The sequence below is a fragment of the Myotis yumanensis genome, unplaced genomic scaffold (genome assembly GCF_028538775.1).
Source record: "Myotis yumanensis isolate MYYU_CA2020_CCGP unplaced genomic scaffold, mMyoYum1.0.hap1 SCAF_1, whole genome shotgun sequence".
NCBI lineage: Eukaryota > Metazoa > Chordata > Mammalia > Chiroptera > Vespertilionidae > Myotis > Myotis yumanensis.
The window spans coordinates 72,402,894-72,472,526 of record NW_027223752.1 but is presented as its reverse complement, the minus strand read 5'-3'; the positions used below and the strand labels follow the sequence as shown (position 1 = coordinate 72,472,526).

The 69,633-nt window shown below is 50.0% G+C and overlaps 3 protein-coding genes and 1 pseudogene across 4 annotated transcripts in view; 2 read left to right on the top strand and 2 right to left on the bottom strand.

Moving 5' to 3' along the window:
• The window catches only part of CCDC9B (coiled-coil domain containing 9B), a 5,682-nt gene extending 3,399 nt beyond the window's left edge, over positions 1-2,283 (bottom strand). Inside the window, exons 1-5 of one of the 2 annotated variants that reach the window (XM_070425179.1) lie at positions 2,062-2,283; positions 1,191-1,304; positions 848-955; positions 122-277; positions 1-30 (exon numbers count right to left, since the gene is read on the bottom strand). The exon at positions 1-30 is cut by the window's left edge and continues 93 nt beyond it. In XM_070425179.1, coding sequence (XP_070281280.1) covers positions 1-30; positions 122-277; positions 848-955; positions 1,191-1,304; positions 2,062-2,271 — 618 coding nt within the window. In that variant the 5' untranslated portion in view covers positions 2,272-2,283. Of the gene's footprint in view, positions 31-121; positions 278-847; positions 956-1,190; positions 1,305-1,405; positions 1,559-2,061 lie in introns of those variants that run through there. The other variant, XM_070425183.1, reaches the window with a different exon arrangement.
• An 11,427-nt stretch (positions 2,284-13,710) lies between these two features.
• LOC139004916 (proteasome subunit alpha type-2 pseudogene) lies at positions 13,711-14,422 on the bottom strand (annotated as a pseudogene).
• Positions 14,423-24,080: 9,658 nt separating this feature from the next.
• Positions 24,081-40,616, top strand: DISP2 (dispatched RND transporter family member 2). The gene is made up of 8 exons (XM_070425169.1): positions 24,081-24,208; positions 29,400-29,729; positions 30,043-30,072; positions 30,218-30,341; positions 30,625-30,740; positions 30,936-31,063; positions 31,430-31,527; positions 33,834-40,616. Exons 1-8 carry the CDS (start codon positions 24,096-24,098, stop codon positions 37,086-37,088), a joined length of 4,194 nt encoding a protein of 1,397 aa, XP_070281270.1. The 5' UTR covers positions 24,081-24,095; the 3' UTR covers positions 37,089-40,616.
• A 4,962-nt stretch (positions 40,617-45,578) lies between these two features.
• Positions 45,579-59,574, top strand: KNSTRN (kinetochore localized astrin (SPAG5) binding protein). Its single transcript, XM_070407369.1, has 10 exons — positions 45,579-45,721; positions 45,822-45,965; positions 46,156-46,250; positions 54,342-54,474; positions 55,219-55,266; positions 56,080-56,185; positions 56,309-56,402; positions 57,321-57,376; positions 58,339-58,413; positions 58,931-59,574. Exons 1-10 carry the CDS (start codon positions 45,579-45,581, stop codon positions 59,060-59,062), a joined length of 1,026 nt encoding a protein of 341 aa, XP_070263470.1. The 3' UTR covers positions 59,063-59,574.
• The last annotated feature ends 10,059 nt before the right edge of the window (positions 59,575-69,633 follow it).

Genomic DNA, 69,633 nt, shown 5'->3' with positions numbered 1-69,633 from the left:
TCTGGGCTTCTCACTTACGATCCGCTTGGCCTGGGGGAGGTGAGTCCGGGCAATGTGGCAGAGCGGGGGGGAGGAGAGGCTGCACACCGGGCCCCTGGGCTGCCCCCACCACCCTGCTCACCTCGGCTTTGTTTTCCATGGTCACGGCCAGCTCCACCCGCTCCCCCAAGCAGAAAGTATCAGCGAGGTCTCCCACCTCCTCATCCTCCGGCATCTCATTGGCTGCTCCGGGCCCAAGGGTGCTCCTTGCCCAGTTCCGGCTGACCACCCGCTTCTCCTGCAGAATGAGGTGCTCTGCCCTCAGGCCTTGTGGGTAGTGCTGGGGGCTGGGTCCTTTGGGTGGCTCCCCAGGCAGGGCTCCACCCTGGCCCTCCCTGGAATGCCCGCAGAGAAGCTGACTCCACGGGTGTTCACATGCCAGTGGCATTAGGTTATCGAGGCCTGGGGCCACCCTGGGGCCCAAGATGCCACAGCGACGGGTCATCTCTGAGCTGGGAAGTGCAGAGCAGTTGGACAATGGGGCTTTGTCCCTCATCCACGGTTCCTGGCATTCAGTCCCAGTTCCCTGACCCCTGGGGTTTGGGGTTTAGGAGTAGCCCAGGCTTTGAGGCCTATGTACAGGGCTGTGGGGCTGAAATGGGTATGAGGAGGCTTCTATTGGTTGGCCTTTCATCTGTGGCCCTTAGGGGATGGGGGACAGCAGTGGCTTGGGCTGCTTGGGGTTGGGGGCTGGAGAGTAGCCCAGGACTGTAAGTGGGAGAAGCAGAGGGGCAGGGGGGTTGTCCTCCCCTGACGTGGGCTGGGCCTCCACCTCCTGCCGCCTGCCCTGCCTGCGGGTGGGGCTTACACCGGGAACCTGGCTGATGGTGACGGTGAGGCTGTCAGGGCGCAGGAGCTCCGGTGTGGTCACAGCCATACCCCCCTGCTCCGCCTGCCGCCGGTCCTCCTGGATCTCCTGTGGGACGAGCTGGGGTCAGCATAGGCCCCAGAAGCACAGAGACACAGACGCCAGCGGGACACCAGGAGGCAGTGTCCCACCAAGACCCTCCGGAGCCTCTGAGATGGACCACACCCACCCTTGCCCCGTCCCCAGCCCGAGCCCTCAGGGAGAGACCACAGCACAAGGGGTGCGGGTCAGACAGGGAGAGCCCACCCAGCTGGTCCTCCCGCCCCTGGCACAGCCCACTCACCTGGTACCTGCGTAGTAGGGCCTGGTTCTTCTTTCGAAGAGCAACTATCCTCCGGTCCAGCTCTGCATCCTTCTCTTCCTGCCTGTTCATCGGGGACTCGGCCCCATGAGGCCCCTGCGGAGGGCAGGGGGCCCGCGACCCTGACTGCTGGGCCCAACACTCACCAGTGCCCCAACCTCCCCATCAACCTGATTCTCACCACCCAAGGAACAGACCTGAGGCCCGGAGCTGGGGGCACAAGGGGAGACGGCACAGAGAGGGCCCAGCCCCCACCCCCGAGGCCTGTCTGCCCATCGCTCTGCATTCTTGGGCTCAGGTCAAGGCCTCATACCCAGGCCCCAGGCTCCCAGCAGGGGCTGCCCCTCCCCCGGCTCTCCAGGGAGTGCCACTGCGGAGCACAGCCTGGAATGGGAGTTATAAATGGCTCTGGCAGCAGAACCTGCCGTGACTGGGAAGTTGCCAGGGGACTCAGGAGGCCGAGGAGCGAGCTGTTTGGCTCGCAGGCCGAGAACCACAGTGAGAAGAGAGGCCCCTGATTCGTCCTGAACTCCCAGGCCCTGGACCCCACTTCCCAGGCCTGTGCCCAGCCTGTGGGAAAGCGCTGTCCCCAGAGGTCCAGCCTCTCGGGGGCGTGAGCTGCTGGCAGTGGGCACAGGAGGGAGCCGGCTCCAGGGAGGCCCAGGTCCCTCCCTGTCTGGCTGCAGGGTCTCCTTGGTCACCAATGCCCCTGCCCAGCCCTCTGCCTGCCTAGGCACAGTCCTTTTCCTCCCAGGCCCAGCTGTCCCCAGCTGCCGCCAGAGTATGGCTTCCTGATGTCTCAACCCTCTCCCAGCCCCAAGAAGCCCTCCACCAAGGGCGAGGTGCCACTCACAGCTGAGTGCATGGCAACAGCAGGCACGGAGAGAATTCCAGAGCAGCCCCGGGGGAGCCGAAGCAGGAGGGACGCTGGAGCCACTGGAGCCAGGCCTCTGCCGGCCTCTCCCTGCCGGCTTCGCTGCTCAGCACACGAGATCATGTTGTGATTACAAAAGACTCCTCTGGGCTCCCGGCCAGGAACGCCTCGGCCACTGCCCCCACCCATCCACCCTCAGAGGGCGAGGACCAGGCCGCCGGCAGCCAGCTGGTCCTGCCCAGCACCTCTCCCTGCCCTGCCCAGTGTCCCCAGACAGACCGACAGGACTTCTCCCTGGCAGGTCGAGCTGACACAGGGGACCTGCCCCAGGCCCTGCTTTCCCCATGGCCCTGTGCCCAGCAAGGCCCCGCCTGGCCTGCCTGCAGCCAGATGGGCGGCCTTTAGCCCTCCCTTTAGTAGAGAAAGGCCCACAGGACACAGGACACAGCCCCTCGGCAACCTGGTCTGAGGGCCCCCACCTCAGAGGAGCCTCCCTCACTCTCCTCCCCAGCCTTGGTGAGAACATAATCTGAAGCGATCAAGAAGCTCACCTGACCTAGTCTCTGCTACCAAATACTACTCATACCTAAAATAACACCATTAGTCACTCATTCCTTTAGGTTGAACCTCGCCTTTCCTGTATTTTAAAGTTCAGGCCCTCCTGGGAGGCTCAGCCGTTCGTGTCTCTTTGGAACGGGGTGAAGGGCCCTTGCCACCACAGCTCACAGCTGGCCACCAGCCTTCCCTCCTCAGGCTCCTAACTCTGGGCCCTTGCTCTCTAGGGCTGGCCCTTTCGGCCTCCCTGACCCGAGAAAGGAAGCAGCCATTCTTGGGAAAGTTTCTCACTCAACTTTCCCTGTACAGCTACGGCTGCCCCTGTGCCCAGGGGAGCAGCTTGCCTGCATCCCCTACCTCCCTGATTGACAAGGCCTCCGTTTCCCTAATCCCATGCCATGGCTCGTGCCCTTCTGGTTCCAGAGCAGAAAGCTCCTCTGCCCTCTGTCTTCCCAGCCCAGCCAGAGGTCCCACCTCTGCTCCTCTGGAACCCCCTTCCTGGGGCCCTCCCCTCCCCACCACGGTTAGCCTTTTTCCTGGCCAGGCCCTCACACAGCGCCCTAACCGCACCTCCAGTCTCCACAGACCCAGAGTTCCCTTGCAAATGCCCCTGCTCTTTCTTCCTTTCCTGCCGGATGTTCCCACTGAGTCAGACTTGTCTACTTTCCCAGCAACTGAGGCACCCGGGCTCCTGGCCCTGGGCCTCTCTCTCAGGCACACTCGCCCCATCTCCACCTTCTCCATGCGCTGCCCCCCACAGCCGCTGAGTTCCAGCAGAGCCTCTGAAGGCGGGCGGGGGTGGGGGGGGGGGGGTGGGCAGGCCCCGGAGCGTGGCAGGCCGGCTTCCCGTCCACTGCCCACACCGTGTTGGAGCCGGAAGCCTGCAGAGCATCAGCCTGGGAGGGGAGATGGAGCTGAGACTAATGTTCTCTACCACGTTTGCAGCCAGGCTCCCAGGCCAGGCCGAGGAGGAGGGGTATCGATAGAAGAGGCTGCAAGGGTGAGGCAAGGTCTGCTGTCGCCCTGGGTCCCATTCCCAGCCAGGGGGACAGGAGGCACAGGTGGAAATCCCGCCGGCCCGTGGGGAGGGTGGCCCGGCACTTCTGGAAGGGCCTGCCAGGAGGGACCCCACTGACCTAGTGGCAGAAGCCCATGGGGCTGGAGGCCCACGTGCCCAGGACAAACCAACAGTCAGAGCCCCGCAGTTTCTGGTCCTGGGCTGCCCAAGCGTTACATTGTCACACCTCAGAGCTGCCCCCACACGCTCCTGTTTTCTCCAGGGCCTTATTCGCCTGTGTGCTCTCCCACTGGACACAGGCTCTCTGAGAGCAGAAATGGGTGCCAAGGGCCTGGCACAGCGCCTTGCAAACGACAGCGCGCGCCCCCCCCCCCCACCCCCGCCCCACCACCACCACTCACAGAATGAATATGTGAGGGAATAACCCATGCCATCCTGGGCGCAGCTGTGCGTATCTTATCTATAGGCAGGCTGTGCCTGCCTTTCACCCAGACCGCAGGCAGCCCTGAGGGAGGCGGGGACTGGTAAAGGCCTCTAAGCGTGAACCCCCCTTCTCTGTCTGGGGGAGGCAGCGAGATGACCAGCATGAAGTTCCAGGAGACCCTGATTCTGTTACTCCATGCCACCACTAGGGGGCAGCAGAGTTGCAAAACCCGGTTTGGGGAGGCGTGGTCTTCCCCTTCACTCCTCCTGCTCCCCCAGCTCCTCCTCCTTAAGTCTCTGTAATGCCCACCTCCCAACTCCACCAGAATGGAGACGAGGAAGCTCAGAAAGGTAGCCCCATTTGCCTAGGCTGCACAGCCTGTATGAGGCACAGATGCTACTACTAGAAACCACCAGGGCACCTGCCTCCCTTGCCCAGCGCTCTCCCCCGCCCCTCACAGGTCTGGGTCACATCTCTTCCCTTTGGAAGGTATTATGGGTCTATGGGCCACAGACCCAGAGCCAACCCTGAGGGCAGGTGGCTGCAAGTCTGGAGATTCCTGTTGAGGAAGAAAAGAGGAGGAACGCTTGCAGGGGAAGAAAGGCCCTCTGGACTACTCGCTGAGACGGGAGCACAGATCCGGCAGAGGCCACGCCCATGGAGCGGGCGCTACTCAGACCCTGGTCTCTGTCTCCAGAATGGGTGATGGTTAAATACAAGCACTCCTTGCCCTTCCTCAACCTTGTCATAAAACGAGGCAGAGAGCAATGGCGGATTCCAAATTAACTTCACCCCTTACTGGCTGCGTGGCTTTCGGTAAGTTCCTTATGCCTCTGGTCCTCATCTATAAAATGAGGTGTAACTACTTCGAGTCACTGGCAAATGAAATGAAAAAACACAGTAACATCCGTATGTGTCTCTACTAGGGTGCAGCTCAAAATAGTTTTCTTGCCTCAGGGAACCTTGATAGCCACCTCTGGATGCTTTCTCTGAGGCACCCCAAGGGATGCGGGGGCTGCACACACTGTAGACGTGTGGTGTATGGAGACCTTCTGTGACCTGGTGCAGGAGATCCTGAGGCACGTACATTCTCAGCATCCTTTCTGCGCCTCCCTTCATGTTGTTCCCTGCCCGGAAAGTCCTACAAGGCCGGGCTCCTACCCCACCCGCTCCAGGAGTCTTCTCTGCCTGCTCCCCTCTCCCAGGCCTTGTTGCCTCTGAACTCCAGGCTCTGGCTGCCACCCGTCTCCAGCTAGCACCGGAGCTCCTGGCAGCGGTCCCTGTGCTTCACCTGCCTCTGGATCCCACCGGGTCCAGTTCCAGGCTCACATCCCGGTGCCTGGGACCATTCTTTTTGACCGAGGCTAACCCCTAGAGGTCACTGGCCCCACTAGACAGCTCTGGGTGGGTGGATGGATACTGAGGAAGAGGATGGGCAAAGCTAGATTGCACGAGAGCCCAGTTACTAGGCAGCAGCCCTCTGAATAAGAGACAAGAAGGTGGCTTAAAGCACAGTGTTCTTTTCCTACAGACCCACTCCCTCCACTCCCCCTATTCCTGGCTGAAGACACTGCTGTGCTCAGTCCTACTGACTAGAGCAGCGGTCGCCAGCCGCTGGTCCGAGGACCACTGGTGGGCCGTGAGGTCCGAAAGGTTGGCGACCGCTGGACTAGAGTATATGCAGGCCTTTCAGGTCCGGCCAGGCCTGGCCCTGGGTGAAGACTCAGAGTGCATGAGATTGGGCCAAAAGGACCAGTCCTGGGTCGGCTCCAGGTGCCAGGGACAAAGTCTGGGCCCGCCTCTCCCAACAACACACATGCCAGAGAGGGGCAGGGCCAAAGCCCTTAGACTTGCAGTGGTTCTCAACCTTCTGGCCCTTTAAATACAGTTCCTCATGTTGTGACCCAACCATAAAATTATTTTCATTGCTACTTCATAACTGTAATGGTGCTACTGTTATGAATCGTAATGTAAATATCTGATATGCAGGATGGTCTTAGGCGACCCCTGTGAAAGGGTCGTTCCACCGCCAAAGGGGTCGCGACCCACAGGTTGAGAACCGCTGCCTTAGAGGCATCAGGAAGCAGAAGGAAAGCTGGTCTGGGGACCCACCCCTCCATTCCGCTGTCAGGGCACACCCGGGCGGGGCCTCTAGAGCTTTCCAGCTTTAGGCCTAGCAGTGGGAGGTGAACCCTTGTGTGGCACTGAACCCCTGGGGTCTCCCCTATGGGGACCTTTCTTCTCCCTGGAGGCTGCAAAGTAACTCAGAGTGTTTTTCTCAGAGCTGCCCACACCAGAGGCCAAGTGCTGCTCCGTCAGGGCACCTACTGTGTGCTTTTCCTGGCTGGGCGGACAAGGAGGTGAGCACACAAGTAGGAAGCTGTGTCCAGAGCTGGGAGGGAGGGGTCTGGGCCAGGCAGAGCAGTGGGGGTCCAGGGAGAGTGAGCAGGAGGCCTCAGAGTATTAGCACAGCTGGGGGGGAGCACAGCAGAGAGGGGAAGGGCCGATACAACATCAAGGACTCAGGCCTGCGGACCCTGGAAGCGTGGAATAGACGGGCTTGCCTGCGTGTGCCCAGGGTGCGCCTTCCTCTGGGCAGGCAGAGAGGGTTGCATGGGATAGACAGGCTCTCCTCCACCTTGAAGCTCACCCCAGGGGCCGCTCATGGGAGTGAGGTGTGGCTGGAGTCACATCCTCTAGGGATAGGTAGGGCAAGTTTTGAGGGATAGAGAGCTGGCTGGTCCCACAAGAGGGAATGGCCAGGGGTGGTGTGCCCCATCTCTGGGTGGCATGCCCTGGACTAGAGGCTTCAAGGCAGAAGAGGTCAACCAGCATGAGAGAGAGAGAGAGAGAGAGAGAGAGAGAGAATGCTGAAATACCCAGGGCACCATATTCACCACGGGGAAGACGAAGCAGCCTGGGGGTGGGGTGAGCAGGAGGGTGACCAATTGTCCCCGTTTGCCTGGAACTGACCCCATTTTAGCACTGAAAGTCCTGCCTCCAGAAACCCCTCAATTCTAGGCAAACCTGGACATTTGGTTTCAGGGGAAGGAAGGTGTTGCAAGAGGCTGGGGTGGAGAAGGAACTTCTCAGGAGCCTGTCAGTGAGATGCCAGGGGCCAGAGGTGGAGCCCTGTCCATAGGAAGATCCCTGTGTGAGCAAGGGAATTTCAATAGGTCCCCGGTGCTCATGCTGACAATAGCAGCAACACCTCCCACTGACATCTGACAGCGCCAAACCCTTGCACACCTGATGCCATTTGATCTGTCAAGCTCTGAAAGCCACGCGTTAGCCAGGGCAGGTGTTACCAGCTGCTCTTTGGCCCAGGAGCCTGGGTGAAGGGGTGGAGGCCTCCCACTCACCTGTCTGCAGCACTCAGGCCCCTGCCCCAGCCCTGCCGCACACTCTCCAGGGCTGGCCACCTTTGCCCTCCTGCAGTGAGAAACCTGTCCACGCAAACCATGCAAAGAGCCTGCTGTGCTGCCTCCCTCCCCACCCAAGGAGCCCAGGAGCAAGGGGCCTTGCAGGCTCTACTGAGAGAGATGGGATGCCACAGAGCGGGACGCTGCGCCTTCCGGCCTTCACCGTCTGTGCACACCTTCCCGAGACCCCAGCCGTGGCCTCTACCACTAGCAGACGCCCTCCCGCCTCTCCTCTCCCTGAGCCCAGCCCCTCACCCAGCAATGTCTCCTCTGCGCCCCAGGGTTCCTTTCTCTTCCACGTAGCGCCTTTCTGGCAGGAAGGTGCCACCTCTCTCAGCCAGACAGTAAGCCCAAGCACTTGGCGCGCGCACCCCTGCCAGGCACGGTGCCGAGGGAAAGAGGGACACGTGCGGCTAAGGCCCTGCTTGCACATCATAGGGTTGGATAGGGAGGATCAGGGCATCAGGCTCTGCTGAAAACCGACTCTCTCGTGCTGGCCTCCTGTGGGCGTCCTCGCTTCTCTCAGGCCTCCCACCCCAGCCAGGCTCCTCAGTCTGTCCTAGCTTCTCTGTCACCTCATCATACAGGTCTGCCGCCTCCCTACCTCCCACCACGTTCCTCAGTGAGCTCAGACCTTGACTCCTGAGATGGTGAGAACTGAGGCCCTGAACCCTGAGACCAGAGCAGGGAGCCCTTACAGCGCTCCTCAAGCCTGCAGCCCCTCAGCCCCCGCGGGTCCTGGAGGACGTAGGCCTCCCCCTTAGGCTCCCTGCCAAAGCTGGGGGATGTGGAGTGGGAGGTCATGTTTTCAGGGGCCCTGAAGGAGAAAAGGAGGATTCCTGGAAGGGGGTTGGGGGCATGGAGGGCTGGCGAAGACGGGCCCTGGGTGGACGCAAGTCCTGCCATTCGCGCAGTGTGGGCTGAGGGGTGGGAGCACTGTGAGCACCATGCCTTCATAAACTTCCCCATGGGCCTCCCCCTTCCGTGCCCTGCCCCCCCCCCCCCCCGCCAGGGTCACAGCAAATGCATGGGTGATACAGTAGACAACTCCCCACCGAGTCATGGACCGAAGTCCTTTGCCCACAGTGTCACCAAAGCAGGCTGCAATTGTTCCGAAGAGCATTTCTGAAAGGAGAGACAACTGTAGGGGGGAGAAGGGGTCCAGGCTAGACTCAGATGGCTGTGGTTGGGACTAACTGTACCCTGGCTGGGTAGCCTCAGGCAAATTTCCTAACGCCTCTGAATCCTGGATTTGTTTTATCTACAAAAGAAGGGAAGACAAGACTAATCTTCAAGAGCCGATACGAGATAATCCTATATTAAAAAAGGCTAATATGCAAATGGACCAAACCAGTCGCTATGATGTGCACTGACCACCAGGGGATAGACACTGAATGCAAGAGCTGCCCCCTGGTGGTCAGCGCGCTTCCCCAGGGGGAGCTCCGCTCAGCCAGAAGCCAGGCTCACTGGTGAGTGCAGTGGAGGTGGCAGGAGCCTCTCCCGCCTCCGCAGCAGCGCTAAGGATGTCTGACTGAGGGCGTAGGCCCGCTCCCGCCTAAGTCAGACATCCCCCAAGGGCTCCCAGACTGGGAGAAGGCACAGGCTGGGCCGAGGGACCCCTCCCCCCCACCAAGGGCACAAATGTTGTGCACCGGGCCTCTAGTTGATACTATAAAAGAACCTGACACACAGAAATACTTTTCTGTCCACCATGAAAATAATGGAGAATCACTCTTTTTCCTTCTCTCCATTTTTCAAACAATTTTCTGGTGTGGCTGTTACTTCTCTTTTCACAGCCCTAAGTGAGAACAAATTGACGTACCATAAACTGCACAAATTGTGCAATTGGTAAGTTTTGTCTATGTATAATCCATGAACCATCACCACAATCAAGATAATGAAAATATCTATCAAACCCCAAAGTGTTCTGGTGTCCCTACTATCTCCTTCCATCCCCTCCCCATTTCCACCATGCTGTCCCCAGGCAACCATTGATTTGCTGTCATTATACTATACTACTAATAATTAGTTCACATTTCCTAGAATTTTCCAAAATTCTAGAATTTTCTAGACAGACTTATACAGTATGTGTTGTTTCTTTCATTCGCAGTTATTTTGAGATTCAATCATATTTTAGCATATAGCGAAGTTCTTTTTTGTTGTTGTTAATCCTCACCCAACGGTATTTTTTTCATTGATTTTTAGAGAGAGTGGGAGGGAGGGAGAGGAAGGAGAGAGAGAGAAACATCGATGTGAATGAGACACATCGATTGGTTGCCTCCTGCACATGCCCAGACAGGGGCCTGGGATCAAACCTGCAATCCAAGTATGTGCCCTTGATAGGGAATCAAACAGACCCTTTGGTGTGAGGGCCACACCGGCCAGGACCAAAGGTTTTTTTTTTTGGTTTGTTTTCTCTCCAAATATATGTATTTATTGATTCAGAGAGGAAGAAGGAGGGACAGAGAGAGAAGCACCAGTGATGAGAATCATTTATGGGCTGCCTCCTGCATGCCCCCTACTAGGGATGGAGCCTGCAACCCAGGCCTGTGTCCTGACCTGGAATTGCACCGTGACCTCCTGATTCATAGGTCAACGCTCAACCACTGAGCCTCGCTCACCAGGGTCACCCCAATTTTTAAAAGTGTTCTTTTTAAAGCGAAGGCTGCACAGGTGCCGTTTGAATGAGCACCGGTTGTGACTTAGTGGAGTTTTAGGCGGTTAGTCTCCTTTGTAGCCTTGTCAGGACACAGTCTTTGGCATGTTTTCGTGTGCTGAGAGCATGCGTGTTTGTGTGTGGTGAGCGCTGAGCTGGAGTTGCGGCCATGATGGTGCGTTTGCTCCCCTGCTGAGCTCCCTGCTGCTCGGGGTCTTCAGTCTGTTCCGGCTTCAGGGTCTGTGCCGCTGTCCTTGCTGGGCGATGAGAAGGTCCCGCGTGATGTGCCGCCATGAAAGCCAGAGTCCCCTCCAGGTCCTTCCAACCCCGGGAATGGGGGAGTGGGGGGATAGGAAGCAGGTGGGGTGCAGCCCTAGCAGCAGTGCAGTGTGAAAGGCTCCCTGGGCTGAGGATGTGGCCCTGGAGGGACAGGTGAGGGAGCGCCTGGCCCCTCACACGTTCCTTTACCTACAGTCACGCCCCTGCTGGGGCAGGGAAATCCCGTTCTTCTCTGGTCTGTGCACTCCTTTCTGTTCTGCGTTCCGCTGCTTCAAACCAAGGGAGGAAACCTGCCCTTTTCTGTGTTTACCTTATGTTTGTATCTCGTTTGGAATTCTTCAAGCAATTTACATCTCCTATCTCATTCTTTCTTCCGTGCCATCGTGAAATCGCACAACGAGCTCTCCACCCGGGGCTGGCAGTACTGGGCCCACGCGCCCAGAGCCTCTCCACCCGCAGACATGCTGGTCAGTGACCGAGCCTGCCACCCCCCAGCTGAGCCCCCCACTCTGAGGGCTGGCACAGACCACGCCTCACTTTGCCGTCTCTGTGAGTCTGAAATCCTTGAATAGACCGTCAGGTTAGAATTAGTGAAAAACGGTTCCACCGTCTTGAAGCTTTGCATTGGCACCTCCACGGAAACCTTTCTTCTTAAGCTCTGGGGGCTCCCCTAACGGACCCAGCTGAGCCAGCAGAGGGGCCACAACGGCCTGAGGAACCCTCAGGTGCTCACAGCAACTGCACCCTGGGAAAAAGGGAGGGCACCCAGCTGCTCAGCCCAAGCCCCTCAGACCTAGGACTCGGGGGGAGGGCCGTCTTGGGGCCGGGGGCAGAGAGGGGAAGCGGAGCTTCTGGAATCTGGGCTCTGACTTCACTTTGCTCTTCAGCCTTCATCCGAATCCTGACGTTGGAAAGGAAAAAAGCAGACCCTCCAGGGCACAGTCCAGGAGCTGCGGGGCGCCTCCCTGGCCCTGCAGGAGAGCAGCGTCAAGTGCACGGAGCTGCAGGAGGAGAACTGGCAGCTCTGGAAGCAGGTAACGCTGGGTGGTGTCCGGAACACATGGGTGAGCCGGGGGCCAGGTGACCCGTGGGGTGACAGGTGTGGGGTTTGCTTTAAAGCCAAGTTCAGTTTGTGACCTGACTGTGGGCTGGGTCTTTGGCTCCGCAGGCGGAAGAGTTGGGGATACAACTACAGAAGGAAAAGGCCAGCAGCCAGCACTTGGAGACCCTCAATGAAGAGCTGGAGGGAGACCTTGAGCAACAGTTCAACATCATACACACCCTGAGGGCGCACAGGGCCTCGCAGGTAGGCCCTCCAGAGCGCGTGCCCCCCTGTCGCTCTGCCTGCCAGACGGAGCGTCCAGGGTCATAGCCGTGTCCTGGTCATTGATCAGTGATTCCTGGGTGACCAGTTCCCTCGCTAGCTCCAGCTCAGACCAGCCATTCTCAGCCAGGGCAGGGAGACGGGGCAGGTATGGCCCCCAGGGGCACTGGCCATCTTGTTGATTGACAGAACTGGGGGGAGGAGAAGAGCCAGGCGGTCAGGCTGAGGTGAGTGCCGGCCACTGGCGGGATGACTGGCGGGCTCCCCAGGGCTCCTGTCCCTCCTTCCCTGTGGCCCCTCATGTTTCCCTTGGACCCTCTGCTTCACAGGGACTGGAAGGGACCCTGGGGACACATGGGGGAGAGGGAAGGTGGGGGTCTATGGCTGGAGGAGACCCTTGCCCATCCCCACCTCCCTCAGCTCTGCAGAGAGAAGCCACTCACAGAGGCTGTGCAGGCCCCTGTGAGTCTGTGCCTTGCGGGTGGGTTTCCCTCCTCAGGCAGCAGGACCAGCTCCAACAGGAGGCAGCGCTGCAGGAGCTGAGGAAGCTCCTGACCACCAAGCGGGAGACCCTGCAGCAGGATCAGGAGGCCAAGGTCCTGGCCGCTCAGGAGAAGGAGAGGCTGGGGCAGGAGGTAGACAGGTAACCGCCTCCGCCCCTGCAGGGCAGCTTATGAATGGGAGAGTTTACATTGGTTAAGTCCTCGGAACCTGCTGCATATGTTGCACTGCAGGCGCATCTCAGCTCAGACTGGCTGCGTGTTCAGTGCTCAGTGGCCACACGTGGCAGTGGCTGCCTGATTGGAAAGTGCACTTGGCCATCCCCATGTCATGGGCCGTGTTGGCCCTTCCGACGGGTGTGATCGCACCGAAATGGCATCTCTGTGACGTGGCCTTTTTCATCTTTTGGGAGCAGATTCCCAGCAGTGGAGTCACAGGGGCGTGTGGTGTGGGAGACGTTGCTGATCTGGGTTTTAGTGCTCACCTGCCTGAGGCAGACTTTGGAGGAAGAGAAACGTCACTTCAGGAGCCAGATCAAGAACCGGAGCAGAACCGGATGGCCGAGCAGAACCGGAGCCTTCTACAGATGCTACAAGTGCAAAAACTTCCAGCATCACATCACAGAAGTCTCTGAGCCTCATCAAGGAGCCCCCACTCCTGATAGAAGGCAATGGCCACGTCCTCAAAGTTCCTATCCGTGCTGGACGCTGCGCCCTGGGCTGCGGGACCCGAGCGGCGCCGGCACCGAGGCTGGAGGGTCCAATGGGGTGAGGCTGAGGGGACTCTGCGGCGGAGAGGAGTCGGGAGGCTCGGGGACCCCAATCCCGGGTTTTGGGGCTCAACCAGCCTCAGGCCCGCCCTGCGCAGCGGGGACGCTGCCTCCCAAGCCTCCTCCTCCGCGCCACCAACGCTCAGCCGCGCGCTGAACCCTGCAGGTCCGTTAACGGAAGCCACAAGGTCCGCCCCAAGGACGATACCGGAAGTCCCCGCCAAAGTTCTTTTTATTGTTGAGCAGTATTCCATCAAAAGCATATACCACAATTTGTTTATTCATTCGCCTATTCATGGACATTTGAGAAGATCCCGAGTTTTAGCTTTTCCAAATATTTTCCAAATATTTTTTTATTAAAATATTTTTTCAATTACAGTTAGCATACAATATTACATTAGTTTCAGGTATGCAGCATAGTGATTAGACATTTGTATACCTGACAAATTGAACACCCAGATAAGTCTAGTACCTATCTAGCCAATAGATATGTTACTTTTTATTTTATTTTTATTTTTTGGACTTAACAGTTTATTATTATTTATGTGTCATTTTAAAAGCATTGATCCATTAAATCATGTAGAAATAAGTATGCAAAAAGTTGGCAAAACAAAGCATACTTTAAACTTGTTTAAGTATAGAGATAATCTGAAATTCTGGATTTTTCAGTCACTTCATTATTATGCTGTGGCAGCCAAGTAATCCTTAACTTCAGTTGGAGTAAGCCTCCTAAATCCAGCTTCATGGCAGATTCTAGCTTCTACATTATCTTCTGTCACTTGCCCTTCAAAGCTTTCCTTCAGGGTTAATAGGGCTGTATGAATGGCATCTTCAAGTTCTAGATCTTCATTATATCTTTTCTCAAGGAAAGTTTCCCATTCACATGGTTCTTTCCCACTGCTGTGGCTTTCCAGGCAAAGTAGGCTCTTGATGGATCTAAATAAAATAAATATGGTCACCCCTCATTCCAACCACAAATTAGTAAAACTCTCCAATGGGCGAACATTATGTGACGGGCGTATTCCTGCACCACAGAAGCTACTCTGCAGCAGCTGAGCGGTGGGAATGGGTTCTTGGTAAACAAGATAAGATTGCTGAGCCAGATCCCACCTCTGTGCCCAAGCACTCTAACCTGGGCGAGGGACACCATAGCCAAGCCTGTATGTTTGGTGACTGGCTCCACTTTGTGTACACTTTGCTCACCATACAGAATGGATTTCTGTTTCTCCTCAGTTGCCAATACCACACCATTTACAGCTTTAATTCCCACTGAAGCGGGGCGGGGGCTCCTCCAGCTACAGCCGCTAAAGCACATGCAATCTGGACAAGTTTACCAGACGGCTGAACGTGATCAGCAAGGAGCTGTAACCTGCTCCAACCACGCTCTGCCATCTTTACCCGGAGACTAGGTATGTAACTTTTTATTTGTTAATCCTCACTGGAGGATATTTTTCCATTTATTTTATAGAGTGGAAGGGGGGTGGGGGGAGAGAGAGAGAGAGAGAGAGAGAGAGAGAGAGAGAGAGAGAGATTGGGTGTCTCCAGCATGCGCCCTTGACCAGGAATCTAACATGCACAGGCTGACTTCTAACCACAGGCCATGGCTAGATGTGTTACTTTTTTTCATTTAATTGATTTCAGAGAGGAAGGGGGAGGGAGAGAGAATCATGGATTGGCTGCCTCCTGCACGCCCCCCACTGGGGATCAAAGTGGGCATGTGTCCTTGTGTCCTGACGGGAATCAAACCATAACCTCCTGGTTCAATAGGTCGACACTCAACCACTGAGACACACCAGCCCAGGCTAAGTGTGTTACTTTTTAAAAATGAATTTACTGCCGTTCAGGTGCAGGTAGTTCTCCCAGGCTCTTTAAAGGTCAACCTGGAACAGTGACTGTTTTAACTTCTCTGCTTTCTCTTGCAATTTCACATGGTTCTTGTTTTTGATTGAAACAGAAGCCGCCCAAGCCCTCTGCCTGAGAGTGGAGTCTCAGCTGGCCCCAGTGTTGCCCGACATTGTGAGCTGCAGGGTGGGCAGCAGGAGCTCAGGCCAGCCAGGGACTGTCATCATGGGAGATATTTTCCTCCTTCTTTTACCAGAAAAAAATAATTTTTAAAAATATGTAAACAGCCAGGCTGGCATGGCTCAGTGGATAAGTATTGATCTATGAACTGATCTATAAACCAGGAGGTAGGGTTGGAGTCCTGGTGGGGACACATGCATGGGTTGCCAGCTCGATGCCCACTAGGGAGCATGCAGGAGGCAGCCAAGCGATGATTCTCTTTTATCAGTCATGTTTCTATCTCTCTCTCCCTCTCCTTTCCTCTCTGAAATCAATAAAATATATGTATATATATTTAAAATATGTAACAGAGAGAAAAAACACAAAGCATAAACCACAGAAATGGATATATATATGTATATATATAACGTTTTCATTACTAACCAACAACAGCTACACTCCAACTTCACCAGATACTTACTGGGCACCTGCTAAGTGCCAGGAGAACTGCTAAGGGCCAGTCCCTGGGATACTAAGGTGAGCACACAGTCTAGGGGGGGGACAAGAAACATTAGAAGAAAGGACCAGGGAGGTAGGAGAGCTTGTGACAGGGGTACCCAGTCTGTCTGCAGGGCGTAAGGGGAGGCCAGTGTAGCCAGAGCACACAGAGCAAAGGGTTGTGGCCCACAGCAGAGGTCAGGCTTAGTGGAGGCCAGAGCACAGGGGCTTGCAGAGTGCAGAGCAAGTTGGCAGCCTGGACTTCAAAACCCCAGGTTCCTTTCTATCTTGTCTAAATTCCACCCCAAAAGCCCCCTTTTCTTACTTGTTCAATTTCCACTCGCAATATGGCTCCCTGGGTTGCAGAAGCACATTTGAGCACTCAGGACTGGGACTTGGTATTCAGGGCACATCATCCACCTGTTCCTTCCACCAGGTCACTATTTCCTCCTCCACCCATGGAAGCAGGTGAGAATCCTATCTATTTGATATGAATCAGTTGATTGAAGTGTGTGAAGCAGCAAAAGGCCTGGGATTCAGTAGCAGCTCCACAAATATTTAGAGCCAGTCCCTGGGTGCGAACAGCCTTGCCAGGGTCTGAAACCTCTGCCTTGGTTCCTGTTACCAGACCAATCAGGTAATGGGTTGTTCCCTACTCTCTCCGCCTGTTATACACACATACACACACACACACACACACACATACACACACATGCACACACATGCACACACATACACACATATACACACACGTGCAAACTGCTTCCAGCTCCTCTTTGCCCAGATCAAGATTAGCCCATCCCCCCTTTTCCCCTCCCCATCCTCTGCCCACGATCCTCCCTGTGCAGCTGAGCCATCCCAGCCCCTCCCCACCCTATACCAGTGATTTTCTTTTTAATATATTTTCTTGATTTTTTACAGAGAGGAAGGGAGAGGGATAGAGAGTTAGAAACATTGATGAGAGAGAAACATTGATCAGCTGCCTCCTGCACACTCCCTACTGGGTATGAGACAGCAACAAAGGGACATGCCCTTGGATGGAATCGAACCTGGGACCCTTGAGTATGCAGGCAGACGCTCTATCCATTGAGCCAAACAGGTCAGGGCTATACCAGTGATTTTCAATCTTTTTCATGTCATGGCACACATACTAGTAAACTACTTACTAAAATTCTGCCGCATGCCAAAAAATACATTTTTTGCTGATTTAAACCCCCCCCCCAAAAAAATAGGTGTAATTTTGATTCATTCACACTAGACAGCTATTGTTGTGTTGGCTGTTATCACTTTTTTATTTGACAATCTAAGGGAAAAGAGGCCCCTGACTAAATAGTCAGGTATTGCATGTTTTTTAAAAATTCTTGTGACACACCTGTGTGCTGCAACACGCTGGTTGCAAACCACCGCCCTATACAAACACACCCGCGGACCGGGAGAGCCTCCAACTTCCCCCTGACCCCTGCCCTGCTCTCTCAGGTAAGAGTCTGGCTCTGTCGGCTGTGCAGGGGAAGGAGGGGCTCTCTGTGAGAGCGGGTGGGGGGTCTGTGTGGCCATAGTCTCTCTGGGTAGAAGTGTCTGTGTACTGAATTGGTATCAGTGCCCCTATGTCTCTTAGTGTGGGTGTCAGGCATCTGTGTGTGTTAGTCTGTGTCTCTCATCAGTGCAGTGTGGGTCTGTGTGCTGTGTGTCTGTGTGTCTGTGTCTGTTCACCTGCCCTGGTCCCATTCCTGGCCAAGCCCCCGAACCTCCACCTTCTGCTTGACTTATACTTGAATTTATAGCCTCTGCCATGCCAGGCAGAGAGGTTTTGCTGAGGGTTGAAGGGATTGTATGACTAGTTCCCTTTCAGAGCCTCAAGCACTTGTCCTGAATTGGGGAGACAGCCCAAGGCCTTTTTGTTTTTTAGGTTTAATTGACATATATTAGTTTAAGGTATGCAACAGTTTGTACCTTTTGATCCCCTTCTCTCATTTCACACCCTCCCCCGCCCCCCACCACCTTTGATAATTACCAGTCTGCTTTCTGTGTCTATGAGCTGAGGGGGTTTTTAATTTTTTTATTTGTTTTTGTTTTCTGTTTTTTTAATATTCCACATGTGAGATCATACAGTATTTGTCTTTCTCTGTCTGACTTATTTCACTTAGCATAATGTCTCAAGGTCCATCCATGTTGTTGCAAATGGGAAGATTTCCTTCCTTTTTTATGGCTGAATAATATCCGTGTGTGTGTGTGTGTGTGTGTGTGTGTGTGCGCGCGCGCGAACATTTGTGCTTCTATGCTCAGCAACTATATGAGTACCAGAGAGCCCTGATGTCAAGAATTTGGTCTTTCTGTTACATAATGTATTCTAATTTGTGGGTCAGGAAAAAATGAATGTACTGTGTGCGCACTTGGTCCATTCTGGGGTTGTCCATTGTGACCCCCTGCCAGCCCCAAGCAAGATGAGGCCAACCTTGGCACCATCTTGAGTTCCTCAGTAGTCCATCCAATGAGAACACACTTGTTGGTGAATGCAACTTGGCTCAGACCCCAGGCCTCCCACCAACTTCCAATCCTGGTGGGAGGAGACAGGAACAAGCAGCTAGGACGCTGGAAGACTTTCCATTCACCTGCAAAGGTCTTTGGGTCCCTGGATCTTCCATAGGCCCCTCCCCCACTAACTCCATCCTGCTCTTCCCTGCTCTGGGTGAATTGATGTCACCAAGCCATCCTCTCCCACCTTTATGCCAGGTGTCTACTCAGGAACAGGGATCTATAGGATCACCGTGAAAATCACATGGTAGGCGCACAACATGAATAATTGACATGATTGACATTGACTCAAGTGAATCTATAATAATAAAAGGGTAATATGCTAATTAGACCAGACAGACGTTCGGACGTCATTTCGGATGTCCTTCCAGATGAAGCCATGGCCGGAGGGAAGCCCGGGTCCTGGGTGCCAGAGGGAAACTGGTGCCGGCAGCCAGGGGAAGAAAGGCCTACTCTTGCACAAATTTAATGCATTGGGCCTCTAGTTAATATATAATTGTGAGTCTGGGGGTCAAGTGTGAAGGTATGTGGTTCAGGGACCAGTCTATGATGCTTTCATGTCTCTGTCCACCCACCATGCGAGTGAACCCACTGTATCCATTCAACACTCATGTCTGGCACCTACTGAGTGCCCAGCTCCATACTGGGTACCAAGCTGACCCAGAGGGAGCAGTTCTATCCCTTTTATCCCTTGAATGGGCTGTGTGTATACACCCCTGAGAGAGAATAAGGAAAGGTGGAGAATTAGATTACAGTAAACTAAAAGTTACCTGTTGAACCACAAGTGTTCCTTGTGTCACTCTCTGTACTTGCCCCATAAAGATGGAGCCAGGAATTACTGAGGTTGGGAAGCTGTGGATGGAAGAAGGAAAGAGAGATAAGGCAGGGGCAATCAATCAGCTCTAGTCCTGCATGCCAACGATGTGTTTGTGTGATGGTGGTGGTAAGCTTCCAAAATGAAAACAGTCTCTTACACTTTGTAGAACACTTTACAGTTAAAGAAACATTCTCATACATCCTTCATCTTCAACCTCAGGAATAAAGCAGACAGATGCTTCTCCCATTGTACACATGAGGCCCAGGGAAATTAGGGGGTTATGCTCAGGGGGAGGCCATGGAGGTGTAGCTAGGTCTGGAGCCCAGAACTCAGCTCTTGGCAGCTGTGCCATTGGCTTCCCTCAAAAGGAACAAAAGCCCGGCCTGTGTATCTCAGCAGTTGAGCGTCAACCTAAGAACCAGGAGGTCATGGTTTGATTCCCGGTCAGGACACATGCCCAGGTTTCAGACTCAATCCCCAGTGTGGGGCGTGCAGGAGGCGGCCAATCAATGATTCTCTCTCATCTTGATGTTTCTATCTCTCTCTCTCCCTATCTCTTCTTCTTTGAAATGCATATATATATATATATATATATATATATATATATATATTTAAAAGGAACAAAGGCCATCCTGATCCTCAAGAAATATGTCTCATTGAGTAGGCATTTCCCACCAAAGGAGCCCTTCAGAACACCAGGACCACTCAGATTGGTTACTGAAGAATGAGCCATTGGATCGCAGCTGAGCAGGCAGGGCAGGCAGAATGGCCCAATCTAACCAGACATCCTGCAGGAAAGCAACGCAGAGTTGAGCAAGAGAGATTTTCAAGTAACAGGAGATATGAGCAAAGGCTAACAGAGGGAACTAGGAGATCATAAGCAGTAATCAACAAACAGCTGAGGATCTGAGCAGAGACTGGGCTGAGAAAAGTGGGATGGGGGGAGGGGGAGATGGGGAGGCTGGATGGGGCCTGTCTGGGGGTAGAAGCAGAAGAATCAGGGTTTGCCAGTGCAGAGTGTCTCCCTTAGTGTCACGGAGTTTGGCTGAGATTTGGAGGACAGACAGCCGACAGGGTGGGGACAAGAACCCACACTTCCTAACTGGCCCCACCCCACCTAGGAGGACTCAGCCAGCTCTTGAGCAAATGGGAATGCACAGCTGAACTTTGAACTAACTTTCAATATCCTGTTGTTGAGTGAAGGAAGGAAGGAATAATGGTCAGGCAAGTGATCAAGTCTGAAGACCTTTGTTGGAGGTGGGGTGGGGGTGGGCACAAAACCAGCACCAGGGAGAGAACAGGCTTCTCACTGCAGAACTAAGTGACCAAAGCTGCTCCTTCTTGTCCCTTTCTCTCCCACAGGTCAGGGGGTAGGAAAGTTTCCCAGTCATCTTCCTTTCCCTCCCCGCTGCCATGTCCTCCAGACCTCTAGCCGCCTTCTCAGACCTTCCCAAATGAAGAGTGGGGAGCAGGCACAGCCATCAGCCCCATAGCGCTCATCCACCCCCTGCTGGTGGCAGCCTTCTCTTCAGCTGCTCTCATATTTTCCATCTGTTTCCCTCCTTTCCTCTCACTCCCTCCCTGCCCCAGCAGCCCATCCTCTCTCCTGCTGCTTCCCCTCCTGTTCCTGTTTCCTGCCTTCCTGGCTACCCCCACAGCCTTCCTGGCTGGCTGGCTTGCTCCCAAACCCCAACCACACTGCAGGGCCCCATGACCTGACTAGGCCAGAGAAGGGAGGCTGCCGGCTCTCCTCCCTGCTCTCCCAATCCCTCCATTGCTACCACCAGCAGACCCAGCTCCTAGGCCTGGAACTGGTCCTACCATAAAAATAGTCATGGAAGGAGAGGTGGGCAGGGTAGGAAGGGGCTATTTCCAGGTATCACAGAGCCTGGATGGGGCAGGGACTGCTCTCACATGGTCGCAGGAAAGCCCCTAGTCCTGGAGCCTGCCTCCCCCTCATCCCCCATGCAGCCAACCCCATGGCAACCCCCACTCCCCAGGCTTTACCAGGTCCTAGGAGGCAGAAGCAGCCTGGGAAGGTATCCCACCCCTAGAGTAGGAGCATAGCCCTAGCCCTGCTCCCTCAGGGTCCCAGGCAAGGTGTTATCTCTCTTCTCTTCCCTCGGCCTGTGGCAAGAGGCAGAGAAACTCCTCTGACCTTGGGGCCTCCGGAGTGGTTCCAGCCAAGACTGAAGGTTAAACCACCTTCTTCCCAGCCTCTGCTGGCTGAGGCAGTAAAGCATTGATTTTACTTTCTATTCGTTCTGGTTTCTTGAGTCTGGCACCTGTTCAGGGACAGGCTCAGGTTCACACACATTCCCATTGTCCTGTACATACAACCATGCACATGCACCCATATGCATATATCTGTGTACACGGCAGGCATGTATAGGCACCACCCATGCACATGTACACAGACACAGCTATTTTTATGTAAAGTAGCACACACCCGTGTACCCACACACTTGCATGCACTTCCTACATAGTGAACACAAATACCCTTGACTTGCCACTTCCTACCTTTGGTCTCCTCCCACCCTCCAGCTGCCTTTCTCCTCTTCCTCCTCCACCGCCTCCTCCTCCTCCTCCTAATCTTCCTTTTCTCCTCCTCCTCTTCCTCCTCCGTTCCTACAAATCCTACAATTCCCCTGACCCTGCCTCCTGTCTCCTCCTTGCCTCTGGCCCACAGTGAGCTCTCTGTAGCTTGCCCAGCCCCACCCTCACTTGGAAGTACAGTCAGCTTGCAGTTCCTAGCATGGCAAAACCTCTAGTCACTCCACAAGGGATCCTGGGTGATGGAAGGGAGAAGATGAGATTGAGATAATTCTGCTTCTTTGTTACAGATAAAATAAAATGAGGCCCAAGGAGTGGGAGTCATATCTCAACTCAAGGAATGGAGACAAATGACTCTAGCTTCCTCCCTTTTGTCTGCTCAGTACTCTGGTTTCATCAAAGCAAAGGCCCAGAGCTAGGAACTGTCACTGCTGTCTGCCTCCCAACCCTCCAGCACCATCCCCTGCTGGGGCCCCAGAATCTTGAGTCCTTAACAGCAGGGGGCAGAGAGAAGGGAGAAGATTTGGGGTGAGATTGGCACTGACTCTAACATTGTTCATTTGGCTTTCCACAGGAGCACTGCCATGACGGTGGGCATGGCCATGACCCTGGCCCTGGGCACTGCCTGGAGGGGAGCCACCCCAAGGGTCCTGTGGGCCATCCCCTGGTCCACATCACTGAGCAAGCAGAAGAACAAAGGCACAACAATGGGAAGCCTGAGTGGGGTGCCCTGCTGACCTGACATGGAGCCTGAACCAGAGTTTTTTCTTCCTAAAAACAGCCTCCTAAAGGCTATGTTTTATTCCTTTTTTTTTTTTTTTTTTTTGAGAGAGAGAGAAGGATATATGTGAGAGAGAAACATCGATCAGTTGCCTCCCGTACATGCCCCAACCGGGGATTGAACCTGGGTATGTGCCCTGACTGGGAATCAAACCCATGGCCCTTCGGTGCATGGGATGATGATCCAACCAACTGAGCCACACAGGCCTGGGCACCATGTTTTACTCTTAAAAAGAGCCTGTCTTCCTTCACATCCAACCTGTCACTCAGGGGTCCAGCAGTTTCTGAGTTCCCTAGTTGTGAGAATGGGGTACCCAGCAAGGCATTCTTAGAACCTTGGCTCAGTGGTCCCCATAGCATCTGGTGGTATAAGGCCACCTCTCCTTTCACTTCTGCTTCCTCCCATCAGAGGGCCTCAAATGTGGCCTATCACCTACACCCTGGCCTGGTGGGCCTTCCAACGCTCCATCTTGCTTCACTTTATAGATCAGAAACCTTTAATGGATCCCTATTGTCCAGACGTATTTCTCACCAGTCCCCGAACATACATTGAACTTTCCAGCCTCCTTAACTTCGCACAGTTCCCCACCACCACCACCATCCCTGCCCTATCCCCAGGTCAGTAATTCCTTGCTTCCAAGCCACCTGAAGCTCCACCATCAATGGAGCTTTCCCTAAAGCCCATTAGGAAAAGAGAAGCCCTCTCTCTGCACACTGCCTCCTTCTCTGTAGCTTATATCAACTATCACATGGGCCTGACCACATCCTACCCAGTTAGCACCAATTTATGGGCTAGCCTTTATCTCTCCAACCAAACGAAGGTACCCAGGGCAGGCCTGCCACTTCTACACATCTAGATTTCCCCACCCCCGCCCCCTACTGACCTATGCCTTGCATAGAATGGCATTTGCACACAGTTTTGGGATATCTACACTCCAAATGCTTCTGGGTTCTAACTCTCCCCCCAGCTCCATTCTTCAACCAAGGCACCTCCCTGCACACACATCCAGCTTGCTTGCTGTGAAGCCTTCTGCTTATGCAAACCCTACATCTGGGACCCTCTCCACTTGCCAACTCCCAGGCTCCTTACATTGCCCCTATCTATTCTAGCGCTGCCACAGCCCTCTAGCCAGGCCTAGCCACAGCCCATCCATCACACCGCCCCTCCCTCACAGTCATTCCCAGACGGGAAAGGCAGCAAGTGAGTGGGTACTGGGTACTTCCCAGGCTCAGGTAGGGTGATTATCAGAAAAGGAACCAGGGATTCTCTTGAGTGCCTTTCTTCCCCCTCCCCATAGCACTCCACACAATAACAGAATTGGGGCTCCGTGTCTGATGGGCGCAGACTCAGGTCCAGGTCCAGATGAACGTACAGGGAGACCCAACTTGAGCAGATGCCTAGCCCCACTGGGGAGGAAAGGGGGTCGCTGAACGAAGCCGAGAGAAATGTGGGCCTTCACCCCTCACTGCCCTGTGCCGAGCTCCCTCTTTCCGACTGGTAAAGTCTGCATTTCAAGTTGCGAGGCTCCGCACACTGTGCCCGGGTCGCGCTTCCTGGTTCCTTGCGGGAAGACCGATGCCCCTCAGGAAAGGCCGATGTGCAGACTACAGCCAGAGAGCCGGACTCCTAACTGCAGCTCTCAGACTTGGCCTGGTTAAGGGGCCCACATCCCCAGCCCGGGGGTCTCCAGGGTTAGCGAGCCTCCAGCTCTGGGCAGCCGGCGCCGCTGGTAGCCTGTCCCCGCCCCCCGGTGCCGCGCCCATTGGTTGGGCTCCGGATCGGCCCCGCCCAGCAATCGGCCCGCCCGGCGCCTACGCATGCGCAGGAGCCCACCCCGCGACCGCTTCAGCACCAGCGCCCGGACAGCGGCACCGCCCACGGGCATGGACCGAGGTAGCTGCAGCAGCGGTAGCGGTTCGGCTCCCGGCCCGGGTCCGGAAGGCGAGCAGCGGCACGAGGGGGAGCCTCTGGCCCCAGATGGCAGCTCCCCGGACAGGTAGGGCAGACCATTCCACAGACCCAACTCTCAGACCTTCTCAGCACCCCCGCCCCAGGTATCCCCAGTAGCCGCCATACATCACTCCATGCAATCCCCAGCCCCTGTCCGAGCCCCTTCCGGCGCCTCCGGGCTCCGGGCCCCCTGGCCACGCCCTCATTCTGCCAAATCAATTTTCTCTCTCGCTAATACCCCCTACTGTCAGCTCCCACCTCCCTCGTCGCCCCGGGCGAACTGCCCCTCCCACTGTTCCTACCCTACCTCTAAGGCCCGGGGTTCCCCCCACCCCACCCCACCCCACCCCACCGGCCTTCCGAGCCACTCCCTCTAGGCCCTGCCCGCGCGCCTTCTCAGGGAGCCCCCAGCCTGCGGCCACCTCAGTCCGGGTTCCAGCGTGTCAGTGTGCTGGAGGGAGTGTGTGTATCGTAGACGGGAGGCTCGCCAAGGTGTGTGCCCTGGGGAGCGCAGACACTCGGCGGCCACGCCAGGGACTGTCTTTGTCCACTCTACCCTGCAAGGCCAGCTGCGCACGTGTGGGCCAGAGTCTCCGCATGTGGCAGCTACCTGCACTCTCTGGAGGCACTAAAGTGGGCAGGCTCAGAGGCTCAGGCCACCGTCAGAACCATCTCCCCGCCCCCCGCCCCCCAAGGAGCCCCAGGAGCCCCAGGAGGGCGGGCGGAGGGAGGAACACATTCCCGCTGAGGGCCCAGATCTTGATGCTCTCCTTTCTCTTCCTCCACCGTATGTGTGAGGGAACAGCCCAGCCAGGTAGCAATATGGCGCAATGTCTGTGCCCTGCTAGGTCTGCCGCCTCCAGAATCCCTCCCCTGATATGACACTGCCTTTCTATCCTGCCTGGACTGAAATAAGAGGCATTCTTTGGAGGCTCAAAGCAGAGGTAGACACATGGTCTCCAGACTGCTCCGATTAAAATGTACAGTCTGTACCTCAGGGCAAGAGGATGCCCCACAAGTGAAAAGAAATGTTTCCTTTCCTCTATTGGTAACACATCAGCCTGGACAGATTTAGCCACCTTTCCATCTGAAAGGCCCAGAGTTTTCTTCAAAGGGGTGAGACACAGGATGGATGTGTTCCTGGACCAGGGTCTACCTGGGAGTGTCACCTTACCAAAGAGCCAAGGGGTGGACAGGGCAGGAAGAGTGACAGGGCAGAGCAGGGTCCTGGGCCAGGAGCCTCCCCAGAAGGGACTGGAGAGTCATTTGGCGTCTTGATAGTCTGCCAAGGATCAACACTGTCTGGTCTGCTCACCTCCCCTGCACATGAGGGTCAATCTTGAGCACAGGAATCACTTGCTCTCCTCCAACAACTCCCTGGGATCTCTGGCGCCTCTCTGTACATCCCCAGCGACGCTGGATTCTAATCGGGCAAATTGACTCTGGGGGATAGATTCATAGTGAATATGATGGCGTGCCTGTGTGTGCCCACACACAGTCCTTTACTAATGCATCGACTACAGAACAATTTGAAAAGCTCAGTCTTTATGTTTTTAGAAATTACCTTTTTATTTTCCTACTGGTGTGAGCTGCTTCCCCCTCTCTCCTGGCCACTCTGCAGGATCACATGGATGTCCATATGGCTGTGTCTGTGGATTTGGGGGAAAGATTAATGCACATGTGCACTGCCCCTTATAAGCCTCCCAAGTGGGGGCTCTGTGTCCGGAGCCCTGTCAGCGAGGCCCTGAATGCTGTGACTTTGGCCCCTTAAGGAGGCCTGCATCACTACTTTCCAACTCCCTGCCTGCCTGTCTCAGTCACTTGGCTTACAGGCCAGCTGGCCCAGGCAGTCAGCCCAGAAAGTAGCTCATCCCAGTCAGAGCCATGGAACTGAGAGGGTGAGAATGAAAGCCCCCTGGGGAGGCAAGGTCTGGAGTGCTTAACTCATATTCTTACTAGGTCTCCTGAGCATAGAGGGCAGCAGGGGCTAGCAAGAGAAAGCTTTTATTCTGAGGAGAGTTTGGCTGTTCTCCTTGAAAGAGTTGAGACAAAGGCCCAGTCCTACAGCAGTCAGAATGTGGAGTTTTCACATTTTACCATATTGCCCTGGCTGGTGTGGCTCAGTTGGTTGGGCATCATCCCATGCACTGAAAGGTTGTTGGTTCAATTCCCAGTTAGGGTACATGCCCTGGTTGCAGGTTTGATCCCCGGTAGGGGGAGTGCAGGAGGCAGCTGATAGATCAGATCGATGTTTCCCTTTCCCTCTCCCTTCCTCTATTTCTCTCTCTTTGAAAAATCAATTTAAAAAAATTCTACCTGTTGACAATGATGGGCACAGTCAAAAAAAGGTGATATTTGGGAACAGTAGATCCCAGGTCCTTGGAGAGGGAAAGAAGGGGTTAAAAGAAAAGGGATGGCTCCAGGAAGACCTTAGTAAAAGCAAATCAATGGTGGAGGCTGGAATCTCCCTGAACAGAAGCCACCCAAAGGAGTTAGACTTATGAGGTTTGGTAGACTGGTCAAGGGAGTGTGCTCACAGTCTCCTCCAGCACCCCCTGGAGTGCTGACTTCCCTTAACATAAAAGAAACTGACACGCTAAGTGGGAGCATGGCTCCTAGGACAAGTCAAGTACTCAGTGAGTGCTTTAAGGCCGTGGGAAGTTGGAATAAGCGTCCTTGTTGCCCCACCCTCCTGACCTCTGGAAGTCAGGCCCTGCTCTAAAGAGAGAGACCAAGAGTAATGGGTCATCTTCATTCTTCAGAATCCAACCCAGACCAAGCACCGTGCCCAGTGTGTGGTAGGTGCTCACAATACACCTGCAGAATAAAAATCTTAAAGAGGCAGATGTCCACACTTAAACACATAAACTCAGGCCATTTATGCAGCTTTCTTTTGGCCCATGGAGATGGGCCCATAAGGTCTTTTAACTGGCAGGACACTGGTTGCTATGTCATTAACTTTATGGGGTCATCTGAGGTCTTGCTTTAGAACAACATTGATCAAATTCCTATTTTTCTAAATGTTGTTACTAAAAAGAAAAGTATCAGTGATTTAAATCGTGACATCAAATTCCGATGAAGCTTTTGATTAACAAAAAAGAAAGTATTAAAAGAAAAAAAAGAAAGGAAAGTATTTATAATTATATATGTAGTGAGATTCTCAGGGTGTGAGGAGTTCTCAAATAGAGATATATTATCTGAGGTGCCTAAGAGGTCAAATTGTAAATATAAATAAACTTCTTAAACTACATGCTCCCTGCAGCACTGAGTGTGAGGAGGGGCAGGAAAGCAAACGTGTCTTCCATATGTCTCCTACATATGTTATATCAGTTAATACCAAACCTGGGAGGGATCATTATCATCATATCATTATGCCACAGACATGGATGCCAATGCTCTGAGAATTGTGTGTCTTTCCCAAGGTCCCAGAGCTAGAGGATGACGGGCCAGGAGGACACCACCACTGCTCTCCCATTTTGTTCTCAGCATAAGGGTCTGTCAGCCTTCTTGGAGGAAGAGGATGAGTTTGCCTATTCTTTACCGTTCCTCTACTTGGTCTCTGGGCAGAACCCCGCCTCTGTGGGCAATGCCCACTTGCATCAGGACTCCGGCCCACAGCCCCTTCAGCAGTGCAGCAGGCAGGGCTAGAAGCCTGGTTGGTTCCGCATACACCTTGCTCTCCCACGAGGGCTGTGCAAGTTCTGGCTGGCCACAGGATCCAGGGAAATGGAGGGGAAGAGACAGGGCTCTGCCAAGGCTACCCATCCCAGAACTCTGTTCTGTGGCCATCTCCTCGTGTCCTAAGTCTGGCAATTCTGTCACTGGAGTGGCACTCCATCTACCCCCACACCCAAGGAGTGGGCTGAGTCCCTACACAGAGTGTTGCCCTCATTAGTGATTTTGGAAGAGATATCTGTTTCTGAGTCCTCCTGGCAAGTTCCTTGGGGGTCCCAACTCTATCTCCCAACTGTGCACACCCTCACAAAGCAAACCTTCTGTCCCATGGCCCAAGGTTGGTGGGAAGGCAGTAACTGCCTTAGCCACACTTTCCCTGTCTATCCCCAGCCTTGTGAAGGTCGAGCCCTCCTCTGGGCTCCTTCATCCCTCTGTGACTTCTCCCACAGCACTCAACATGTTAGACTGTCCACATCTCCCACCTGCTTTGAGTGCCTAGAGGACAAGGACTGGGACTTCTTTATCCTAGCACCACTATTAACAGACTGTCTGACACTCGGTATTCATTCAACAAACATTCCCTGGGCACCTCCTGTGCGCAAGGCACTGAGGATAGAGAGAGGGACAAATGCTTCAGGCCCCTGCTCTCCATAGCTCACATTTCATACGAGAAACAGGCAATAACCATGACAACTATATCATATAATGTCCAGTTGTGGCAACTGCTCTGAAGAATTACAAAGCAGGTAGGGGGATGGAGAACGGGTGGGCGATTGTTTAGAGAGGGTAGTCATGAGAGGCTTCTCCAAGAAGGTAATCAAACTGAGAACAGAGTGTGAGCCATGCAGTTATCTGGGAGAGGAGCAGTTATCTGTGGGGACAAGAGTGTGGCAGGTGCTCAACAAATATCTAACAAGAGAATGAACCAATGGCTGCAGCAGAAAGAAAACAGGACTGTAAGTCAGAACTGGGCTCAAGCCCAGCTCTTCACATCTCACTGAAACTCCGTTTTCAAATCTATAAACAAGGAAAGTACTTCCCCTGTAGGTTTTTGTAAAGTGTAATTAGGTCATACATGTAAAAGCACATTCGTTGCCTAGCACAGTGTCTGGCATGTAGCAGGCTGACAATAATGTGTGTGTGTATGTGTGTGTGTGTGTTTTGAGTGCATGGACAGATGAGTCAATAAGACAATGGACCCCCAAGAAGTAGATTGGGGCTATAGATCCATGGTCCCCACCCTCCTTGCCTGTCCTCCAGGACTAGTAATCGAAAACTCTCACCCTAGCCGGTTTGGCTCAGTGGATACAGCATCGGCCTGGGGACTGAAGGGTCCCGGGTTCGATTCCAGTCAAGGGTACATGCCTGGGTTTTGGGCTCGATCCCCAGTAGGGGGCATGCAAGAGGCAGCCAATCAATGATTCTCTCTCATCATCGATGTTTCTATCTCTCTATCCCTCTCTCTTCCTCTTTGAACTCAATAAAAATATATTTTTTTAAAAAAGAAAGAAAACTCTCACCAGTTTGCCTCACCCAATCTTCCCTGCCTCTTCTCTCCCCAGGTCCCAGAGCAAGGCTGTGGCCCCTGAGGCAAGCCCAGAAAGGAGCTGCTCCCTTCACAGCTGTCCCCTTGAGGACCCTTCCAGTTCTCTGGGACCTCCACCGGCAACTTCTACCCTCCAGCCTGTGGGCCCATCCAGCCCCTTGGCCCCTGCCCACTTCACTTATACCCGGGCACCGAAGGAATACCGAGGGGGCAGTTCCCTGCCAGGGCTCGGGGACCGAGCAGCTCTGTGCTCCCATGGCTCCAGCCTCAGCCCTTCCCCAGCCCCCTCACAGCATTATGGGGCCTGGAAGCCCCCATCTGTGCAGCACCACGTGATCAGCGTCAGGTAAGAGAGGTCTAGTAGCCTGCCAGCTGCCACTGGAAGGTAGGACTGGGCTAAAAAGTAGGTCCACCCTCCACCCCAACCCTCCACCCCGCCCCCCCCCGCCCCCGGGATCTGAACTCCATCATTAAGGCAGCCCAGGATGTCCCCTGACTCTGACGAAGGAGGCAGCTTGGATGGAGGAGGAAGTAAGGGTTGTAGCTGTGGTCTGGGAAAGCCTAAAAGGGTTAATGCCATCACCCTCTATCCTCCTACCCTCACCTCTCACCCTGTAAGAGGACTCTGACAAGCAAGTGTCTTTTCTTCTATTCCACAGGCAGGAACAGGCCTTCCGGATGCCAAAGAGGTAGGCCTAGGCCTTCTCTTGACCTCTAGAGTGACCAGGCTGTGCCCAGTACAGGTCCACTACCCCTTCTTGGTGGCTCCTAAGCTCACCAGCTCCTCTACCACACCCAACACCAATTCATGCGGGCTCTCCTCCTCTTTCCCAGCTATTCCCAGCTGATTGCTGAGTGGCCAGTGGCAGTGCTGCTGCTGTGTCTAGCTGTCATCCTCCTCTGCACCCTGGCTGGACTCTTGGGGGGCCACCTGCCCGACTTCTCCAAGCCCTTGCTGGTGAGGGGTCAAGGGGAGGGAGGGGGGCCCCAGGCCTGGCCACCTCAGCTCAATCTGGGGCAACAAGTCAGAGTGGCCCAGCTGGGGTGGGGGTGGGGCGGGGGCAGTGGTGAGCTCTCAGCCTACAGAGAGAGTTGGGAAGATGGTATAGAGGTGATACTCCCGTTCAACAATCCAGGCAGGTAGGCTGGCCTTCCCTGCTCCAGGGACTCAAGGGGGCAGAGCCAAGAAGGACCAGATGGAAAACCCCTCCTCCTACTTGCCTGTCTTCCTCCTCCCGCAGGGCTTTGAGCCTCGGGACACAGACATTGGACGGAAGCTCGTGGTCTGGAGAGCACTGCAGACCCTCACGGGCCCCAGGAAGCTGCTTTCCCTCTCCCCAGACCTTGAGCTGAACAGGTAATGGGTTCCCATCTTCCCACACCACTGAGGGGAATGGGAGAAAAAATGAGGTCTCCAGAGAGAGGCCACTGGGTGACCTCCACAAAGGTAGGTCAGAGGGGCTTGCTGGGGACCTCTGGGGAGTAGTGTCTGGCCTCCTCTAAGCACCCCACCCCTTGATGATGCCTGGCATTGCTTTTCTCTATACCTCAGCTCAAACCCCCACACCACTCTGAGCCCCACACCCTGGAGTAGTGCCCAGGAGGGCATGGTCCGGCCCCGGAGGATGGTGGAGCCCCTGGAGGACAGAGGGCAAGAGAATTTCTTCTGTGGCCCCCCTGGTAAGCTTCAGCTTGGCCAGTTCGTGGCTTTAATGGTGGTCCCCACCCCCACCTACTAGAACAGAAGGGGCCAGAAGAACAAATTTGGGCAGACAGAAAGGGAAGGAAGCCAGCTGGCTATATTCAAGCGGAGGAAGTTGGGTTATATTTGGGAAGATGAGGGAAGTCTCAGGTGCTCTAGCCAGGTAGAGTCAAGCTGGGTGTGGGTGGGGCACAGAAGCTGGGACGCAGGCCCAGGATGAAGCAGCCAGGAACAGGTTTCAGCCTCCTGAGAATCTGAACCTCATACGGCCCTGGGTAAGAATCTTTCCTTTGGTGGGCCCAGGACCTGGGGCAACCAGGGCTGAGCTTTGGGGTGTGTTGCAGAGAAGAGCTATGCACAGCTGGTATTCATGTCCACCTCAGCGGGAAGCCTGTGGAACCTACATGCCATCCATTCCATGTGTCACATGGAACAGGATCAGGTGAGCTGACTGGGGAGGCACCAGGGGCTGGGTGTGGAGGGAACCAGGACACCAAGAACCTGACCCCAAGGAAATGCTGCTGAGTCAGGACTGCCAGGGTGGCCTGGGGAAGAGCCTTCCCTGCTTAGAAAATGATCCCAGTGCTGCTGAGAGGCTCCAGGTGGGGGTGGGGGTGGGGAGGAAGAGTCAGCTGTTTTCAGAAGAGCCAAAACACAAGTGTTGGAAGACAGAACATGCAGAGCCTGGGGCTTTCCTAAAGGTCCTAAAAAGGAGCTCAAGAAGTGTTAAAGAGGCCCCAGCCCAAGGGCCCCAGGCCCCATCAATCCAAGCAGTGCACAAGGGTATCCACCAAAAGACACTGGTGAAGAACATGTGCTCTGCCCTAGCCAGTTTGGCTCAGTGTATAGAGCAGTGATGGCGAACCTTTTGAGCTCGCTGTGTCAACATTTTGAAAAACCCTAACTTAACTCTGGTGCCGTGTCACATATAGAAATTTTTTGATATTTGCGACCATAGTAAAACAAAGACTTATATTTTTGATATTTATTTTATCTATTTAAATGCCATTTAACAAAGAAAAATCAACCAAAAAAATGAGTTCGAGTGTCACCTCTGACACGCGTGTCATAGGTTCGCCATCACTGGTATAGAGCATCAGCCCCCGGACGGAAGGGTTGCAGGTTGGATTTCGGTCAAGGGCATATACCTCAATTGCAGGCTTGAGGTAACCAACCGATGTCTCTATCTCTCTTTCTCTCTCCCCCCTTTCTCTCTCCCTCTCTTCTTCCCATCCACTTTCTTTAAAAATCAATGGAAAAATATCCTTGGTTGAGGATTAACAAAACAAACAAAAAAGACCATGTGCTCTGGAGTCAGATGCTGATTTCAAGGCCAGCTCCAATACTCCCTAGGGCAGTGGGTCTCAGCCTTCCTAATGCCACGACCCTTTAAAACAGTTCCTCATGTTGTGGTGACCCCCAACCATAAAATTATTTTCGTTGCTACTTCATAACTGTAATTTTGCTACTGTTATGAATCGTCATGTAAATATCTGATATGCAGGATGTATTTTCATTGTTACAAATTGAACATAATTAAAGCATAGTGATTAATCACAAAAACAATATGTAATTATATATGTGTTTTCCGATGGTCTTAGGTGACCCCTCTGAAAGGGTCGTTCGACCTCCAAAGGGGTCGCGACCCACTGGTTGAGAACCGCTGCCCTAGGGGAATTCAGACTGCTGACTACCAGCTGCCCTCTCGCAAGCTGTGTGACTTCAGACATGTTTCTTAACCTCTCAGTGCCTCAGTCTTTGTATATATAAAGTGGGATAAGCCCTAGCCGGTTTTGCTCAGTGGATAGAGCATCAGCCTGTGGACTGAAGGGTCCCGGGTTCAATTCTGGTCAAGGGCACATGCCTGGGTTGCGGGCTCGATCCCCAGTGTGGGGCATGCAGGAAGCAGCCGATCAATGATTCTCTATCATCATTGATATTTCTATCTCTTCTTCTCTGAAGTCAATTAAAAAATATTTAAAATAAATAAATAAACAGAAAACAAATAATAAAGTGGGGATAAGAATGGTATTTCCTCATAAGGATGTTGTGACAATTAAGATAGAGTTTGTAAAACTGTAACATAATGACTGGCAATAGTAATCTCAATAAATGTTACCATAGTCACCATGATCTCAGAGCCAAGGCCATACATCCAGCTGGTGGCAGAACAGAGCCTCTGGTTCCCAGGCGGGTGCTCTCTGTAACTACACCAGCTGTTGTGATGTCTACAGCAAGTGGGAGAGAAAAGGAGGCACGAGGTCTGATAAGTACACAGACCTGTGCCTAAGAGGGTTGAAGCAGACTAGTAGACAGAGGCGGGGGCGAGGGTTTGGCAGGGACTCCGATCCTGGAATGTTTTGGCCTCCGCTTTTCTCACCGTTTGCTTCCAGTTCCCTGGACCTCTGGCCCTGTTCCATCTGTGACTGCCACTTCCACTCCTACTCCTGGCTCAGACAGTGTAGAGTTGAGGTGTGTGACCTGCAGGGGCCCTGAGGGCAGGACCTGTCGGGCTGGGGCCTCAGCACCATTCCCGAGGCTCCTCTTTGATGGAGTCAAGATGTTAAGTGCTGACACCTGGGCCACGAGCCAAAGGCAGCTCTGAGACAAGCCAGTTCTGCTGGGTTGTCAGGATGCCTCTCTCCCTCCGCTCTGCAGCCTGAAAGGAGGTGAGAAGGCCTCGGATAGGGCTGGGAAACCCGCCCCGGCACTGCCCCTGAGCTCTCTCCTGCTCTCTGTGCCCTACAGATCCGCTCCCATCACCGCTTTGGGGCTCTGTGCCAGCGCACAGCAGCCAACGAGTGCTGCCCCAGCTGGTCCCTGGGCAACTATGTGGCAGTGCTCTCCAACCGCTCCTCCTGCCTGGACACGACTCACGCAGACGCAGCCCGCATACTGGCCCTGCTCCGGACCTGTGCCCTCTACTACCACCGTGGGGCCCTGGGGCCCCCTTGTCTGGGACCTGGGCAGGACAAGCCCTCACGCTGTGCCCAGGTCCCCACCAAGTGCTCCCGGAGCAGCGCCGTCTACCAACTTCTGCACTTTCTGCTGGACAAGGACTTTCTGAGTCCCCAGACTGCTGACTACCAGGTGCCCTCCCTCAAGTACAGCCTGCTCTTCCTGCCCACCCCAAAGGGTGCCTCCATGATGGGCATCTACCTGGACCACCTAGCCACCCCCTGGGGGCTCTCTGACAATTACACGTCCATCACTGGCATGGATCTGGGCCTCAAGCAGGAGCTGTTGAGGCACTACCTAGCCCAGGACACGGTGTACCCCTTGCTGGCCCTGGCTGCCATCTTCCTCAGCGTTGCTCTCTACCTGCGCTCCTTCTTCCTCACGCTCATGGTGCTGCTAGGGGTGCTGGGCTCCCTCCTGGTGGCCTTCTTTCTTTACCGAGTGGCCTTCCGCATGGCCTACTTCCCCTTCGTCAATCTGGCGGCCCTCGTCCTGCTCAGCAGCGTCTGCACCAACCACACCCTCGTCTTCTCCGACCTCTGGCGCCTCAGCAAGAGCCAGCTGCCCTCCGGGGGGCTGGTGCAGCGCGTGGGCCGCACCATGCATCACTTCGGCTACCTGCTGCTGGTCTCCGGCCTCACCACCAGCGCGGCCTTCTACGCCAGCTACCTGAGCCGCCTCCCGGCCGTGCGCTGCTTCGCCCTCTACATGGGCACGGCCGTGCTGGCGCACCTGGCGCTCGCGCTGGCCTGGCTGCCCTCTGCGTTCGTGCTCCACGAGCGCTACCTGGCGCGCAGCTGTGGGGCCCGGGGGCAGGGCCCGGGGGCCGGCAGCGCGCCCCGGCGGCTGGCGCTGGCGCTGCACCGGCGGCTCCGGGGCCTCCGGAGGGCCGCGGCCGGGACCTCCCGCCTGCTCTTCCAGCGCCTCCTGCCCTGCGGCGTCATCAAGTTCCGCTACATCTGGATCTGCTGGTTCACGGCGCTGGCGGCAGGGGGCGCCTACATCGCCGGCGTCAGCCCCCGCCTGCGGCTGCCCACGCTGCTGCCGCCCCGCGGCCAGGTCTTCCGGCCCAGCCACCCCTTCGAGCGCTTCGACGCGGAGTACCGCCAGCAATTCCAGTTCGAGCGGCTGCCTGAGGGCGAGGGCGGCCACATGCCCGTGATCCTGGTGTGGGGCATCCTGCCCGTAGACACTGGGGACCCCCTGGACCCTCGCAGCAACAGCTCCCTGGTTAGTGACCCGGCCTTCTCGGCCAGCAGTCCCGAGGCCCAGCGCTGGCTGCTGGCACTCTGCTACGGGGCTCGGAACCAGAGTTTCTTTGGTGCCCAGCCAGAGGGCTGGCCCACGCTGTGCTTCGTGGAGGCCCTCCAACACTGGATGGGGAGCCCCAGTTGTGGTCGCCTGGGGCCTGGCCTCTGCTGTGGCCCCTCGGGATTCCCCTGGGCACCGCAGCTTTTCCTGCACTGCCTCAAGATGATGGCTCTGGAGCAAAGCCCAGACAGCACCCGGGACCTGGGGCTCCGCTTCAATACCCAGGGCAGCCTGGCTGCCCTGGTCCTGCAGTTCCAGACCAGCTTCCAGTACAGCCCGAACTACAGCCAGGCCCACCACTTCTACACTGAGGTCAGCCACTGGCTGGCCGCGGAGCTGAGCAGGGCACCCCCCGGCCTCCGCCAGGGCTGGTTCACCAGCCGTCTGGAGCTGTACAGCCTGCAGCACAGCCTCAGCACCGAGCCCGCCGTGGTGCTAGGCCTGGCTCTGGCGCTGGCCTTTGCCACGCTGCTGCTGGGCACCTGGAACGTTCCACTCAGCCTGTTCTCCGTGACAGCGGTGGCAGGCACCGTACTGCTCACCGTGGGGCTCCTGGTTCTACTGGAGTGGCAGCTCAACACTGCCGAGGTGCTCTTTCTCTCTGCCTCCGTGGGCCTCTCGGTAGACTTCACTGTCAATTACTGCATCTCCTATCACCTTTGCCCGCACCCGGACCGCCTGAGCCGCGTGGCCTTCTCACTGCGCCAGACCAGCCGCGCCACAGCCATGGGGGCTGCAGCCCTGTTTGCAGCGGGTGTGCTCATGCTGCCTGCCACGGTGCTGCTCTATCGCAAGCTGGGCATTATCCTCATGATGGTCAAGTGCGTCAGCTGCGGCTTTGCCAGCTTCTTCTTCCAATCTCTCTGCTGTTTTTTTGGGCCGGAGAAGAACTGTGGGCAGATCCTCTGGCCCTGTGCCCACCTGCCGTGGGACGCCAGAGCTGGAGAGCCAGGTGGGGAGAAGGTAGGCCGCCCACGACCAGGGCCACCCGGGTCCTGCTCAGAGCAGTATGAGCTACAGCCCCTGGCACGGCGCCGGAGCCCCAGCTTTGACACCAGCACAGCCACCAGCAAACTGTCTCACCGGCCCTCTGTGCTCTCTGAGGATATACAGCTTCACGATGGCCCCTGCTGCTCCCGGCCCCCCCTGGCCCCTGCCTCACCAAGAGAGCTGTTCCTGGACCACCAGGCGGTCTTCAGCCAGTGCCCAGCCCTGCAGACCTCCTCCCCTTATAAGCAGGCTGGCCCCAGCTCCCAAACCCAGGCCAGACAGGACTCCCAAGGACAGAAGGCTGAGCCCGTGCCGGCCTCACCAGAAGCCCCAGCCCCAGCCCACGCCCCCAAGCCCAAGGCTGCAGAGCCCCCTGATTGCCTCTGCTCCTCAGCCAGCACCCTGGAGGGGCTCAGCGTCTCTGACGAGACCTGCCTAAGCACCTCTGAGCCCAGTGCCCGAGTACCAGACTCCATGGGTGCCTCCCCCGACGACCTGGATGAAACTGAGCAATCAGTACCTGAGCGAGGCCAGCTGAACGGGAAGCGGGACACCCTGTGGCTGGCGCTGAAGGAGACTGTGTACGATCCATCACTGCCTGCCTCCCACCAGAGCAGCTCGTCCTGGAAGGGCCGAGGGGGGCCAGGGGATGGCAGCCCTGTGGTGCTGCCCAACAGCCAACCAGATCTTCCAGACGTTTGGCTGCGCAGGCCCAGCACCCACACTTCAGGCTACAGTAGTTGAGAGAGGCCCAGGAAGGCTGGATCAGGGTACAGAGCCTGGACCAGGGTGCAGGCAGGGGCAGCATCAGGCCGGAGCTTGATGGTGTTTTCCCATGTCAGCATGGAGAGGCCTCACCCTTCAGCTTTGGATTTTAAACCCTGACAGATATTCCAGCCTTGGTCCGGGCTGCTGCTTACACCCCACATCTGGAGGATTCAGTGGGGAGAGACTTTGGAGGGGAAACGCCCCGCTCTCCTTGGGACCTGCTGAGGGCTCCTGAGCCCCCACAGTGCCAACCAGGACCCACCCCAGCGTATCTCACCAAGCAGGGGTCCCGGGGAATCTCAGCAGCCTCCTGGGCCTCGTGCTTTTCAGGGGCTCTTTATCAGGACACTTGCTTCTCTTTGGGGAGCTTCTCTGTGCCGGAGTGGGTCTGGGGCCTCTGTCCTGAACTGCCCTGCTCCCCTCACTTACCCAGTCTGACCAGAAGTTCATCAAGGCCAAGCTTGAGGTGGCAGGAGCAGGAGAAGGAGGACTGCTCGGCCTCAGAGCATCCCTCTTATATTGCAGGCTGGTCCCTTCCTAGGAAGCTGCTGTGGCAGGGAGAGTGGGTGCCCCTGTTAATCGGAATCCTTTCCATCCCTGCCTTAGTTTACGGAACACTTCCATACTTGTCTCCTTGGAATCTCACTTCACGGTGGGGTAGCCTGCAGTTGGCCCGGTTCTTTGGCCCCCAACTAAGCTGATTTACCCAAAGTCACGTAGCTAATAAATGGCAAAGCAGGATCCCACACTCACTCCACCACGACAGCTCCCACTCTCCTGGCCACCTATCCCAAGGCTGTCCTGATCTTTTACCTCTAGCACCTTCCTGTGACCTGCCTTCTCGGATGTCTCTGAGTAAGCCCCACTCTCTCCCCCCACCCCACTTTACCTTCATTTCCAGAGCAAGCCTGGAGTTCCTCCCCATCATCCCTGTGTGTCACTCCAAATTCAGCTGAGATGCCTCCCTGCCATAGGGTATCCTGGCTAATCTGATTCCCTGGTTCAGAGTAAGGGGCATGCCTCCTCTGGAGAGCCCCCACCGGAAGAGACACTGAGGGAAGTAGAGGTGGAGCAGAGTTCAATTAAGGCAAGAACTCAGGACTGCCCCTTTTGGGACTGTGAGGGTCTGAAGCTGTTCCCCAGGTAGGGTCCCCAGCTTCCTAAGGACAGGCGTCCCTGGTGGCCAGCAGCAGACCAAGGGCTGAATCCTCCTCTCCACATCAGTGAGTCTCTTTGGAAGGTTTTATCCCCTGTAAGAGATCATGACACTCAGAGCATCAGCAACTTACTGAACACCTACTCTGCATGTGGCAGAGGAAAATCGACATCTTCCCTCAAGGAGCTCACCTTCTGACTGAGGAAACAGTTCACACATCTGTGCCTGTCACCCTCAGTATTGCTAGAGCTCGAGTACCAGGACTGGGTAACCAGGAAGGCTTCCTGGAAGAGGAACAACTTGCACTGTGCTTCAGAATCCTAAGTATCTCAGACTGGAAGGAATGATCCTCCGCTCCAGCAGTTTTCAAACTTTGTAGCCGCAGGACCCTTTCTTCAAAGAATTATTGTATGGAAACACAGTATATAAAACAGATCAAAAGCAGCTACTCTGGTGGGTGCTGGGTGGGGAGTACAGCTCAGCCCTCCTTTCCGCTGTGCCTGGGAAACCCCTCAAACTCTGAAGGCTCCACAGAATGTGGTGTGAAAACCCCTGATTCAGGCCATTTTACAGATGAGTATCACAAAGGAGAAGGGAGTTCTCTAGGAACAAACAGTCTGGCAGAGCTGGAGACAAATCAAGGAGTGTTTTGGTTTTTCCTGTGTTGTTGAGACTCGCCTGTCACCCAAGTAGCTCGTGAAGTGGGACAGAAACCCAAATGAGACATGGGATTTGAAGACACAGAAGCCTGTGGGCAAGATAAGTAAATCAAACCCATTGGACTCCTGACACTAGGAAGGGAGGGTAGTGACGAGGACATAACTTGGACCTGCCCCGCAGAGATCTCCATGTCCAAGTAGAATTCAGCCTCTCTGGCCTAGGGCTGCTCATCAGGACTGTCTATGGACTGTCCTCCTGCTATCACACAGCCAGGCTGAGAGGCCCTGGTCTCATCTGGGACCATCAGCTCACAGAGGGAGGACAGGTGAGCCCTTCCTCCTGAGCATGAGCAGAAGTCTGGCCTTGACTCAAAAGAGAGTCCAGCATCTTAGTTGCTTCTCAGCAACTCACTGTTGTGGGAGGGCAGCAGGGACCTGGACCAAAAAACCCTGCTCCTCCACACCCTTTTTTGAAGGGTCTCAGGTTCAATGCTGGTCAAAGGCATGTACCTCGATCATGGGCCCCAGTCTGGGCGTGTGCAGTAGGCAACCAATCGATGTGTCTCTCTCACATCAATGTTTCTCTCTCTGTCTCTCCCCTCCCCCTCCCTTCCACTGTCTAAAAACAATGGAAAAAATATCCTTGGGTGAGGATTCAAAAAAAAAAAGGATGGCCCAAACCAACAGCAGGCACCCCACTCCAGCAGGTAATCCAGCCGCCTCTCTAGCCTCAGTTTTAGAAAGCAGGATTTAAAGCATTTTCAATTTCCTTTGACTTTAGCAGGTCTATTCCCTTTATTATTGTTACAGGTGATTACAATGAATGTGTGGACCTGGACACATGTGGGGAGAGGCTTAGAAGCATGTTATGAGGCAGGGGAAAACCAGTCAAAGCATTCACATTTGCTCTTGAAAATTGCAGAAATGATTTCTTAATACCGAGACACTTTAAAATAGAAGTCCATTAAAGTTCTCTTGGGACTTGAGAGTATTTCTCCCATTTGTGCCACTGATCCTTGAACTCACACTCAGAGTATGTATGTGTGCTGTGTTTTTAAAATGTAACTTGGTATAGTTTGTTACAACGGGAAAGCCCATCCTTCCATGGCTGTGGTGCTTTGATGACGATGGGAGACAGAGATTGATGTGACCGCAGAATCTTAGATTTTTACTGGCACATGGCATATCCCATCCCATAATAGTCAGTATCCCAACTTGAAACTGGTTCTGAAAGAGACATCTCACAAGAGATGTATAAGCCAAACTTCCTCAGCCCCCTCCGATTTCATTCTTCTCCCAAGGACGCAGGTGCGGGGCAGCAGTTTTACAATCTTCACGTTGTCTGGAGAGTTTCTGGTCTTTTCTTCCGTGTTGGCCTTATCTCAGCCTTTGATAATACACACGGGCAATGACAAGCTCTCTGGCACCCCACGCACACATCAAGATCCCATTGGCTTGGGGATAGGAAAAACAGACATTCCAAACCCTTTCTACCCTGACCCTTGTTCACAGGGCGACTGTAACTCAAGGTCTGGAGGCGTTTATGCTTAAGAGAAGAAATTGTAACATAATTCGTTGGGCAGATGAAAAATAAAAGAAAGCCATTATGTGCTATGTAAATGGCTGGCAGTCCAAAGCCACCCTGTAACTGAAGAGCCCTGGAAGGACCTTGATAAACTATAATTATTATCAGGCCTCTGTGTGATTATTCACCGTTATCTCTCAATATAGGGGAAGGATCAGCATTTTACTGTTAGGCCTAATCAAATCATTGAATGGATACCCTCTCCCCTGGGAATGGACCTTTAGATCATTTCACAACCGACATTCCCTTTCACTTAGACCACATTCCATTTGCTAAGACCGTTATCCTTCCCGCCCGGAGAATTCTCCACTCAGAAAAAGCCCTTTAAAACCTCTGACTCCTCGTCCCGGGGTGTTGGCACCATTTTGGGGCTCAGCCCATCTGGGTTTCCAGATGACCTAATACATTTATAATTCTTTACCCCTTTTGGCCTTGTGCTCCCCTTTGACAACCCTAACATTTACCAAATTCATAAATATCAAGCAAGAACTTTAGTATTGCTAAAGAAAATCACACAGCTGGGCAGATTGATGTAGATCTGAATTCATGACCACCAACCTCAACTGGACCCTCAGCCCTGCCCAACTAGTTTCCATTCTAGTTACTAGTTTCCAATCTTTGTCATGACCATTTCATACTTTTTCGACCTTCCTCAAATATCTGATGGCCATATCCATCTTCCACAACCCCACTGTCAGTAGACAACTCATTCTTCATAAAGAAAGCTGGAAATGGACTCACCTCAAGGCATCAAGTCCCCAGCTCACCTAGCCCTGCTCCTGCCTGCTTCTGTCCCCATCCCTTCTATCAGCACAAAGGAAGTAGTAATGGTTCCATTAATGGCTTCACACGGCACAAGAGGCCTTCAAAAAAGGGCTTGCATGCCCACAGGGACATGAAGACTTTCCAAAAGGTAGGTGGACACAGACAGTTTTAAGGAAATCAATTTCCAGAGCGTCCTCCTTTCTCTGTTCCCTCTCTTTATATTGATCAGCCTAAGAAGGAGGCGTGGGTCAGTCAGTTCTTCTCTATCTCCATTTTCCCAGTTGACCCCTCCTTCATGTTGAATCCTACTCTGGCAACTCTCTCAGAGGACAACTTGAGAATACTCTGCTTGAGGGAGTCCTTGAAGGAGCAAAGCCTAGAGAGCCTCCATGAGAAGTTTCAGTTCTGTGCCTTCTCCATTTAATTTGAATTCTTTGAATTGAAAAACAAAATTAAGAACAAAAAAAATTAAATAAAAAATTGAAAATCAGACATTTTGTAATAGAAAGTCAATCTGATTTGGCAGATGAGTTTGACACAGAGGACTGGCTTTGCAAATAGGATATATGGTGGACATTTTCCAAAATTAGAATCATTTAAATCCGAAACTTCATGATTTGAACAAAAATATATTTAAAGTACATATACAACGATCCCTTCTAGCCAAGATGGAGTAGCAGGGATCAGATTTACCCTCCTTCCTGAAACAACAACCAAACAGGAAAAAAAAAAATGAAACAACATTTTTCATGACACTAGATATCAGACAAGAAAGGACAGTGATCCCTGATAGACAAGAAACAAATGAAGTGGGCCCTCTAATTGCTCAGCTTACTGCTTGAGAGAGTTTGCAGATATATTGCAGGAAAGGAGACCCCAGGCAGGGCCATGCAGACTTCCTGAGCTAAGGAGATAGCTCAGGGTTTGGGGCAAACAAGGTAGCTAGAGAGCTCAGGATACAATACTGGATAGGAGAAAGGTGCAGAGAGAGAGTTCTGGAGATCTGCAAAGGGCCTCCCTGAGTGTTCTGCAGAGCACTGCTCAACAGATAAATGTGAGGAAACTACTTGAGACCAAGGAAAGAACCACCCAAAATGATTAAAAGGAACAGCAGTCACCAGTTACACAGGGCTGGAACATAGTCTTTTCCCATTAGCCAGACTGAAAAACCTCATAATTTATGGAGCATTGGTTAGAATTTTCAAAAAGTTCTTGGTTCAGTTTTGGGGACTCGTTAGACCTAGTTTAAACACTGATTGCTCTCACCTAATAAATCTCAAAAGCAAGACCTGAAGGGATCAAACTGTTTCTAAGTAATGTAATGTTATCCCAGAACAAACCTTCAGAATATTACAGGAATACAAAAATAACCAGCACCCAAAAACATAAAATTCACAATGTCTGGGGTCAAATAAAAAATTACCAATCATGCAAAGAAGCAGAAAAATATGACCCATAGTGAGGGGAAAATCAATTTATACCAATCCAGAACTGATACTTATATGAGAATTACCTGACAAGGACCTAAAAAAGTTATTGTAACTGTATCCCATGTATTCACATAGCTAAGTGGAAACTTGGAAGGTATTTTTAAAATATGCAAATTGAACTTGTAGAGATAAAAAATCACTGGATGGAATTAAAAACAGTTTAGACACTGCAGAAAAAGATTAGTGAACTTGAAGACATAGAAAATTACCCAAAATGAAATATCAAAAGAAAAAAATAATTTTAGAAATGAATAAATATGATGCATAATATATAATAAGTAGAAAGTATATGTCCTTTATAAATATTTAAAATTATGAAAACATTTATTAGGCATCAACTGAAACATTGTTTTTTTGTCTTATTATTTTGTGGGGTATATGAATGAACAAAAGAACTTGAAGATGCTGCTGTAGATCCATCTTCCATCCCTCTTTCTCTATGACTTTACTCCTTTGATCATCCCCTCTCCTCTCTGAAGCATCCTTTTCTTCCTCTCAGCTGGCACATGTATCAAGTAGTATCTGCACCTTCAAGCACCCAACCCACCTCCAGTTACCGCTTAACTGCTCCTCCATTCACAAGCTCTCAGTCTACACCTGCCATCTCCGCCTCCTCCTCTCATGCACTCTTCAACCTCCTCCCACATGGCTGCCACTCAACCTCTGCACCAGACTTTCTCTCCCTATACTCACCAATGACTTCTTTGTTGCTAAATTAAATGGATCCTTTTTCTTTCTCATCTCACTTACCCTTTTGTGTTGATTTTCAATAGTTTACCATTCCCTCCTTCACTCCTTCAGCAGTTTTCCTTCTTAGCTCCCCCCCCCTTTTTTTCCCCCTTCTCACCTCTCTGGCACCTCTTTATCATGTTTCCTAGCTGGCACCTCCGTATCACAACTTCTAAATGCTGCTGTCCCTAAGGCTCTCTGTGCACTTCTTCCCTTGGTGACCTCCTCCGATGTTGTGGATTTAAATGCATCCATATACCCATAACTCCCAAAGGGTATCGCCACCTAGACTCTCTTCTGGGCTCAAAGCCTATATTTCCCATTGGCTACCTAATAGTTTAAACACCTGAATGTCTCAGAGGCATTTCAAGCTTACCATGTTCAAAACTAAATGCTCAATCTCCCCACAACACAGAGTAGTGATTCTAATCACCTAATTATTCAAGCCAGGGCGTCATCCTTAAGATTTCCCTCTCCCTTCTCCTCCACTCCCTGCCCCACTTCCAATCTAGCACTGAGTTCTGAGATCCAATCTCCAGAAGTTGTCTTAAATGTATCTGATTGTCTCTTCGTTTCCACGAATACCACCACCCTCATGGCCAACCCACCATCTTCTCCCACTTGAATGATTACAGTAGCCTCCCAATTGTCTTCCTAGTTCCACTCTTGCCCCCTTCCAACCCATTCTCTGGGGTAGCCAGAATGAGCTTTAAAAATATGTATATATGTTTTTTTTTAATTGATTTCAGAGAGGAAGGAAGAGGGAGAGAGAGATCGAAACATCAATCATGAGAGAGAATCATTGATTGGCTGCACACCCTTTACCGGGGATTGAGCCAAAAACCCGGGCATGTGCCCTGACTGGAAATCAAACTGTGATTTCTCCTGGTTCACAGGTTGATGCACAATCATTGAGCCACACTGGCCTAGCCAGAATGAGCTTTTTAAAATATAACTTGAACCCGGCTGGTGTGGCTCAGTGGATTGAGCGTTGTCCCTTGTATCAAGAGGTCTCCAGTTTGATTCCTGGTCAGAGTACATGCCCCAGTTGGAGCTGGATCCGCAGTAGGGAGCATGCAGGAGGCAATCTATTGATCGATCGATAGATTTATGTTTCTATCTCCCTCTCTTTTCCTCTCTATCTAAAAATCAATAAAAGCATATTTTAAAAATAAATAAAATATAATGTGAAGAATACTCTCCTGCTCTACTCCTATCCTATATAATAAAAGCCTAATATGCAAATCGACCGAAGGGCAGAACGACCAGTTGCTAATGATGTGCAATCTCTGGCCAGGCCTAGGGACCCTACCCGTGCAGGAATTTCGTGCACCGGCCCTCTAGTACTTCGATAGCTTCCCATTACTCTTTAGATAAAATCTAATCTCTTTACCTTTGGCTTACAAAGGCTGCCATTCTTCCAACTCTATCTGTACCACTCTCCTTGAATTTTTCAGCCCCTTCTAGGAGAAAAGCCCATTCCAGCCTCAGGACTTTGCATCTCTGCCCCTCCCCCACTGGTAATCTGATTAAGTCCCACTTATCCTGACATCACTGGGAGGTGGTCCCTTACATTTAAACTTGCTTTCCCTGCTTTTCTCTCACGCGGAACATTGTACTCTTCCTTCATAGTTTTACTACAGTTGGCAAATATATATCTATTTGACATATGTCCAGCTTTATTGAGATATAATTGACAAGTTCATATGATTATTTGTTCGCTAGATTGTAAGCTCCAGGAGGAGCGCAGAACCAAGGTCTCAATACTTGTCTCTCTCCTCTTTCTCGCCCCCCCTACACCCCCCCCCCCCCCCCCCCCCCCCCCCACACACACACACGCACACACTTAGTGTAGTGCCCGGCACACAGCAGGTGCTCCAATGTGTCGTGAAATGATCAAGTTAGAATTGCCTGTAGGCGCCTCAGGGATTTCAGCCCACAGGCCCGTTTCCAACCCCATCTGCCACTCCCCACCCTGCAACGGGTAGTTTTACGCCCATTGAAATACCCTCTGCGCCTGGCACTCAGGCAGCGTGCAATGTCCCTGACCATCGCGGACCAAACAAAGAGAAGGATTGTGACATGGGCTCTAAACTTGGCTGCGTCTGCGTCCCGAGCTGGAAAGTGACGCCGGCGGGTCACAGCTCCACTCAGGCCCACAAAGAGCAGCACCCGCCGCCCCGGCCCAGACCCAGGGACTCCACCACCACCCGCCCCGGGAACCGGTGAGGCTCCGACCTTCCGTACAGCATGGCAGCCCCCGCAGGCGCCGCCCAGGGCCGGGCCGGCGGCACCACTCGGCCGCCCGCGGGGCGCGCGCCGCAGCCCCGCCCCCTGGCCCCGCCCCGCCCACCGGAAGTTTCCATTTGAAACCCCGGCGGCAGACGCGGCCGGCAGCGCGGCCGTTTCCGCGGAGGACCTTCTGAGTCGGAGCGACGAGGACTGCGGGCGGGAGCAGCAGGCGCCTGGGTTCGGCCCTCGCGGGGCAGGGGTCGGGCTGCTGAGGGCGGACGGGTTGGCGTGGACGCTGACGAGTTTCTCCCTGCGCCTCCCCGGAGCCGGAAAGGCTGGGTCGGCTCTCCCGGGCCCTCCACCTGCTCGGGGGGAGTTGGGGGGGCCCTGGCCCACCACGGGGTAACATTCACCTTCCACCTCCCAGGGCCAGGCCTTGCCGCCCCGCGACCATGACCAGCGTGGCTAAGACCGTGCACACCCTGCAGCCCGCCTCGGTGCTGAGCGGCGGCCCGCTCGCCGGTGAGTGTCCGCACCGCCCCCCAGGGAGTCAGGGGGCCCGTCCGTGGCCGGGAGTCCGGGGCGCAGGAAGCCCTTCGTGAACAGTTACCGGCCTTATTTTCAGAAGCGCTATCTGGAGAGTCGTTTGAGAAACGAGATACTTAGGGGAGAGCACGAGGGTTTCCCACCACGTCTGGTTCACATTTGTGTCTGCACAGTGTCTGTCCTGCAGTACGTTCTCCGGAAACATTTGTTGAGTGAAGTGGGGTGGGGGGGGTAGAGGGGGGGAGTCAGGCCCAGCTAGAGCATTCGAGAAACTTGGGAGAAGATACAGGACTACGTTGTGTTGATTGCTTTGCCACCTGGCCTGTGGCCGAACGTCATTGCCCAGGGTCTGCAGGCGCCCAGCTGCCTAAGCTGGAGATTGTAGCACAAAATGAGCTTCAAACATCAGAACCCTGTTATGGGACAGGTAGACTGTCCAGTTAAGTTTAGAAGAGCGAGTCGATAGCTTGTATTTGTTTTTCACATTCAGTTAATCCTGGGTTGTTTTTTTTTTAAAAAAGGAATCTGTTGTGGGAGATTTTGAAGCAGCTAAGATCCCTTCCCAGTGACTCCATGCAGCTGGCTGAGGAAGAAGCAGGATTTACCTGTGAAGTAAATAGGCTTTTCTCCCAAGGCTTAAAGCAGTGGTTCTCAACCTTGGCTGCACATTGGAATCACCTGGGAATCTTTGTAAAATCCTGATTTCTGGGCCTCATCCTCCGGAAATTCGGTTTCTTTGTTATGGGGTGGGGCCACAACATTAGTAACAAAGAAACACAATTTCCAGAGGATGGGGCCCAGAAGTCAGGATTTTAAAAAGATTCTCAGGTGATTCTAATGTGCAGCCAAGGTTGAGAACCACTGGCTTACAGGGTGGTTCTGCTTTGTCTTTTGTTGTCTCAGAACACCTGACTGGTAATCCTGGCATTCATAGGGCCACATCCGCTTACACTGCTTTCCCCTTGGAGCGGAGTGGCTGGCTCTCCCCGGTCAAGTTGAAAAATTGCACCTCTTTGCTTTCTGTCCCTGTCCCAGCTTTATGATCTTATGTAGCCTCAATAACTTAACATTTTCAGACGTCTGTCTTCCAGGCTTTTTGTTTTCGTTTTGGGCATAAGTTGGTTGTTTTTACGTTTCAGTTTTTTTGTTTCTTTTTATTACATTTAGTGGGGTAGCATTGGTTAATAACATTATATATATATACATTTCAGGTATACAACTTTATAATACTGCATCTGTATATTTATTATGTGCTCAGAACCCGAAGTCTATTTTTTCTAAATAACTATATTTTTTATTGATTGCCTTTTTTAGAGAGAGAGAGAGAGAGAGAGAGAGGAGGAGGAGGAGGGAGAGAAAGAAGCATCAATTTGATGTTCCACGTATTTCTGCATTCATGGGTTGATTCTTGTATGTGCCCTGACTAGGGATTAAACCCACAACCTTGGTGTATCAGGAAGATGCTCTAACCAGCTGAGCTACTCAGACAAGGCTCTAGTCTCCTCTGTCACAATATATTTGATCCCCCTCCATTCTGGTGACCACCATTCTATTGTCTGTATCAATGAGTTTGGTTTTTTGTTTGTTTTGTTTGTATGTTTGTTGCTTTTTGTTTATATCCCACATACAAGTGAAATCGTATGGTTGCTTTTTTTCTGTTTGATGTATTAATACTCTCAAAATCCATCCATATTGTCACAAATAGCAATAGTTCATCTTTTTAATGGCTGAGTAGTATTCCATTGTATATATGTACCATATCGTGTTTTTCCAATCATCGGGCGAAGGACACGTGTCATAGGTTGTTTCCATGTCTTTATTGTGAATAGTGTTACAATGAATGCAATGGTACATATGTCTTTACAAGTAAGTGTTTTCACGTTTTTAAGGTATATAGACCCAGAAGAGTTATTACTGGCTCATATAGTAGCTCTGTTAATTTTTTGAGGAGCCTCCATACAGTTTTTCATAGTGGCTGCACCAATTTACATTCCCACTAGCAGAATATGAGGGTTCCCTTTTCTCCATAGCCTCTCCAACACTTGTTATTTCTTGTCTTATTGATTATAGCCATTCTAACAGGTGTGAAGAGGTATCTCATTGTGGTTTTGCTTTGCCATTTCCCTTACAACTAGTGATGTTGAGCATTTTTTCATATTTCTGTTGGTCATAGGTGACTACCTTATAAAAGTGCTTATTCAGGTCTTCTGCCCATTTCTTAAATAGGATTTTTTGTTGTTGTTGAGTTCTTTATATATTTCAGATATTAACCCTTTATCAGAGGTATTGTTTTTTGTTTTTTTGTTTTTTTTTAATATATTTTATTGATTTTTTACAGAGAGGAAGGGAGAGAGATAGAGAGTTAGAAACATCGATGAGAGAGAAACATCGATCAGCTGCCTCCTGCACATCTCCTACTGGGGATGTGCCCACAACCCAGGTACATGCCCTTGGCCGGAATCGAACCTGGGACCTTTCAGTCCGCAGGCCGACGCTCTATCCACTGAGCCAAACCGGTTTCGGCTATCAGAGGTATTGTTTGCAAATAGCTTCTCCCATTCTGTTGGAGACCTTTTTGTTTTGTTGATGGTTTCTTTTGCTGTGCAGAAGCTTTTTAATTTGATGTAGTCCCAGTCATTTCTTTTTGCTTTTACTTCCCTTGCATTTGGGGTCAAGTTCACCAAAACCTCTCTGAGACCAAGATCCATAAGTTTAGTGCCTATGTTTCTTTCTATGTATTTTATTGTTTCAGGTCTTATATTCAAGTCTTTACTCCATTTTAAGTTAGTTTTTGTGTATGGTGTCAAATAGCAGTCTAGGTTTTATTTTGCATGTGGCTTTCCAGTTTTCCCAAATGTATTGGAGAGACTTTCCTTTCTCCATTCTATCTCTTTGGCTCCTTTGTTGAAAATTGCCCACATTTATTTTTGGATTCTCAATTTTGTTGCATTGGTCTTTGTGTCTGTTTTCCTGCCAATACCATGTTGTTTTAATTATTGTAGCTTTGTAGTATAGTTTATCTTTTTTCTCAGGATTGCTTTGGCTATTTGGGATCTTTTGTGATTCCACACAAATCTGAGGATTTTTTGTTCTATTACTGTGAAAAAAGGTCATTGGGATTTTGATAGGGATTGCATTAAATCTTTCAACAGTGTCTTGTAGTTTTTAGTGTACAGATTCTTCATCTCCCAACTTTATTCTTAGGTATTTTGGTTTTTTGGTTGTTGTTGTGATCTTAATGATATTGTTTTCTTCATTTCTCTTTCAGATATTTTGTTGTTAGTATATGGTAATGCAACAGGTTTTTATATCTTGATTTTGTATCCTGCAACTTTGCTGTATTTGTTAGTTGTTTCTAATAGTTTTTTGGTGGAATCTTTAGGTTTTTCTGTATATAGAGTCATGTCATCTGTGAATAGTGACAGTTTTACTTCTTCATTCCCAATTTAGATGCCTTTTCTTTCTGTTTAATTGCTCTGGCTAGGACTTCCAGTACTATTGAATAGCAGTGATGAGAGTGGGCATCCTTGTCTTGTTCCTGATCTTAGAGGAAAAGTTTTTAGTTTCTCACCATTGAGTATGATGGTACCTGAAGGTTTGTCATAATGGACTTTATAATGTTGAGGTACTTTCCTTCTGTACCCATTTTATTATTGAGTGTCTTACTATAAATGGATGTTATAACTTGTCAAGTGCTTTTTCTGCACCTATTGTTATAATCACATTGATTGCTTTATGGATGTTGAACCATCCTTGCATCCCTGGAATGAACCCCACTTGATCATGACTCATTCTTTTAATATATTGCTGTTTTCAATTTGCTAGTATTTTGTTTAGGATTTTGCACCTGTGTTTATCAGAGATATTGGCCTGTAATGTGTGTGTGTGTGTGTGTGTGTGTGTGTGTGTGTGTGTGTTCGTTCGTTCGTGTTCCTTGCCTGGTTTTGGTATCAGGGTAATTAATGTTGGCCTCAATATGAGTTAGGAAGTATTCTCTCTCCAATTTTTTGGAAGAGGTTGAGGATTGATATTAATCTTCTTTGAATACTTGGTGGAATTCACCAGTGAAGCCTTCGGGTCCTGGACTTTTTTTTTTTTTAAAGAGTTTTGTTTTGTTTTTGTTTTTTAAATAATATATTTCTTTATTGATTTCAGAGAGGAAGGGAGAAGGAGAGAGAGATAGAAACATCAGTGATGAGCGAGAATCATTGATTGGCTGCCTCCTGCACACCCCCTACTGGGGATCGAGCCCGAAACTCAGGCATGTGCCCTTGGCCAGAATCGAACCTGGGACCCTTCAATCCTCAGGCCAACACTATCCACTGAGCCAAGCCAGCTAGGACAAGATTTTTTTTTTATTACTGTTTCAATTTCCTTACTAGTCATCCATCTATATGCGTTTTCCACTTCTTCATGATTCAGTCTGGGAAGGCTGAATACTTCTAAGGATTCGTACATTTTTCCTAGGTTATTGAGTTTGGTGGTGTATATCCTTTCATAGTATTCTAGTATAATCCTTTGTATTTCTGCAGTGTCCATTGTAACTTCCTCTTTCACTTCTGATTTTATTTATTTGCGTCTTCTCTCTTTTCTCCTCTAGCCAGAGGTTTATCTTTTCAAATAACCAGTTCTTTGTTTTATTGTTTTCTAATGTATTTTCTCTATTTCATTTATTGCTGTATTTTTATTACTTCCTTCTACTGACTTTGTGCCTCATTTGTTCTTTTTCTTGTTATTTAAGGTATAATGTTCGATTGTTTATTTGGGTTTTTTTGTTTGTTTGTTTCTTGAGGTAGGCCTGTAATGGTATAAACATCTCTCTTAGTGCTGCTTTTGCTGCACCCCTAAAATTTTGTTACATCATGTCTTCATTTTAATTTGTCTCAGTGTATTTTTTGGTCTCTTATTTCTTCTTTGACCCAGTAGTAATTCAGTAGCATGTTGTTTAATCTCCACATATTTATGGTTTTTCCAGCTTTCTTCTTGTAGTTAATTTCCAGTTTCATACCATGTGGTCAGAAAATATGCTTGGTATGATTTCAGTCTTAAATTTATTGAGACTAGTTTTGTGAACAAACATATAGTCTATCCTTGAGAATTCCAATGTGCACTTGAGAATGTGTATTCTAGTTTTTGGAGATGGAAAGTTCTGTCAATATCAATTAATTCTGTTTGGTCTAATGTGTCATTTAAAGCAGTATTTCCTTATTGACTTTCTGTCTGGATGATCTATGAGTTGGGTGTTCAGGTTGCCTATTATAATTGCAATTTTGTTAGTTTCTTCCTTTAAGTCTGTTTATAATTGCTTTATATGTTTTGGTGTTCCCAGGTTTGGTACATATGTATTGATAAGTGTTATGTCTTCTTGACGAATTATCCCCTTTATCATTATTAAATGTCCATCTTTGATTCTCTTTAACTTTTTTTTTTTTTTTTAATATATTTTATTGATTTTTTTTTACAGAGATGAAGGGAGAGAGATAGAGAGTCAGAAACATCGATGAGAGAGAAACACCGATCAGCTGCCTCCCGCACATCTCCCACTGGGGAAGTGCCTGCAACCCAGGTACATGCCCTTGACCGGAATCGAACCTGGGACCCTTCAGTCCGCAGGCCGACGCTCCATCCACTGAGCCAAACCGGCTTCGGCTCTCTTTAACTTTTTTATTTTGAAATCTATTTTGTCTCATATAGGTACTGCTACACCGCTTTTTTCTCTAAATGCCATTTTCTTGGAGTGACATCTTCCACCCCTTCTCTTTAAGCCTATGTTTATCTTTGGAGCTGAGTCTCCTGCAGGCAACATATAGTTCTTTCTTTTGTAATCCATCTCGATACTCTATACCTTTTGATTGGTGAGTTTAGTTCATTTACATTTAGGGTGATTATTGACATATGAGAACATAACAACAGCCATTTTTTGTTTTCTGGTTACTCTGTGTCTCCACTGTTTCTTTACCCTTGTGATTCTCTCTCATATTTTAATTTGGTGGTTTTCTATGATTTTTTCCTCCTTTATTCCCTCTTTTTTTTTAATCTAATGGGGAGAAACAAAGGAGTCCTCTCACTGTGCCATGATGCTTACATCACTCCCAAGTTTTACATAACTCCAAGTTTTAGTTTTATGACTGGGTACCATATACACATATAAAAAAAAAATCCAAAGTTAGGAAATGATACGCAGTAAAAAACAAGACCCCTTTCCTTCTTTGAACACCAGCATTCAGTCCCCCCACCCCCAAAGCATCTCTCATTTTAAGAAGACAGTCTTTGTTAAATCCTGCTAAATTTTTCCTACAATGAAATCCTTAGGTTCAGATCAACCGAAGGACTTGTATGCATGCATATAAGCATAACCAATGGACACAAGACACTGGCGGGTAGGGGAGGCCAGGGGAATGTCAGGGGGAAAAAAGAAAGGAGACATATGTAATACTCTTTGTAATACTTTAAGCAATAAAATAAATTTTTTTTAAAAATCCTTAGGTTCTAGTAAATACAGGTTATTGGAACTAATTACAGTCAATGAATTTATGATTTAGCACCTTTTTACATGGGATGGATTTGTTACTATGAATAACTTATAAATACTTGAGAGAGGAGAAGGTAAATACATTCCCCCACAGTTACCTTTTATTTCAGACAGAGACCTCAGGAAGAACCCGTTTAATTTTTGTCTTGTGGGTAAAAGTATGGAAAATAGAGTGTAAGTGCCCAGTGAGTATACCTATAAATGAAATAATTTGTTAACCTGAGAAATCATATTTATTCCAAACTTATACAGTTAGAGTCATCAAAATAAAAACTCTTTCAAATACAAATACAAAATTCCCTAATCCCTCTGATTCAGTGCTTTGTACCTCATTTTTTCAACTTGATTATATTATTATGGCTTTTTCTTTAGGTTAAGCTTAAAGGAGCCATTTTACAATGAACAAAGTAAAAGTTAGTATAACCTAGAAAATCGTGGGGGCAGGGAGGGAGTGTGCTTAATTCCAGAAGAAGTTACTACTTGAATTTGGTATGGAATGTAAATAGAAAAAAGTGTGGTGGTGGATAGGGTAGCATAAGGGTTATGGGAAAATACTCTCTTGGGAAGAAGAGTCATGGCAGGGCCATTTCTCTGCTTATCTGGCAATAGCCTGACAAAAGGATCAGAACAGAATGCCAGATAGGGGACCTCTGAACTTGATGGGTAAACAAATTAAAAGGGCTGACGAAAAGGTAATGAGCATGGAAGAGGGAAAGAAGTCTAGAGGAGATTATCTAGAGATGATGTGCGAATAATGCATGAAACTGAATTGTACCACTTGTTCAACAAGCAGGTATTGAACCTGTTGATATGCCCGATACTCTCCTAAGCGCTGGCACACAAGACATATTTTTGAGTCGTTAGGGAGACAGGTTGGTGAAAACAACTAAAGCGATATTTAAAGGAGAGACTCAAGCGGTTTGAGTGTATCCTCCGGAGAGTGTGCAGAGTGCCTAGGAGCTCAACAAGAGGGCTTGATTCTTCTGGTGTTTGGTGAGGGATTCTACGGTGTTTTGCCCTGCTGACTGCTACACTGCCTCTCATTTAGCTCTTTGCTTGTGTCAACCCCTACTTTATACCATCTGGCCATTCCATTTGATATGTCGTGAAGCTTTTGGCTACCCTCTAACACACTGCACTGTTACATTTACAGAATTTCGGTTTAGCCTTGGCCAGTTTTGCTAAGTGGTTAGAGTGTTGGCCCTCGGACCAAAGGGTCTTGGGCTGGATTCCTGTGTCTTGGTTGTGGGTTCAATCCCAGCCCCCGTCAGGGTGCATGTGGGAGGCAGCCAGTTGCTGTATCTCTCTCACATTGATGTTTCTCTGTCTCTCTCCCTCTCCCCCATTCTCCCTCCCTTCTACTCTCTAAAGATCAATGGAAGCCCGTGTGGCTCAGTGGTTGAGTGTCAACCCATGCACCAAAAGGTCGCTGGTTCGATCTTCACAAATTGAGATTGGCCAGAATGAAATACAAGTTTCTGACAACTTAGAATGGAACTCTGCTTGAGGTTTCACCATCCTGTTTTCCTTTGCAGACACACAAACTCGAGCCACTTCTAAGAGCTTATTACCTGTGAAGTCTAAAGAAGTCGATGCTTCCAGATCTCTTCATCCAGGAGTTTCAGAAAATGATGTAATGAAAGGCATCAAACCGAGACGAGAGAATGGGTGGGTCAGATCATTGGTATCCAGTTAGAAATTGCTCAGTACCAGGATTTAGAAAGTGGGGGTTTCAGAGCACAAGGCACCTGAACAGTTAGCCTGGAGTCAGGGACCTGGATCAGTGCCGCCTTGCTGAGCTGTTGTCAGGGCCCTCCGTGTCCATCAGTTCTGAAGAGGCACAGCAAGGGCTATGCTAAGAGACATCCTTGCCCTTCTCACCGCTGCTCGGAGTGTACAGTGGCTGACTGTGGTCATACCCCAGCCCTGAATGGTAGTCACGGTGGGTGGGCTGGTTGTTAGGCTGTGTTGCTGGTCTGAGCACAGTCCAGCCCAGTGCGCATGTGTCCCTCCACCCAGTGCTCAGTCCCCATGTAAGTGAGGTTGTCATGAGAAGGCCATTCGTTTTTGAGTAGGAGGGGAGTTCATTACTAATAAGCCTTTTTCAATAATCTGGGCTGAAACAAAGTGCATGGGCTTCAGAGCTTCTCAGTCTCGTGTTATTTGCATTGTTTAAAATCTCTGTTTCTTTTCCTCAGAAAACCAGCCTCTCTCTTCTGCTTTGCTCACAACACATATAACAACCTGTTACAATTCTCTGCTTGATTCCTTTGTCATTGGCTTTTAATTAAGGCATTGACTACATTATAGTTTCAAGTACACAGCATAATGATGTGATATGTGTACATATTGCAAAATGTTTGCCACAATAAGTCAGGTTACATTCTGATTTCTTTGTCTTTGCTCCGCTAGGCAAGGGAAAGCTGCAGATACTGCCATCAAGAGGAACATCAAAAAGAGGTGAGCATCAGGGTAAATGAAGGTTGGGCACCGTGTTAGTGGATCTCAGTCCTGGTTGTGCAGGACTTGTTGGGACTTGTTTAACGTGTTACAGTCTGGGTGCCACCCAAAAATCTGAATGGAATTTTCAGGGGTGAGGCAAAGCTAGATTTGAGAAACACTGTCAGGGCACGATTAGTGAAGCTACCATCTTAGTGCCAGTCAAGAGCTTTTGGGTCTCCGTACCAGGACCACTGCTGACCAGAAGTCAAACCCAGCTGTGACCTCTCAACAGGAGTGTAAAGCCTTCGAGATCGGAGGGGCTGCGTGTAGTTAGCAATTTCAAGATGGTATTTCTGGTGGAGGAGAAATCCACAAGAAGGACCTGTCTTTCTGTCTTGGAGGCTAGCATGGGCATTTTGCAGTCCTGAAGACAGAAATAATATAAGCTGAAAATTCTGTAGAAATCTGGGCATGTTTTAAAAGTTCTGAAAACAAAACTCTATCCAAGAAGAACTCTGAGAAATTTGAAAAGAACGTTTAATATTAATGGTGATAATGGCTGTTATTTATTAAACGTTTACTATGTGTCAGTGACGTGCTAAGAATGGTACATGTGTCCTTTCTCTTATTCTTCACAATAATAATATTATGAGAGGTAGGTATTATCCTAATTCCGGAAATAAGGAAACTGAGCCTCAGAGAGGTTATGCAACTCCCTGAAGGTCATATACCATATGTGATGAAGCCAGGATTCGAACTCCTATTTGTGAGACTACCCAGTCCATACTCTTTACCCCCCACCACTTCATATAAGTACAGTTATCATTACAGCTACAGGCCATTGAGTAAGCAGAAGTCAGAGGAAGAGCTCAAGGATAAGAACCAGATCTTAGAGGCCGTCAACAAGCAGTTACACCAGAAGTTGACTGAAACTCAGGTAAGAGATCCACCAGACCTGTGCCATCAGCCACACTGGGTGGTGCATGTGGAACCCCGAGGGACAGCCGCTCAGACCACTCCTGAGGAGTGGCACAGGCCTGATCTGTGCATGGCACCACAGGGAAAGCTGAAGGACCTGACTGAAAAGGTGGAGCTGCTGCAGAAGTTTCAGGACAACAGTTTGGCGATTTTGGAGAGCAAGGGCCTCAACCCAGGTAAGAAACAGCACACAGCAGCCTTCAAAGGCATCAGTGTGCGTGCCCCCTGCTGGGGTGGTCCTGGGCTGTGTGTTCGGGTCCAGCGTGGCGGCAGCTGGCCGAGGCATGCAGAGTTTGGAGCACCTTTTTTTCTCTGGTGATGCTGACTGTGCCTGACCGATTCCAGGTGGTTGTGGAGAGAGGATTATCGCTTTCTTATCTGAACACTTTGGTGCCCAAAGGTATGACCTTGCAAATTAGACCAGAAATATTTTATTTCTTTCAAGATTGGTAGCATACAGTTAACTTTCTCAAGTGGGAAGAGAGAGAGAAATGATACTGTTTCTGGCTAATCGGCAGAATCCCAGTGGTTAAAGTGGGATTCCAGCTCTGACCCTCTCCCTAGAGATCAGTGTAGAGCAGAGAGGAGACGGAGCTGAGGGGCCTGAGCATCCCAGGAAAGGGCCCCAGGCTTCTTGAGTTAAGGAATGCTGACTGAATGCTACTGGTTAACTGTACAGTTTAGGATGTATTCTTCATATATATTTTTATATTATTTTAATTTATTATGTGTATGCACTACTTTTATCAAAAATAATAATATTTAAGGCCTAAAAAACTTTAAAAAATAGTTCTGTGTTTTGTAAACAAAACTATACATTGCCGTTGGACAAATTTTCTGAGGAGAAAGCAGAATGAATTTTTGGCCATATCCAAACACAAAAAGGAAGGAGCTAAAACGTATCTCGAGGCAGGCGTGGGCACACTGCCAGGGTGAAAACTCGGGGGAGTCAGGAGCAGCTCTTAGAGAATTTTTCCTCACGAAAACTCTGTGCTTGTCCTTGTCCTTGTTCTAGAGGGGTTTTTTGGTTGTTTATTTTGTGGAAGGTACAGTTCCCTAAGCGAGGCTAATTTTGTTGTCTCCATTACATTTAGACAGTGAAACCCTGGAATCACAGCAAGAATCCAACCCGGATCACATGGACTCGATGGTGAGGGCCTGAGTATGAGTGGGCGAGGGCCGAGGGCGGAGGGACCGCGGCTCCAGGAGATCGCTGCCATATGCTCAGTAAACCCCGAGAAGCAGCCTTTGGGACCCAGGATAGTGGAAGGAGAGAGTGGTGGATATGTACTCAAAAGAGCATATCATACTTGGCAGGTGACCTGTGCTTTCGAATATGAGTGAGTCTGAGTTGAAAATGTGCTACTTTAAAACACATAACAGGATAGACCTGTATACAGCACTTTCTGGTTTCTGGGTGTTTTTTTTTTGTGGTTTTTGTTTTTGTTTTTTAATATATTTTATTGATTTTCTACAGAGAGGAAGGGAGAGGGATAGAGAGTTAGAAACATCGATGAGAGCATCGATCAGCTGCCTCTTGCATACCCCAACTGGGGACGTGCCCGCAACCAAGGCACATGCCCCTGGCCGGAATCGAACCCGGGACCCTTGAGTCTGCAGGCCGACGCTCTATCCACTGAGCCAAACCAGTCAGGGCTGGTTTCTGTTTTATACTAGACCAATTTCTCTCCTTATTCCTTCGCTGAGAACTAGATAATGAGGTAGGAAGGTAATTGTTTGAGATTAAAGTCTCCTGAGTTTCTATGATCAGAAGATGAGTTGTCATCTTAAAGTCACAGAGCACTAGATATGGAACCTCCCTCAGCTCTCCCAGGTTATTAGTCACCCCTTCAGTGGATACGTGTGTTCATGTTGCTTGTATAGCGGAACTCATGGAAGTGGGATAATCCTTCGCCCCTCCTGGGGACTGAGTTCCTCCAGGATGCCCAGTAGAGAAGCCAGATGTGTGTGGACGCAGCCAATGGCTGCATGACGTTAGCAGTCATCTAATTCAGCTCCCCTTTTATACAAAGAGATTAGTTTATATGAAGAAAATGTTCACATACCAATGAAGATTTGTACTTTATTTTACTAATTGTACTTTGCTTTTAGTTGCTGTTAGAAACTTTGCAAGATGAATTGAAGCTTTTTAACGAAACAGCAAAAAAGCAGATGGAGGAGTTACAGGTGAGAGGCAGACATCACCCTGAGGAAAAATTATATTCCTACTACAGTAGATGGATCTATAGAGGGATCTCTCTCTCTCTCTCCCTCTCTCACTCTCACTTTTAATCCTCACCCAAGAACATTTTTTCCATTGATTTTCAGAAAGAGTGGAAGAGAGTGAAAGAGAGAGAGAAACACGGATGCGAGAGAGACATATCAATTGGTTGCCTCCCACATGCCCCCGACCAGGGCCAGGAGCCTGCAACCATGGTACGTGCCCTTGACCAGAATCACACCCGGAACCTTCAGTCCACAGGCCAACACTCTATCCACTGAGCCAAACCAGCTAGGGGTTGGAGGGCTCTCTCTTATTTATCTATTTCTTTATTTTAATAAACTATAATTTTAAACTTACAGAAAATTTGCAAAGAAAATTCAATTCCCCTACGAATACAGAGAATTCTTCCTCAATGGGACAGAAGCATAATGTTTCAAAGTTTTTGTTTGTTTTTGTCTTTTTTAATATCTTTCCAAACAGGCCTTAAAAGTAAAGTTGAAGATGAAAGAAGAAGAGAGGGCCCGGTTCCTAGAGCAGCAGACCCTATGTAACAGCCAAGTAAATGATTTTACAGCAGCCCTTGAGGAAATGGAGCAGCTATTAGAAATGTGATAAAAAGCAAGTGGCCAGATGGCTCTCTCTTGGGGATTAACTCTAGGAGGAAGCCACTAAGGACATCTGCTTCTTGGCCATGATCTTCACCATTCCAAGAATGAAACCAGTTTGTGCAGTAAGATTAAGGATAGTTAATGCTGGAATGGCAGTTCCTCCTTTAAGAAAGTGTTCTCACTCGTCAGATTAGCCAGCTCTCTGAACCTCACATGTACATAATTGAGGTCTACAAGAAGGGAATCTAGGCAGCAAAGCGACCCACTGTTAGAAACAGGAGACTAAACCAGCCACAGCCAGAGGATCCAAAAGGTCACATCCAGATGTGCAGGGAGAAACCCTGAATCTTACCATGGGGCACAGGTCTCCACAGGAAATGCCACTGAGGAGCCATGCAGGCCCTCTAATTTGGACACATGGGAACTTAAAGTCACTTGAAATGGCTTAATAAATGGGGTGAAGGTATAGATAGCAATAACACCAACTGAAACAATACACTCTGGAGCTTTAAATCACTTCTGTGTTTTTTTATATGTTTATATATATATATAAAGTGCTAATTTTAAAATAAATATTTCTGTAACTTCAGATTGCAATGAGAAGTGAAAATAGCCTTTTATTTTAAATACATTCACTGATTATTGAACTAATGTAGACAAGTTCACACCTTTAATTTAATCCAGAATCTTTTCCTTCCACTCATTAAGTGCTGCATGCCTACCCGACCCCTTCTTCCGGAACCTTCACTTGCCTTCTGAGGGTGTTCCCTGTTTGTAGCAGTGGGCCAGACTCCACCCACCGAATTTGTGTCAGGAGCTGCCTGTTGTCCCTATACTCCCGAGCATGATTATGTTCCTGCTCTTTGCTTTGCACAGCCAATCCTGGACCTGGCTTCATGGATCCTTAATCAACTGAAGTCCATGGCAGGCCGCCCCTCCTCTCCCCCCTGCTGGTTTACCCAAGGCACAGCCATATTTCATTTCTTAGACAAGGCAGTCATTGGCCAGCTCCCTTTCCCTTTTTTTCTGCAATTTTTTCATCAAACCCATCCACTATTCAGCATTGCTGCAGTTGCCCAGAGCCACCCATTAATACCCCAACCCTAACTTACAGGGCTAAATTCTTTTGCCTTCACACACAAATGTTCATGCAGTTGGTTATGTCCCAAATATTTTGAAGGGGGGAAATCCAGTTAATTCTCACCAATGAGAGGGGCTGAACATTGTCTTCTACCCATTTTCAAGATGTTTACAGTTTAAAAGATTGTTTACAGCAAATGAAGTTGTTATTGCTATTTTAAGCCCCCCAAAAAGTTTTACTTTTTGGAAGGAGAGGGTGGGAAACTCAGTTGTGGGATCCTCACCTCCTTGTCATGCCTCCCTAGGTAACGCCTGGGAATGTAATGATCTTAATGTCTACCATACTCATCTTCCCGGTGTAGAGATCCTGCTCTCGTGGCCTGGTCTCACCAAGGTGCTTTCACTTCATGGTTCTGCTTTGCACCACCAGCCAGCCTTTGTGCACCCTTGACTTTATTCCCTCTGACCTGTGCTGTTACATCTGTCACTTGTACATGTGGCTTAATCTGATCTGGAACCTAAACAGATTCATACATAAACCCAGCAAATAGTGATCTGCACCCTCCATTTTGCTAGATGCTATAGAAAACTTAATGTAGCATGACATTCTAAACCTCGAAGCTTACAGTCTTATTTGGTGAAACAAAAAATGCAGGTCATAAACAAGTTAAATAACAAAAGATAATGCTTTATCAACAATGGGTGGTGTGATACAGTTGTGTTCTACAGTAGTTAACTGTGGGCTAGGCTTATGGAGGAGGTAGACTGGGAATTGAAGGAAAAGTAACATTTGGAGAGGCTGGCAAAAAAGTTGAGGACCTTCCAAGTTGGTGAACACATGGAGAACTGGCGAGAGTGGCAGGATCATTGGAAACTCCAGGGAGAAAATAAAATCACGAAAGATTAAAAGAGGCGGTGGGGGGTGGGGGGGGTGGGGAGGGGTGGATCCAGATGAGTCTTGGGAACATAGTAAGAACAATGGGCTGTTCAGAGGGTTCAAGATGAGAAGGGATTATGTCTGACATTTAATTGAACATTTGTAAATGAATATGCAAATGTATCTATGTTCCTCATGTATAGTCTCATGTAATCCTCATTATAAGCATACAAGGTAAGCACTATTACTCCATTTTACAGCTGGGGAGATAGCGCAGAGAAGTTAAATTGATTCACCCAAGGTCAAACAACAAGCAAGTATTGGAGAAAAACTTGAGCCAGAGAATGAGGGTAAAAGGTACGTGGTGTTACCAGAAGATTTGAACCTTGAATGCCAGGCTAAGAAGTGTGGGTTTTTATAATTTAGGCCAGAGGTTTCCAACTTTCTCAGCTCATGATGCCCTTATTATCTCAGTAATAATTTTTTTTATTTAAAAAGTTTTATTATCAACTGTCTCTGTAGTTTGCTTGCTCTTATTAGCTGATAAAAATTCCAGAGCAGAGTGATTCACCAGCACTGTCATTAAGTTGTAAATCTATCCTTCGTCACAGAGCAAGAATACACTCAGATCAACTCAAGAAAATAACTTCACAGAAAAGTGTCACAGAAGCACCCATATCCATTTATCATGCATCCCAGTGTCTTATAGTCCCCTTTGCAGTTGCCTAACTTCTAACCCAGTTTCATTTTGTAGTCTGAAAATAAGGAATCACTCAAGTGAGATGTCCCTTCAGAGTACTGTTGAAAATATATTATACATAGAGATAACCCTTTTCCCTGTTCTAAACATTAAAAATATATTCAATTAGCACATAGAGAAAATATCCGTAGGTATCATCTATGTTCTAATTAGTTTTTGTTTCCCCCTTTTTGACAACTTCAACTTCTGAGGCCCTTCCTTTGTAGTCATTTGGTTCTATCATATTTAACTTCTTTTGATACTCCAGTGGCAAACCATTCTATTTTTGCACCCATGCAAATGACCTTATACTGGGGTGAAAGGGGAGCTTTTAAATTTATTGGAATGACATTAGTCAACATTAACATATAGGTTTCAGGTGTGGGTTTCTGTTACAAGATCTGTGTATTGCACCATGTTCCCACCACCCAAAGTCAAATCCCCCGTCGCCATATATTAGAACCCCCCATTCTCCCCGCCCCAACACCTTCCCCTCTGGCAGCCACCACACTACTGTTTGTGTTCATGAGTCAGCTTTAATATCCCACATATGAGTGAAGTCATGGTTCTTAGCTTTTCCTGACTGACCTATTTCACTTAGCATCATGTTCTCAAGGTCCATCCATGTTGTTGCAAATGGTGCTATGTCATCCTTTGTTATGGCTGAGTAGTAAGTATTCCATGTGTATATGTACCACATCTTCTTTATTCAGTCCTCTATTACAGGACACTTTGGTTGTTCCCATGTCTTGGCCACCATGAATAATGCTGCAGTGAATATAGGGGTGCATATATCTTTGCAAATACATGATTTCGAGTTTTTCAGGTATATACCCAGGAGTGGGATTGCTGGATTGTATGGTAGCTCTATTCTTTTTTTTTTTTTTTAAATATATTTTATTGATTTTTTACAGAGAGGAAGGGAGAAGGATAGAGAGTTAGAAACATCAATGAGAGAGAAACATTGATGAGCTGCCTCCTGCACACTCCCTACTGGGGATGTGCCCGTAACCAAGGTACATGCCCCTGACCGGAATCGAACCTGGGACCCTTCAGTTCGCAGGCCAACGCTCCATCCACTGAGCCAAACCGGTTAGGGCGGTAGCTCTATTCTTAAGTTTTTGAGGAATCACCAGACTGCTTTCCATAGTGGTTGTACCAGTCTACATTCCCACCAGCAGTGAAAGGGTTCCCTTTTTTCTGTAACCTCTCCAACATTTGTTATTGTCTTATTGATAATGGCCACTCTAATAGGTATGAGGTGGTACCTCACTGTAGTTTTGATTTGTAATTTTTTTATCTGATAACTTCAACAGGTTATTTTCCTTCTTGAATGTAAACATTAATTTCTATGGACATATGTTCCACTATTAATCCCTTCTTTCTTTTGTTCATTTTTCATACTTCATCACCAGGACTTTGAAAAATGGTGGCTATACCTCCACACCAAGTTTCACTTGTTTTGCCATGAGAATTGCCAAAGTCAAGCTTAAAATCCTATAAATGAAAAAACATTTGATTGATAAGTATCTGAATTTCTTTCCTACATTTGGGGAATTCCCTACTTCATGCGTCTGGAGGGTAAAACCACAGGAGCTGGTTTTCCAGCTTTGCTTGCAGTCAGGGCATGGGCACAAGGCCAAGACTTAGCCAACAACACCGTCTGGGGTTTTGAATTCTGCCCAAAGACAGCAGAAGCTCCACCCTGGTGGTGGCAGCCACATGGGGTTTGGGGAACTGCAGGGGTGTAGTGACGGTGGCAGGCAGGGCCCAGAGCAGGCGGTGCTGTTAGGTCAACTTTGTGGTCCTAACTTCCTGGTCATTCTATAAGCTCTCCAACAGTCTTTCAACACATCTGCTTATCTCAGCCACTTTCTGTTGCTGCAACTAAGAACGCTGTGGGTGGGCCACGCAGCAGAATGCAAACCCAGGGGTTTCCGAGATGGATCTGCTGGGTTCAGCAGGGTCCTGGCAAACTCTCCTCCTCCTGCCCCCAGGTCCTCGCGGCCTGAGTTCACTATGCAGACGCCTGCACGCCCCACCGTGTCTGCAGCAGGGTTATGAACGGCAACCGGCAAGCACCGCACAGTGCCACACCTCACCTCAGGAGTTAGAGGAAAGGTGGGAAGTGTGGGCCCTATTATCTCAGTAATATTTTTTTGACATCTAAAGAAATACCTAACTGTCCTGGCTGGTTTGGCTCAGTGGATAGAGTGTCAGCCTGCGGACTGAAGGGTCCCAGGTTCAATTCCAGCCAAGGGTACATGCCTGAGTTGCGGGCTTTATCCCCAGTGGGGGATGTGCAGGGGGCAGCCAATCAATGATTCTCTCTCATCATTGATGTTTCTATCTCTCTTTCCCTCTCCCTTCCTCTCTGAAATCAATAAAGATATTTTTTTTTAAAAAAAGAAATACCTAACTACTGTAAGTAGTTACATCCAAATAATAAGTACATATGTCCTAACAACTTATTAGCTATTTGAAAAAATAATACACAAAACTAAAGAATTTTTTTTTATTTCATTGCTCAGTAACTACAATGATTTATTAACGGGATGTTGGGCATTGCTTAATTTCTCAAACCTTGGAATCAAATTGGACACTACTGCCTGCATTCCCTGTTTGACATTGAAAGGAATGTGGCATGATCTAATGTCGAAACTGACCTACTTCAAGCTCGTAGCTCACGTGTCTAACATGTCAAGTATCACTAAGATTCCCCCAAAAGTTTAAATAGCCCATGGGTGCCTGTGAGTTTGTTGCCCAAGGGTGCCTTAACTCACAATCTGGGAACCACAAAAAAAGGCAATGGAATCAGTGAAACGTTCTGAGCAGGCAATCATCATGATGAATGTTTTAGAAAACTGAATCTGGCATTGGTGTTAAAGATGGATGGCCGCGTTAAAATACAATAAACAAATGGAGGCCAGCCTTGACAATTCCAAGGAGACAGAACCAGTTTAGTCATACAAACAAATCGTAATTTAGCTTATTTTGCAACACCAGCTTGCCCTGGTTCGTTTCTTGCTTTTGCTTCAGGAAATCATAAGCAAAACTTGACCCCTTTCATGAGGTTGACATAAGGTAGCCACTGAAAATCGCTGTGAAGAATAAGCAGTCACTGCGAGTTTGTACTAGTAACTTCAGAACCAGCTCAAAATGGTCCTATCATGTTTCTGACACGTTACTCAGTTAGTTGCCTTTCATAGTCAACAGACCAAAACTGCAACTCATGAAGCCAAAGCATGCGCAGAGGAGTAAACTTTGGCCTCCAGCTATACACAGGACCAAGGAACTGGAACATGACCAGTATCTGAACACCAAAACCCTTTCAGAAGCGAAGGGTCAGTTGTGCAGGAAGATCAATGCTGAAGCCCCTTGCCAGAATTTACCATTAAATGGACAAGTTTCAAAGCTCTCCAACACCTGTACCACCAGTGCTTCCACATACCAGCAGCCTGTTCCCCTTAACCCTCAACCTTTGCCTTTAAAACCCCTTGATTAAAAGCAAACTCCATCGGGAGTTGGGGTTTTAAGTGATTGCTTCCTGTTTTCTTGCTTGACTCCCTGCAAATACTAGTAAAACAGCTTTAATCTCTCCATTGCAAATTTCAATGTGCAGTGTTTGGCTTTGCTGCACATAGGGCAAGCAGACCCTTGATTGGTTTGGTTTGGTAACATTTTCTCACCATATAATCTGCTTTATAACAATACTAGAGGCCCGGTGCATGAAATTCGTGCACTGGGGGAGGGGGGGAGATCCCTCAGCCCAGCCTGCACCCTCTCCAATCTGGGCCCCTCGGGGGACATCCCTCTCACAAGTTGGGACTGCTGGCTCCTAACCGCTCACCTGCCTGCCTGATTGCCCCTAACCCAGCCGTGGGCAAACTATGGCCTGCGGGCCGGATCTGACCCATTTGAAATGAATAAAACTAAAAAAAAAAAAAAAAGACCGTACCCTTTTATGTAATGATATTTACTTTGAATTTATATTAGTTCACACAAACACTCCATCCATGCTTTTGTTCCGGCCCTCCGGTCCAGTTTAAGAACCCATTGTGGCCCTCGAGTCAAAAAGTTTGCCCACCCCTGCCCTAACCGCTTCTGCCTGCTGGCCTGATCACCCCCCAACCATGCCCCTGTCAGCCTGATCAACGCCTAACTGCTCCCCTGCTGGCCCAATCGCCCCCCAACTGCCCTCCCCTGCCGACCCAATCGCCCCTAACTGCCCTCCCCTGCAGGCCTAGTCGCCCCTAACTGCCATCCCTGCAGGCCTGGTCCCCCCCAATTGCCCTCCCTCCCCTGCTGGCCCAGTCACCCCCAACTGCCCTCCCCTGAAGGCCCGATCGCCCCCAACTGCTCTCCCCTGCCAGCCATCTTGTGACCACATGTGGGCGGCCATCCTGTGCCCACATAGGGGCAGCCATCTTGTGCGAGGGTGTGATGGTCAATTTGCATATTGCCTCTTTATTATATAGGATACCCCTGAGCCTCATTCCATGTTTTAGTTTGAGTGCTCCTAGTTTGCACAATAAACTTCTATTACTTACTACTTCAGTGATTCATTGGTTTTACTTTGGCTATTTTGGAAGTTTTAAGAGGATTAAGAGAATAGAGTCAAGGACATCGGGATAATGTAGGAATCAAATGTGTTAGGGCCTTGGCAGCAAAGGTGTAAAGAAAGATTTGAACACAAGAAAGCTACAGGAATTAATTGATGGCATAAGGTGTGGGGGGAAGGAATCCATATACGTAGAAGTTTTGAGCAAGGTGACAGAATAGGAATTAGTTATAAAATTAGGATGTTAAAACTTCAGCTTGCAGCCCATCCCAGCCAGACAAATCTGGATTGGAATCCCAGCCTACACACTGTTCATCAAACTGGAGGCTTTGGCTAGAAATAAATGATAAAGATTTATTCAAGGGTCTTAGGATTTGCAAACTGGAACACAACTAGGCAATGCCCAGAGTGTTCTGAAAAAGACAGAAAAGCTAAGGGTCCTCACAGTAAAAACTACATTCTTGAAAAGAATGAGTTCTGCATTCATAGCCTCTGGATCGGTCCAGAATGGTAATCCTCTAGAATCTAGATGACCTGAGGTCTGGATAATGGCTGTCAGTAGTTTGGATATGTGAACATTCTTTCCTTCGTCTTTCAAGGAGTGATCACGCCGAAACCGGTTTGGCTCAGTGGATAGAGCGTCGGCCTGCAGACTGAAAGGTCCCAGGTTAGATTCCGGTTAAGGGCATGTACCTGGGTTGCGGGCACATCCCCAGCGGGAGATGTGCAGGAAGCAGCTGATCGATGTTTCTCTCTCATCAATGTTTCTAACTCTATCCCTCTCCCTTCCTCTCTGTAAAAAAAAAAATCAATAAAATATATTTTTAAAAAAAGGAGTGATCAGAAAGTCACCTGGAGGCTTGATGTATATCCAGGTATTGATGTTGGACTAGAAATTTCAAAAGTAAGTTCCCAGGCTAGTTAAAACAAGAATAGAATCATTTCCTCATACTTCAATCTGCTTTTTTCAATAATTTAGCAGCTTGACTATAGTGATTCCATTTTATTTATTCACTCTATTTCTCACCACTAAAAGCTGGTCTTTGACAAATTACTTCTCTCAGCCTAATTTCTTACCAGTAATATAGAGATAATTGTGTCCAGCACCTGGCAAAGATACTCAAATTCTGATGGTAATTAGTATTAAAATTCAAACTTTATCTTGATAAATTATTTCTTTCATAATCTTGCCCTTAACCATGCTGGCATTCTCTCCTGCTCTTTAGTGCCCTAATTTTACTATGACTATGCAAACCTTAGCTATTCAACTTCCCTGTCACTGGGATCTCTTAGGCTCAAATACAACCATCTTGAAAAACAAACAAACAAACAAATAAACAAAACACCATTCTCATCCCCTCCAGCTACCATCTATCTCCTATTCATTCACTCACTGTCCTTTTTCCCTTCCAGTCTGATTACATGAGGATACCTAGAGTATGCAAATTAATAGAGACAGAAAGTAGAATAGAGGTTACCAGTGGCTGGGTGGAGAAAGGAACAGGAACTTTAAAATGTACAGTTTCTGTTTGACAAGATGAAAAGTTCTGGAAATGCAGAGTGGTGATGGATGCGCAACACTGCAAATGTACTTAATGTCACTGATGTACACTTAAATAGTTAAAATAGCAGATTTTGTTATGTATACTACTAGAGGCCCGGTGCATGAAATTCATGCACAGGGGAGTGTGTGTCCCTCAGCCCAGTCTGCACCCTCTCCAATCTGGGACTCCTTGGGGGATGTCCGACTGCCTGTTTAGGCCCAATCTCAGTGGGATCACAATCTCACAATCCAGGACTGCTGGCTCCCAACTGCTCACCTGCCTGCCTGCCTGATTGCCCCTAACCGCTTCTGCCTGCCAGCCTGATCACCCCTTAACCATTCCCCTGCCAGACTGATCAACACCTAACTGCTACCCTGCCAGCCCAATTGTCCCTAACTGCCCTCCCCTGCTGGCCTTGTCACCCCTAACTGCCCTCCCCTGCCTGCCTGGTCACCCCTAACTATCCTCCCCTGCAGGCCTGGTCCCCCCCAACTGCCCTCCCCTGCAGGCCTGGTTCCCCCCAACTGCCCTCCCCTGCCAACCATCTTGTGTCCACATGGGGGCAGCCATCTTTGACCACATGAGGCAGCTATCTTGTGTGTTGGAGCGATGGTCAATTTGCATATTACTTTTTTATTATACAGAATTATTATATAGGATACTACAATTCTTAATAAAATGTATTGAGGTTTACCAAAGTTTACTAACCTTAAGTATACAGGTTAATAAATTACTACCTCCCTCTGTAGTAGGCAGTTAGCCAGACATGAGCAGAGCAAGGACGATGGGCCAAGTGCAGAAGGTCTCTGGTGTGGAAAGCCCCGGAACCTAGCAACAAGAAAAAACTGGGAAAACAAGGACCTCACACCAAGGGTAACCTTTCTTCCCCTATCATATCACTGGTCATTTGGTTTAGATTCCCTGATCTTTCATGTCATTGGTCAGGTGGTCCTGACCCTCCCCTGACCTCTCCTCCCCTGGCATGTTGGTAGTCATGTAGGTTAGACCCCCTTAGAGGGGGAACAAAAATCGGTGCCCATGAACAGCCATTAAATATGAAGCCCCCAGGACAATGAGGTTCTGACCTGCATCAGATACATTTAGGCCTCGGTTGTGTTTCAGCTCCAGGCCCAGAAAAGCAGCAAAACCTCAGGACCAGTTTTATTGACTAATGACCCCCTGCCCTGGGGCCCATCCATCAGTGGAAACCATGACCCTGAAAGGACACACCTGGAAAGCTGATGGATATTCTATTGAGGTTCTCCCCTGGGACCTCCCCTAGAACCTCCACCCTTAAGAGCCCTTAGGACTGGAGGGCACAGCGGTTCTCCCTCTCTGGAGAACGCCCACTCCTTTCCGGCCTTCCTCTCCCCCCACCCCACCCCCACCCCCACCCCCAGGCAAGTTACCTTTACCTTTCTCTCTTTCTCCCAAACTCCAAGGTCCCTTCTTTTTTTGTTTATTTGTTAATCCTCACCTGAGGATATTTTTCCATTGATTTTCAGAGAGAGAGGAAAGGAGGGAGAGAGACAAAGAGAAATATTGATATTAGAGAGACACATGGATTGGTTGCCTCCCGCATGCACTCTGATCAGGGCCGGAGATCAAGCTGCAACTAACATGTGCCCTTGACTGGAATTGAACCCTGGACCCTTCGGTCCGCAGGCTGACACTCTATCCACTGAGCCAAACCAGCTAGGGCAGCCCTTCTTTTGCTTCTGTAACTTGTTCTCTGAGCACATTTCTTCTACAGCTCAGTTCTTCTGCCTCTGTA

Excerpts from the sequence above, each read along its gene's own strand:
- KNSTRN (XM_070407369.1), top strand. The coding sequence starts at position 45,579 with ATGGGCTCTAAACTTGGCTGCGTCTGCGTCCCGAGCTGGAAAGTGACG. Across the intron at positions 45,966-46,155 it reads CGGGAGCAGCAGGCGCCTGG|GGCCAGGCCTTGCCGCCCCG; the intron begins GTTCGGCCCTCG and ends TCCACCTCCCAG. Across the intron at positions 55,267-56,079 it reads AAGAGGAACATCAAAAAGAG|CTACAGGCCATTGAGTAAGC; the intron begins GTGAGCATCAGG and ends TTATCATTACAG.
- DISP2 (XM_070425169.1), top strand. The coding sequence starts at position 24,096 with ATGGACCGAGGTAGCTGCAGCAGCGGTAGCGGTTCGGCTCCCGGCCCG. Across the intron at positions 24,209-29,399 it reads GATGGCAGCTCCCCGGACAG|GTCCCAGAGCAAGGCTGTGG; the intron begins GTAGGGCAGACC and ends TTCTCTCCCCAG. Across the intron at positions 30,741-30,935 it reads CCAGACCTTGAGCTGAACAG|CTCAAACCCCCACACCACTC; the intron begins GTAATGGGTTCC and ends TCTATACCTCAG.